Below are 72089 nucleotides of genomic sequence, written 5' to 3'. Positions count from 1 at the left end.
GTTTCCAGGTACTATTGCTACTTTGATGATCGTACAATACAAACGGAGTTATTACAGAAACATATTGATAAGAGTGGTACAAGAACAGGGTGCGACCACTGTCACGTGGGTCAGTTCATGGAGTGCGAATAGGTGATGTGCATTGGTCATCCTTGACCTTGACGAGGATCGGTGGACTGTTTGATATTCAGTGATCCGAATGTCGGATGATTTGTCTATGTCATAATGACGTTTCATTGGCCCTATAAATATTCACCACCAGATTCAACAGCTATTTGAATCAATACCAAGCATGTTCGAGGTAATGGCGCAATGTAGGTCGCCAAATGGAGATTATGGATACCCCTGGTAGAGCTGAGCTGTTGGATAATTGGAGAGGAGGCGGCAGGAAATGATCGAGAAATAGCGAGTTATGATAAACCTGAGAATGTTGGATTTGTTCATGTGCTTAAAAGTATCAGTTACAGGTTGTTTGAATGTCAAGCAATTACCCATGACAATAGTAGAAAAATACTACAACATTATGAGCTTTTTTCAAGCAGCATTGAAATACATTGGGTTGAAAAGTGATTGAGCTCTACAGATAAGCAATGTTCCGTCTACCGCAAGAGTAATGATACTACAGTAGTAGCACGATAAGCTTATCATCAGTTGGTGCTGATGTTTCTGCTGTCATTGACGTAAAGTAGAAAGTCAGTTTGCGTCACTGACAGATAACTGTTCATAAGTGTCGAATTCAAATTTATATCTGTATTTAGCAGATTAACCGAAAGTACAGAGATATAATAGTTAAAAAAAATTAATGATTTAGACGTACTAAGTAACTGATGGTTTTTTAGTCAGAGTTTGAGGAACTGATGGTTGTTGTCACACCACTAGGGTCATAGACTACAGATCGAAAGCGAAGGCAGCACGATGAAGTTGTCTTTACAGGATGATGAACATTGAGTGCCGTACATAAGTCCGATAAATGAACCAAGGAGATATCGAAGAGAACATAGAAAATCAGGAGAGTGGATTGATATCAATGATATTGGTGAAAGACGCTGTAAGTATTGAGGTAGAGGCAAAAATGTCGTTTATAGCGTTCAGAGGATTCTCTCTACTGCATAAACTGATGAATCGCGCGGATGGTTGTGTCGTCAGCCCATCAATTTAACTGGGAAGATGTCAAATCGTTGAGTATTTGGAGGGCCAATTCATGTGCAAAAATCATCTGTTAGATAATAGCCATGAGGAAACATTACTTCATAAAATGCAGAAAGTACTCTGTCGAAGTTAATTACAGTTGTTTGGATAAATTATAAGATCACATCAAAATAAAATTGTTCTTACGTATCCTGACAGTTGCGCTGAGCACTCGTTTGGGTAGTATTATTGTAACAGTTGAATGAGTAGTTACAAACATATTCAAATACTTTGATGAAGTTCATGGAGAATTCGAGAGGTCGTTTAAATATTTCCGAAAACCGTGTTACATGTAAATGAACCGGAAATGGAATCAAGATGACTTTCGTGTTATAAGGAAGGGGATTTATTGTCTACCGTATTAAATCACAGAAACTGCGGAGCGTATTGTATAAATTAGTGAAAACGGCTACCACCAAAGTAACAAAAGTTTAGAAGCTGCAAAAAAACATGACTATTTCGTAAAAGGCCGACGCAGAAAGATTATTATCTAACGTCAAGCAACATATTACGTTCGGTTTTGCGACAAAGTACTAGTTAAGTCTTAGACTGAGATTGACGGTCTACATAAACTGCGTCTTCCCACAATGTGTTGACCCACGAGGCATAAATATACATGATGACTCCTAAAACGGGAATAATAAAATATATGAGTATCCTATCTGAAGGTAACTACAAAATGTTATTAGGCATCATAAACAGTACAAAAAATGTAATGCAATTGTAAATCTCGCCTGGGTTACTCTCGCTTCTATGTAGTGAAGAAATGAAGTATACATTAGTTCTTTGGGACATAAATCCAAGGGCATTCGAATTATGTATGAGATATTGTTGATTTAAATCTTGGTTTGACACAGATTTATAGACGTAATTTGTATAGATCCAAAAGCAATTTAGGCCGAATAAGTGGCATTCACTGGAAGATCAATTCACACTAAATCTAAGATTACAAGCATTCTAACTTCCAAAACGCGAATTTAGGACATCGGTATCCTGTGTTTCACCATGGAACTCAGCAATTGGAAATTAGACAGACAGATTTCAAATAAGATAAACATCCTCGTTAGATCCATTTTGAAAGTGAAAATCCCTCCATGCATACATTTGTGATTTCTTCCTTGTGGTTTCTTTATTTGTATATATGGTCAACTTTTTTGATGCTAATTAAGTCTGTAACGTTTAATTTTCTTGGTTTTCTTATCGTTTTTAATGAGTCTCTACGTTCCTTACTGAACTGTATTTAGTTTGTTTTAATTGTTATTATTCTGGCGGCTGCCATATTAACTGCTCGCTCTTTGATTGTGCGGTTTGATTTTGACTGGGATCGTGCATTTTAGTTGTAAATTGGAGCACTTTCCCAGATATTGAAACACTTTGTGTTATAGAACAGCCGCTCAAACGGAATCTTACTTGATCTATCCAGAAAGGATGGAATAACACTCACCTTTTGGTGTTTTCGCTAATTTTCACATATTTCTTACCACTTTGCTATTTATTGTAATTTAGATTGAATATTTTGGTATCAATTGTTGGTTGAATAACTGGGTGATAATATTTGTTTAGGTAAATTTGTACATTTGTATATATGATGAAATTTAGAACCGTTATTACCCCCAAAACACCTTGTGCGCGTCTCTAATTTTACTCTTCAGTTATTCAACAATTCAAACCTAGTTGGAAACTAGGTTTGGATCTTACAGTTCTAAACAAATATTGGTCGGCAAGCTGCTTGGTACGAACTTACAGTTATAAACAAATTGGTCGGCAAGCTGCTTGAAAATTGGTCGATAATCCGAGATGCCCAACAACCGTGCAAAGAAGTCAATTCCTAAGCTTGTCTGAGAGGATGAAGACAAGTTTAACGACAAATCCCTTAGCACAAAGCAAGTTTTTTTGATGTCATGGTTCTGATGCATTTAAGGAAGACTATAGTGATAGTGAAGTAACGTTAGATAAGGTAGCGAATCTTAGTTTATATAAAAGGGAAAGACTTGGGCATGCAGGGTCGGGCACAATACCTAAGGTTCCTATAGTTGGGCTAGAGCTACCGAGAGTTGAATTGTGTTATTTTAATGGAAAACCGAAGGAGTATTGGAAGTTTATAAAACAATTCTATACGTACTTTTCGGCTAGAGTATCTGACGGTAGTCAACGTTTACTATATTTGCTCCATTTTTGCAAGGGTAAGGCGAAAGCAGCCATTGAAGGATGTGTAATGATGGAGGCTACGTTTGGGTATAAGAGAGCTAGAGAAATTTTGAAACGATTGTTCAGTCAGGCTCATGTTATAGCAAGAGAGACGTTGGAGGATTTATTCAATGATGTAAAGCACGGTTGTCATGACTCAGAACAACTCTCAAGTTTAGCCATAAGAATGGAGAATTGTAGCATGATTTTAGAGCAAATGAACTACACTACCGACTTAAATTTGTTGGTTACATTAGAGAGAGTGGTAAGATTTCTGCCTAAAACTATGCAAAGGGAATGGGCCGAACTGGAAGACGACGGAGAGCCAACATTCGCCGAACTCACACACTTTGTGGCAGCTAAAGCGAGAGTCGCTTCGAGTAGGTTTGGACGATTGGCTGAACGTCCAAGAGGGGGAGTTATCACGAAGTCATGTTACCATTCGGTAGTGAGACCGAGGAATGCACCGATCGCAAGTGTTAGGTGCAGTATGTGTTCAGGGGATCATGCAGTTTACGAGTGTACACAGTTCTTGGCTCTCACGACCGAAGAACGTTGGTCGCACGTCAAACGTATGAGTATCTGTTTTGTATGCCTTAAACAAGGACATAAGGCTATTGAATGTAAAGTGACGAGACGTTGTGCCGTTGACGGATGTCCGAAAAGACATCACTCCTTGTTGCATAATGACTCGGCAAAGAATAGATCAGAAGATAAACTGGCTACAGTAAACTATTGTGGACAAGACAGGCCAGTGGACAGTCATGTGTGTCTGGGAACGATCCCCGTGCGGCTGAGATCGGGAAACGCTGAAGTTGTAGGGTACGCACTTTTGGATAATGGTTCTGACGTAACATTGATCAGTTCAGAATGTTTGAAGTTGCTGGGGCTAAATGAGGAACAGTCGTCAGTGATAGTACAAACTGTGAGCGGTAATAAGACAACAAGGGTTACAAAGACACCTTTTGAAGTGTAGTCTTTAGACCAATCTGAGCATGTTAAGATTGAAGGAGTCCTGGTAGTGTCGCAAATACCAGGGCATAAGCCGACGAAATCAGTTATGAGCAGCCTAGTCAAGTGGCCGCATTTGAGTGATGTACCCTTAGAGGTTATAGATTCTGGCGAAGTTGTATCGTTGATTGGTTGTGATGTTCCGGAAGCCCATTGGGTACTCGATCAACGGTTGGGTGGAAGAAAAAATCCGTACGCATTAAAAACTTTGCTCGGGTGGACCGTATTTGGACCTGCATCATTTTCGGGATTGAAGAAAAGAGTTAGTAATTGTATGAGTAAATTGCAGTCATTAGAAGAGCAATTCCGTAAGCTCTATGATGCAGAGTTCGCCGATGTATATTCAAGCGATAAATCGCTGTCAGTAGAGGACCAAGCAGCAATAGAGATGGCAGAAAGAGGTAATTTCTTCGACGGTAGTCACTTCTTAGTTCCGATACCATGGAATATGAATCCAAACATAAAGACGGGAAACTATGAAGTAGCGGTCAGTAAGTTACTTAGTTTGAAGCGTAGGTTGTTGAAGGATAGCAACCTACACTCCAGATATGCCAGAAGTATTGAAAGTAATTTTGCTAAAGGTTATGCACGAAAGGTCCCTGAAATACAGTTGAGGTCAGATTATCTCCCTCGTTGGTATTTACCTCACCACGTGGTGATAAATCCGAAAAAACCAGAGAAACTGAGAGTGGTGCTGGATTTTGCTGCAAAATAAGCTGGGGTTTCGCTAAATGATATGATTTATCAAGGACCTGACACGACTGGAGAACTAGTTTGTATGTTATTGCGTTTTCGCAAGGAAGAAATTGCCATCTGTGCAGACGTTGAAGAGATGTTCATGCAAGTTAAGGTCCCTGAATCTGATCAAGGAGCTTTAAGAATTCTATGGTGGCAGGATGCAGATATGTCAAGAGAACCAGTCGAGTTTCAAATGACAGCTAATCGATTTGGAGTGACGTCATCGCCGTTCTGTGCGAACTTTGCCTTGAACAAGACTGCTCAAACATTCTCTGATGGATATGATAGCTATGTCGTAGAGGCGGTTAGGAACAATTTCTATGTGGATGATTGCTTGGTATCTTTTTCCACTTGTGATCAAGCAAAGAACTTTGTTAAGCAATTAAGTGAATTATTGTGTAAAGTTGGTTTTACATTAAAGAAATGGATAACCAATTCGGAAGAAGTTAGGACCGTTTTTCCTGGGGTATGCAAGGAAGTGCCTTTGATGGAAATGTCTAAGAGTTGTGATGTCATTCATTGTGAAACAGATGTTTTCAAGTTTTACTTTGACGCACCGGAAAGGCCGTTGACAAAGAGAGATATACAAAAGTTGGCCGATCTTGAATTGTGGATTAAATGCCCTACTTTACTGCGTGCCGATTTCAGTAAAGCTATTGCCGACTGTCCACAAACCATTCCTGACAATATTGAGTTCAGAAAAACTGCTGTGGTTAATTTGAGTAGAGTGAATTATGACAAGTTTCCTGTTATTTCTTATTACTCAGACTGGTTAAAATTAGTTAGGTCAGTAGCTTGGCTAAGAAGGTTCCAATTAGTTACTTGTCATAACAATGTTGGAAACTAGGTTTGGATCTTACAATCCTAGTGGAGAGTTTCTGATAGAAAATAGTATATAACTTGGTTAGGTAGGAAGATGAATTTATAATTGATAGCTGGCTTAATTTTCCTTCCATAAGCTACAAACAGATGTGCGTTTGCACTGCCTTGTGGCTATAATTACGAGTGGTTGATATTTAAAATGACATATTACACAGGAGCACATACATGCTTCTAGTACTTGTTAAAGAACCATGGGTTTCGACTACAATCGTAGGTGATTAGTTATTTTTATCGATCGACCGAGATAGTCAAATTCGATAACTAGACAAGATTGAGATAAAACAACGAAAGCTGACAATAATCGACAACTGAAGAAGCAGCATCACAAACGTTTGACATAGCTTTCCTTTGAGACACTGACAGACTCGATGAATTCAAGATAGTTCTCAGTAACATATTACTACAGTGAAAAAAACAATGAATGCAATAGGATATTGCAACAAATTTCATACTGTGAATACTTACGTGTTCAAAGCCCTACAAGATCTACTGAAAGAAGAAGAAACTACCATGGAGAACATGTCATTGTTAATAATATTGTAATACTTAGATATGTAATCTAAAGGAATAGTGTTATTTAGATCAATAGAAGATAAATGAATGTATATTAAAAATGTGTTTTAAATGAATTCAAATGATAAGTTATAATGTCTGGATAATGTCGGAGACCCAGAGGACCAGTCAAATAGCTATGGAAATAAGAAGATGCAACTTGACAGTGCTCGGAATAAGTGAAATCCATTTGACTCTAACTGGACAGAAAAGATTAGGTTTGGGAGAGATACTGCTGTACTCTGGTCACAAACAAGAAAATTCGCCACAAACTCAGGGAGTTGTTCTATTGATGTCCAAAGAAGCACGTAATGCACTTTTAGCATGGGATCCCCACGGATCCAGAATCATCAAAGCATTCTTCAAAACAATGAAAGAGGGAATCACAATAAGTGTTATCCAGTGTTATGCACCCACCAATAATAGCAACGAACACGATGAAGATCAGTTTTAATAGAGGCTGCAGTCAATCATATGGTAAAGGACCATCCTGATAGTAAACCTGAACACCAAAGTCTGAGTGGACAAGATCGGATATGAAGATATCATGGGACGACACGGGCTTACTGGGACAAATGAACGAGAACGGTGAGAGGTCTGTAAATCTGTGTGCATTCAGCAAAACGGGTATAGACTGTACAATAATTTCCCATAACAACCGGAGAGGGATGAAAGATGAACTAACTTCAACGAGTCGGGAGGTGATGGGTATCAAGAAACATCATCATTAGGAATGGATCACGATGGAAATCATGGGAAAGATTCAAGAAAGGAAGCTGAAGAAGACAGCAATAAACAACAATAGAATGAGAATAGGGAAAGTGAAGACACAGACCGAATACATGTAAGCAAACAATTAAGTGAAGTGGATTATTAGAGATGACAAGCAGAACTACATGGAAGATCTAGCAACGACAGTGCAACAAGCTGCAATAGAAGGAAATATAGGACAACTATATGATACAACTAGGAAGCCAGCAAGGTAATATGGTAAACCAGAGAGACCAGTCAAGGACAGAGAAGACAAGTTAATCGCTGGGATTCGAGAACAGATTCCTTGGCTATGAGAGGGAGTTTGACAGTGTGGATAGGAGAACCTTATGGAACCTTCTCCGACACTATGGTGTGCACAAGAAGATTGTCAACATCATACGGAATTCATACGACGGACTGAAGTGCAATGTCATGCATGATGGACAGATGGTAGATGCATTCCAAATGAGGAATGGAATAAGACATGTCTGTTACTTTCCCCCCTTCTCTTTCTCCTAGTGGTCGATGTAATTATGAAGACCTCAACATCTGAGGGGAAGCATGGTATACAATGGATAGCTTGGATGCAGCTAGACGATTCGAACTTCACGGTTGACCTAGTTCTTCTATCCTACACACCAACAAATGCAGATGAAGACAAACGGTGTAGGAACAGCTTTCTCAACAACAGACATCAACATACAAAAGGGAAGAAGTCGCATCCTCAAACACAACACGGAGAACGCTAACCCAACCACACTTGATGGAGAAGCATTGAATGAGGTGGAAACTTTCACGTGCCTGGACGGAACCATGTATAAACTGAGAGGATATGATGCAGATGTGATGGCACTGTTAGGCAAAGCAAGTGTAAGATCCGTAAATCTGAAGAACATTGTGAACTCAAAACAACTATCAGAAAATATCAAAGTCAGAATTTTCAATAAGAATGTCAAGATAGTTCTACTGTATGAAGCTGGAACTTGGAGAAGGACCACAAGCATCATCAAAATAGTACAAGTATTTATAAACAATTTTGTTTACAAGATACTCATTGTCTGTTTGCCGGATACCATCAGCAACAATCTACTGTGGGAGAGACCAATCCAGCTGCCAGGCGAAAAGGAATTTAGGAAAGGATGCTGGAAGTGTACAGGAGATACATTGTGGAAATCATCAAACTACATCACGATGCAAGCGCTAACTTGGAAAGATTGAATTGAATAGAAAAAGAGGAAGATCAAGGAACACACTGGGTTGGCAGTACGCAGCAAACATTCAAAGAACGAATAGTAACTGTAAACTACTGGAAAGGATTTTCTGGGTTCGAATTGGATGGAAAATGTTGGTGGGCGGCCTGTGCTTCTCTACGAGGGATAACAGGCGTAAGTAATTAAGTAAGTAGGTATAGAATGCAATCATAAAGAACGCAGTAATAGATTTCTCTAGTCCATGTCATGCGCATCAATGTTGATCGTCAACGTGGAACGGGGAATTTAGTGACAGTGTAACTCCGCCTGTAGCTTTTCAGGGGGTTACTGCCGGTCCCAATCCCGAGTAAAGGAGGAGGGTTGGGCATGGTGTTAACGATATCATCCCGTGGAAAACCAACTCGCTAAAAAAACGCTAACAAGATAGTGTAATTTGCTCGCCACAAACGTTTTTGCATCCTTATGTTACAAAAGCACTGCTTTCCATCTAAAGAATCTGTCCTCAGTTTAAGGTTCAGTAGATTATCTTTTTGAGTCTTATCTGAGTTCATAGTTAACTGAGGTTTCGCCTCGGACTTTTATTCGGTTTTTACGGTTTTCCTCATCGAGGCTAGTTTCAGTTACTCCAAATGTTTTATATCACTCATTTTCGATCGATATATCCATGTTTAGCATTTCGATTTCCGTTTCACCGTAGTAAAATTGAGCTGGGATCTACCTAACAAATCATATTGCATCCAGGTCACGGAGAACAGATGTAAGCGACCTGTATGCCGTTTCGCTGTCACATGTGGTATGTATTGTGACAAGAGCAATGGTTGGTTTTACGAAGCATGCACATATCTTATATTAACTACTCACAAGTGGGTGTATGACAAATACAACATGAATTCTGATGATTTGCTTGGCAACATCATCATGTTCTTGACAGATCTGTAAAAAGGTTTCAGAAACGTTATCCCATTTGGAAGCTTCTTTTCGATAAGCCAAAACCGGAGTTTCCCAATTGTTAGGTCCCAATGGCCCAACGAACAACGATGTTGACCGTAGCGTCTTAACAAGGACACTTCAAACTGTTTACCGAGGTGAACAGATGGACAGCCAACCTTGATCACAAGGGAGAGGTTAACTTCTCAAAGGCTTTTAGTAAGGTCATTCATATATATCTTATCTCAATAATCGACTTTTCAAGGTCAGGATAAACTTCACATTTTCTCGGGCTACCGACTGTTCTAGTGGAGACCCTCAGTGTTTCTGAATTCATGTGAATGATCTTTCTTGGCGAGTATCGTCTGATTTACTTTTTCTCGCTGACGATGTGAAATTCTAGAGAGATGTTTGTAACTAAGATGACAAGCTGAAACTTCAGAAGGATCTGACCCAACTTTAAATCTGGGCGTGCCTTTAACGCTTCAAAGCGTAAAGCAATCCATTCGAGACGTGTTGCAGACCACGCATGCAACCTGAGTAACTCCCGTCTGCCTAGAGGTATCCCTAATCGAGAAAGATCCAGGAGTCTTAGTACCCTATGGTCTGAAGTCTTAAACTAACTGCGACAAAAATAACTTTCGAGAAAACCTTGTACTTGTGATGTTAAGGCTCATTTCTAGCCAGTATGACAGTAGAACTATCCACTTAATCCTCCACAGTTTAATTCGACACCATTAAGGATATATAAATGTAGTGTATCTTCTCACTCCAAAAACATAATAATACATTGGAACGCACCTCGAAGTGATCCACGAAGTCAGTTCTAGAACTCAAACTCATGCCTTATGGAGAATGCCTCAGATCACTGAACTTACGCTCATTAGAGTACAGGCTTCTCAGAGTTGGCCTTCTGATGAAATACAGCATCTTAATCACTACTCGGCATAAACTTAACTACCTACTTGAGCTCACTCACAACACAAAACTTGGTGTTATTACCTAGAAACTAGAGGTGTAACATAGCCGAACATATTGTACGCACACCTATTTTATATGAGCAGTTAAATTCTGGAATTCTCTGCTTGCTAAGCTGGTCCGAGCACATCTCAAGGGTCCTTTAATAGGAAATTTGACATATTTCCAGGGACTGAGGTCAGTATCTCGTCATAATTAACTGATTTTTCACTTCTTCCATCAAAATATACCTAGGTTCCTACCTGAAGGCATCAGTGATCCATTGCTACCAGATGCGGACGCATGGTAAAAGGACACTCCTGTTGTTCCGTCCAGAATCATTTGAGTTTTCGGAGGCCTACTCAAGGTGATGGGAATAGTGAACAGCCAGCCTACGTCAATGTCAAAAGTCAAACGACGTTATCACAAGAACATATCGATAAGAGTGGCACAAGAACAGGGTGCGACCACTGTCACGTGGGTCAGTCCCTGGGGTGCAGTTAGGTAGTATGCGTTTGTCATCCTTGATGTTGACGAGGATCGGTGGACTGTTTGATATTTAGTGATCCGACTATCGGATGATTTGTTTATGTCACAATGACGTTTCATTGGCCATACTTAGTGATAAAATGGAGTATATAATGTTTAGTGTAGGATCAGTCCAATCCGTATTTTAACGCTACATTATATTCAAGGAAAGAATATCGCAAATTACATCTCGAGGTTTTTCATTTATTTTAGAGTTGATGCCTAGCGAAAGATAGCCTCTTTAGAGAGTACTCTCAAGCAAATTACAGTACTATTCCGAAACTGACGCATTGTTACCGCTCCCAAATACATTGTTAGTATCATGTTGTTACTACTGGATGTGAGCAATCAAATGGAGAAATGACGACTAAACACAGAATGTTGAGAGACATTCTAAGTTCAAAGGGGTTCAGCATTAACAACTGGTTAGAACAAAATGCCTTCACCTACCAGTTCTATGCCAAACGTATAACGGCCAAAAATGAAGTAACGACTAACTGAACTATGATTTAGTTTCTAAGAGATTAATTTGTTGAATATGCTTTTTACTTGATCGTTAGCATTGGGAAAGCTACCCTAGAAGTTAGTATTCGATGTTTACATAGTCGTAAAGCAGCCTTTGTTTGAGTGTGTTTGTTAATAAATCCGCCAGGTACAAAGTGTTCTTCTACTTTTACGGGGAAAGTAAGACTTTTGGTGGTACCACGGTTGTTTTACAAGTGGACAGTGAGGTATGCTTTATTTACATGATCTATTTTACCAGAATGTAAGCTCGGTAAATGATAGTTGGCAAAAAATAATCTTTAAAACTCAATCTCTTAATAGTTCTAGCAAGTAAATCGGTTACCTCTCTTAATGAAGTAGATTATTTGTATCTGGTTTTAGTACTTTCGCGGTGTTTACTGTAGTGTTGGTTACGTTTTAAAACCAGACAACTTGTAAATACAATATGGGTTTCGAAGGGAGTGAATATGAAGACGATCCTCTGAAAGATTCTACTAGGTTTGTTTGCAGATATTCTTCTATTGTAGTAATCTAGTGATGTCCAGAATCCCGAGCTTCTATACACAAAAGTTTTGTCGTCTTTTCATCCTGATGAGAGTAAAACATTACAAAACTTCAGTGACGTTACTCCACCTCTTTGTATATTTTGCGGAATGAATGGAAACTTGAACCTTGGACAGGGGGAACTACTTAGGTTCTACACAAAGATTGAATACTCAGAACCCCCTACTTGGTACAGTGACCTTATCATCAAGGTAAAGCTCAAGCAGGAAAAGTGTACAAATATTTTGGTGACAAACCGTTCAACACACACCAATCGACGGAACCAGCATAGCAAGATTGTTGTGGCATCTTTCACACCTCTGACGGCAGACCCTGAGTTTTGCAAGGTAGGCCCACACACGTCTCTAGACGGATGTCGACGTAGTCGAAGTAAAAACTGTTTTGGGTGAGTTGGATTTGCATTATAACTCTATACTTAGTTATGATTGCAAAATGTATCTTGCAGGGATGCCAAATGCTTATTTCGATTGTAATGGCCGACCATTTGGTTTAGTGGAAGAATTGAATTATGTTGGTTGGCCTTCTAAACCTGATGAAGATACCTTAAAAGTTTCCAATCTGATTGTTAAGTGTACTCCGCGTGAAGGTGAAGAAGGGGGTTGGATATACGCGCATCATTGTTGTGCGTCGTGGTCTGATGGTGTTCACTTCAACGATCAGGTCAGTAAATGTTTTTTCTAAACATGGAGTGTTATGGTTGGAGCAGCGGAAATGATTTGCGGATGACCTTTGAGCAACGCATAAATGACCCTGCGAAACAATAAGATGTAATCTAAACATAAGTTGGAAAGTACATATTTTTACGTTCTCAATGTACTTCTCCATGTCCAGAATGAGTTTACTTTCTGAAATCAAAGAATGTTTGGTAAAGAAAATCATTCATGTGACCAGAAGTAATTTTCCATCTAAAACCTCTGTGTTGGTTTTCGTTTTCTGGAAATCCCCCTTCTGGCTATTTTTATTCGAACTCATAAAATCCTGCTTCGGTCAAGTAAAGCTTCTTGCTAAGTTCATCGTTAATTTTTCCTCACATTATGTGTTTTAAGAGTATTCAGTCATAGCATCGCTATATATATTACCTATCAATCGATCTATACAATGAATTTTGATGGTTGGTACATCAGTTTAACTATATCACTTATATTCATTTACAAAATACCTTAAGAACTGTCTTGGTTTTGAGCTATACAGTGGAGTTTATCACATTTGGGTACAATAGAAGGTGAATCAAAAGTTCGCTTCATTCAGTCGGTCACAGCAATTCACTTACTCTCACTTAAGTCCATCTTCAAGTTGCTTTGGATTAGTAAACGAAACATTTATTGTATATGAGTGAAAAATATGTGGGTAGTTTATTTAACCGTTTTGTAATCAATTAATATCATCCTTAAAATGACTTTTGATTACTTTTAAGCTCATAAATTTTCTGCTTTTTTGCTTGTTAAGATGGTTCTTGAAGGTGTTGAAGATGCGGCGGTTATAGCTGTTACTCGGAAATGCTCTCTTTGTCTCCGTTATGGAGCGAGTATCTCTTGTCGTATCAGTGACTGCGACTCGTGTTTCCATTTCCTTTGCGCAGCGGGAGCTGGTTGTCTGCAAGATATCGAATCATTAGAGTTGTTATGTCCGGTTCATATTTCAGAAGCACTTGCATCAAGTAAGACTGAATTTATTCGATGCATAGTAAATTGTTGGTAAATGCTTGAAATGATATAGTGGCTAAAAAATTTGACTTCCACCTATTTCGGTTTAAGAAATCGAGTAGTATCATTGACCCTTACATGATAAGTGTGGCTCGAAGCTAGGCACGTAAACTTGTACTTATTTACGGATTTATGACAGTTAATTACTTATAAGTAGCGAAATTTGTGCTTTAATAACCAAACCACCTGTCTACGGAATATTGCAAAATGTGCATAATATATATAGGTAAAGGTTTAATACCCTTTTAAACTAGACAGATACAATGTCTCGTTTATCAGTGTTTGTACCTGCTTGTTTTCGCATCAACCTGACCTGATCATTCTAAAAGCCCGCTTATCTGTTTCTTTCAGCACATACGAACTGCGCGGTTTTTTTAAAACAATGCATTTTTATACATTTTGTGTTTGCCTAAAATCAGTAATATATGTATTTCTATTTTCATTTCCGTATATTATGTAGTGATTTATAGAAATCCAGTGGTTTCGCTAAGGTTCCGACTGTTTATGATTTTTGTAGGTGTGATTGGTAAAATAAAATTGTTTCTATTACTCAGTGATGTGGTTTTTATGTCCCTTCATAGTGTCGTAACGTATCGTGCAATACGCTTATTGTAATTTTGAAGTGACTGAAATTCATCAAGGAGATATAGTAAGTCAAGTTAAAACTTGGTACCAAAATCGGTGCGCTGTCGGAAGTACATGTAGAATAACCACCTATTAACTAGAAATCATCATGACATAACAAATACGCTATTGTTTTCTGTAGAATAATTCCCTTTTTTTCAACTGCAATTATGCTTTTTTTAATTCCCACCTTACACTTTCATTTGACTTATAAACATGAAATTTTAGATTGTACGTCAATACAGTGTGGTCTCTGTGAATCTCCGGGCGATTTAACTGAGCTTCTGTTCTGTACTGGTTGTGGTAGTCATTATCACGCTTCCTGTTTGGAGCCACCTTTGCAACCAAGTCCCACAATTCGCATAGGGTGGCAGTGTGCAGAGTGCAAAACCTGTTTGATTTGCAAGTAAGTTATCATCGTGAAATCTACATTCGATGATATAAGTATCTCTTAAACAGCAAAGCAGTTTAAAAATACGTTTCTGAGGTGAATTAGCAAGATGAATTAGGCGTTTTATAATTTGTTTTTAATTGGAAATATGGGGTTATTTAGTCATCAGTAAGATTTCTAAAATTTGTTGTAGTGGTTTGTGTACTGACTTTTTCTTTCCTATATATAGTTTTTTCTTCATAGTTATATTTACTTACTTGTAAACATCCGTATAAATTTTCCTAAACGAAGTAATAAACCTTCAACATGACCGTTATTTTTTACGGGATTGTTTTTGTTCATATGTATAATCAAATCTTTTACTTACTGACACTCTTGTACTTGTCTATTTTTAGTGAAAGTAAAGATGAAAATAAAATGTTAGTATGTGACGTGTGCGACAAGGGCTATCACACTTATTGTCTGAAGCCTCCTGTTTCTAGCATCCCTAAAAATGGATTCAGGTGCGAACGATGCCGTGTATGTTCTGATTGTGGTGGCGGACGCTCTTCTACGTTAAGTGGTTTAGAGGGACCAGTTGCTTTTAACAATCAACTTGTAAGTTGCAGTTCACATCGCTAGTTTGTCCCCCGAAAATAGGATTGTTTTCATACAAACTTATTTTTTTTATAGAATCCGAATGTCCGTTGGCATAGTAACTATACACTATGTGATCGGTGCTTCCACGCTCATAAACGCCCGAATTCATGTTGTCCTGTATGCGAACGAGCATGGCGTTGTTCACTACCGGTAGGTGTTTCAGTAACGAACAGTTTAGTGATGAGCGATGTATTTTTTTTCGAAGAGTTGCAAGTATGTTTTCTCTTAGCTTTGTTAGGATATATACCTCGGGTCGCTTATTTTGTAAGTAAAACTGGTATACTACCTACGTTTGTTTTCAAAAGAATTGACGGACCCGTTTATTTATGTTATCTGCGGTTATTTCGAAGGTGATGACTTTATTCTGTTACTAACAGTGGGTTTTTACACTTTAGTTTATTTTTGCATAAAATTTCGATACAATATGTCCTAACTTAATGCTTTTCAGGTTTAACAGTTAACATGGTCTTTATCGATGATTTATAAAGATTTTGTAATTCTCCTTAGAACAGTACTATGGATTCTTTGATTTGAATAAGGTTCACAACAGAATGATACTCGAGATGAATTATACTTAAATGTTCATCAAAAGTTAAAAATGATGTTAATCTTTCTGTATTGATTCCAGAAATTTATTGTGTATTCACGGTAGGGATAATGACTTGAGCGTGAACTAACTGAACCATTTTTTAGAACATCATGTTTCTAGATTTGAAGCATATCACACTTCTTATTTGTATATTATTTCTGCGAAATTATGGTTTGCAAAATCTAAGTAATATAAGTCGATACCCGTGCTAGTTATTTAATTTATGGACTAATTAGTATATATAGATTACTGTTTAGTATTATGAGTGTTATGGCAGTCAGTTAAAATCCTCAAACTTCGTTCAACTTCAAACAGTACAAAGCTACCTTATACTTCACGTCACGAGTTTTTCACACTTCCCAAATATGTATTTATTTTTCTTGATTTTCAGGTACCAGAAAATTTTTACAGGAATCCTAATAGTACTTTTCTTGTCTGGCCTGGTAGTAGATGTAGTCAGTGTCGCCGAATGGTTCATGCTGAGTGTGATCCTTCTTCCAACCAGGCAACTGTTTCACCTTTATCTGCTGCCAGTGAAGAAACAAGTGGTATTTGTGGCACCAATTACGTCTGTCCCGTTTGTCGAGCTCGTGGTTCAACGACACCGAGCGAGGTACAATTTAATTTATTGTCCATTCCTTACTCAGTAACTAATTTTACAGTTTGGTAGTCAGGATTTGAAATAACTGCTGTATTAGAGTCCACCGAATACTATAAAAAAAGTTATATACACGTTAGTCACATGAGGGCTACGATCCTGGTTTATTTTTCATTTGACGCTAATTATTCTGTGTTGAAATGACTCAGTCATTCTGAAGGCTGTAAACCACATATGTTTTAAAATCTTCCGGAAGAGTAAATGTTTAATCGATACATCCACAACTAGGAATGAAGTAGTGGATCGGTGGGTTTGTGGTTAAGGCGTTTGACTTTCAGCCAATGAGTCTCCGACACGGGCCCCTTTCCACCTATTTCGGTTCGGGCAACTGAGTGATATCATTAGCCCTCATGTGGTTCATCCCCAAGCACATAGTAGATGAGTTAATTTAATTAGAATTTTAAGGTATTAACCCTCGCTAATTTTGTCGAGCTCGCTATTCCCTGTGTCTAAAAAAGTTTCGGGTGATCATAGGAGTCAATATTTTAGAGATTGTACAAGTTTAATATTCATCATTCTATTTTCTGTCTTCTATAGACAGATTGCTAGCAATTGCAGACAATCAAAAGAAATAACATTCAGTTACAAAACTCTAGCTATGTCAGTCACCGATAGCTCATAGCACTAAACTGCCATCTGTTAAAGATCTTTGGAATTCACCCATTGAAACCTGGTACTATACTCACTTGAAGTTAGCAATAGTTTTCGGCACGTTTATAAAAGTTGTAAATTCAGTGTCCATATTTCATTAAAGCTGTTGGTGGATATAAAGTGAGTAGAGGGTAGTTATAAACTATCTGAATTTCTCTATGCTTCAGTTGCTTCATTTAAGAGTTAATCGCCATTTCGGCTTTTTCCACAATGATCGTTAACGTTTTAGCCACGGTCTAAACAGTTGTATTTTGTTTTATAGCATTGATTTTTGAACTGCTAGGATCATGCAGTAATCCTTCCGTCGATTGAAATATACATCCAAAACGTACATTGTGCTTATAATTTGCAACTGATCTATCTGACACAACAAGGTTTCATAGACAGGTGATGGGTTGTTTTCGATTGTAAGACAATTATTTTTCATGTTTTTACTCAGAATACGTTTATTGTCGTTAGTGTACGTATCTGAAGGTAACATTATTTTTCACCACTTGTTTATACTCTGTTGATGGTGGCGTTTTCAATAGAACTGGTCAATTTTGAGCGCCCATATGACAGGTAAGCGGACGACGTAGAACTTGGCATTTATGTTTTTGTTCAAGTGTGTGGCGTATATGTATAAGGTGCCCCCTTGTACCAATGTTTATATGTTCAAATAAATAAAATTTCGTTCAAGTCATCACATCTAGCATTAAAGCCTAGTTTGACGATAGCTACTCCTAACCTGAAGACAGTTAATTCGAAACCTATCTCAATTCAAGCTCTTATTTCAACTTTAGTTACCAATTCTTATGTTCGAATTAACTCTTATTTAATCCATTTGTTATTATGCTACAATTGGAAAGGGTGATAGATAGATGTTCATGTTGTATCTTTTTTATCGCTAGGCTGCATCAACTACTGCTTCTTTACGTGCTAGCCCGATTCAGGGAGGTGGGAATAGTAGTAATAGTGGTGGCGATATTATGGACGACAATTTTACTCAAGGAGGCCGGGACTTATTAGATGATACAGTTCGCCAGTGTATTGGGTCTGGTTCATTAGTTTGCCCTGGTGCTAATGGAAGTACATCGGCAAATACTCCGTCAAGTTCAACTTCTAATTCAACAACTCCGAATACTGAACCAGGAAAGCAACAAATCCACCTGAATAATCAAGATTATCCAGGGTCACCACGTGTACATTGTAAAGTGACCTCTAATAACAAGTTATCAGTAACAAATTCTACAAGTGGCCGGCCAGCTATTGATCAACCTTCTATTAATATTAGTAGTGGGCGTAGGCGAGGAAATACCCAAACTAGTGATCTTAATTTTACAAAAACTAATTCAGGAACACGGGTTTGTCCAATCTCATCTTATCTATGTAAACCTTATTTTATTAACTTATTATTATTGCTAACTTCTTTAGTTCTCAATAGGAAACTGAAGAAGCGTTTTATTGTCTCAGCAAATGACTTCCATCTTTGAGTTAAATACTTAATAACTTATCTTTTGAGTTCCTCTGTTCAACTTCAACATATCACTATAAAGTAGATACTTGCTTAAAATGAAGATCTTCACAGTGGATCAAATGATTGAATAACATGTATACATAAATTCTATTTGAGATATGTGTTCATATATAATGTTTTGAAATATTTCTGAAGTAGTAACAGTTTTTTGGTAATCAGAAAAAGTGCGAAGTAGATATTTGTATTATTTGTATAGAGTCTAAAGGGATTTTACGTTGTCTTAATCATAAACCTTATTAATTATTATTGTTTATATGACCATTTAAGTGTATAACTGTCAGTTAAGTATACTGTTCATCTGACGGACCTCAAAATAAAAATCTTCACCTCTCACCGATGATTTAATAGATGTGTCTTAGTTTGGTCATACTCTGTTTTTCCTAAGTTGAACCTAATACGGCGACTTAGACAAGTTAATATTATCACTAGTCGATTATATATTTTGAAAGGATTTCTCAAATCCTATGTTTAGTGAAAACAGTTACAGTTTTTAGCCACTGATATATTTTCGGAAATGCACGAAATGCTCTCAAATGGCCACGTGCATACAACCACTGCCAGGGAAGTCCTACTCACTGCCTTCCCGCCGTGGGGTGTTGTTTGCAAAATTGAGAGAACGAAAAGCGGATGTCCGGCTCTTTAACCGAGTTAGTTGACACGGAGGATCCACCTAGGGGAGTTGAAAAACTCTAAATTCAAACCAATGGTGTACATGGGCCCCAGGATACTGAGGGAACAAATGGCGTATGAACCTGTCGGTCACCGGCTACCATGGGATTGCATCTTCTTACGTCACTCCACTGCCTTGTGGATCAGACCTTTAGGTCAAAGGCTTGAGGAGTGGCCTTCTGAGAAAACCACCTTCTTTGGTTTGGGCACCCAGGCAGTATCCGAGCCCTTACATAAATCGAATGATTTATGTGGCGCATATCTATTTGGTGCCGAATTGTACCAATGTTTATGTTTAAATAAATAAATAAAATTAGACGTATTTACGACGTCGAATCGTGAACATCTGATGCCGAAGTATCACAGTGAAAGGACGAAGATATATCATTCACTTCTAAAGTAGTCAAGCACTGTATTCAGTATTTTAGCCAATTGGCTGACATTAACTCAATATTGAAATTAATTGTGGGAATAGTTTGAATAATAAGTCGTAGTATTTTATTTTGGTGACTCATTCTACATATGTTTCGAATTAGGAAAGTGTTATCCTTAAACTTCAAGCTTATTACGGTGTCAGTTTCTCTCGTGAATTTAAGTTTTTTCTCTCTATCTTTAGTCCAACAATGCAAACACCCAGACGTCGTTTATTGGAACTACAAAAACTGGTGCTTTAAAAAGAACTAATAGTTCTGCTACATCTAATAATATTAATAAAACTAGGAGAACAAAAACTCGGAAAATCACTTCGGTATGTTTTCATAGCATGGATGTCTATTTATGTTTGATTACTTTTTTATTCAATAAGTAAACTAAATTACTAGTTCTCTTCAAAGTATACAATTTTCTTATATTATGACTGAACAGTAAATTACAATAGTCGTTTGATTTATATAAATTATACAACACATGATATTTAATATGCACTTGATTATAAAATCTTTTTATAAAAGGTGTATGTTAGTAGTGATCTGTCGGGACATTAAGTTATTTGACTGTTAACAAAGCATTTTCTCATTGTCAATAGAATCCCCTTTTATTGATTTATTTTTTTGTGACTAGTATGAATCCAAAGTTTCAGAGAAGGATGATCATCCTAGTACAGTCGTATTTTGTCGGGCAGATGACAATTTCATGTTGGAACAGGATATATGTATTGCATGTGGATCAATCGGTTTGGATACTCCTCTGTTGGCTTGCTCTCAATGTGGTCAATGCTACCATTCTTTTTGTGCAGAAGTACCTAAAATAACGAGAACTATGATTGAAAAAGGTTGGCGTTGTTTGGATTGTACTGTATGTGAAGGTTGTGGTGGAACATCAAATGAAAGTCTTCTACTTTTATGTGATGATTGCAATATTAGCTTCCATACCTATTGTTTAGATCCGCCATTGAAAGAAGTACCGAAAGTAGGTTTGAATAAAATTAAATACTTCTAAAATTTTATTTAGGGTGTTCTTTGAATGTTTATCAGAAAGTCTTATAATTTTTTGTGTTCAAAACCTTGCTACATGATTTATTGTCTCTGTGTGTTCATATGATACAAATTTTACCTTCAAACGTTTTTACACATACTGTTTATATTTCGTATAGGGTGGATGGAAATGTACCGACTGTGTTATATGTACTAATTGTGGTCAAAAAGATCCTGGTCTTAACGGAAAATGGCACGCTAATTATTCTGTATGTGCACCGTGTGCGTCACTCACCACTTGTCCCATTTGTAATTTAGCTTATCGAGAGGAAGAACTGCTTGTTCGATGTGCATTATGTACACGATGGGCTCATGCTAACTGTGACCAGTTGCGTACTGAAGATGAATTGGAAATAGCCACTGATCTAGGGTATAACTGTCTTCTTTGTCGTGAATTGGGGGCTGATATTGGAACTGGGCATGCTCAGGTAAATTTATTCTATCTTTATTTGTTGAAAATAATAATATGATCACAATATATGAATGTACTATTTCTAAGATTAAGTTTCTGTCACCCGTAACTGTTTCTTCATTTGGAGTTGACTAAGGTAGATCTTACCAACATTTAACTCGTAAAGACTGGCAATTACTCAATATATCTTGGTTGAGTATGCTGCAACAATACTTGTTGATAAATCTATTTATTTATTTTTTCCAAAATTAACCATTGTCTTAATAAATTAATGCAACCCGTTTTTGATAAGTATTCTAGTAAGAAGAAAGTATGAAATTTCAGTGATTAATATTGATGGTTACAAATAACAACAAATGGGATGTATTTGTGAGAGTTTTTCCAAAAAATTGTGAAGTTTTACTGATGTGATTGAGAAATACGAACTGTATTACTGTGCCACCTATTCAACTGTTATTAAATCAATGGGAGATTCTGATATAGATAAGTCAACATATCTTATAACATGTGATATTTTTACTGCTTAAATCAACTGTTTCTGTCCGAAAATCGTGAGTTTAACAATCATAAATTAGGTTTTTGGGAGAATTTGCTGCCACACGTCTAGTTATTTAGATATGTTTTCAGTCTATTTTACGCAATGTATATAATGATACTGTCATAATGTGTTTATTTTTATTTCGCTTTTAACTATTAGGTATTGGCTTACAGACAAGCGGCTAACGGAAATCTTGGGGCTCTGGAAAACCTGAAGTTTGGCGAAATTACCGAAAATCTGTTTGCTGACAAATTAGTAAGTATTATTTTATTCGTAATATAACTTCTTTAACTCGTATATTGTTTATTGAAATAATTAGTTCCATTTTTTTAAAGATACATTTATTCAAACAGTTTTTTATTTTTTATTTTTGAGGATATTATTGAACGTAGACAAATTGGGTTTCAAAAGCAAAATCACTTTCTTCAAAAGAGTAAATCCCTGCGATAAACCTAGATAATGCAATGACATGAGGTTTATTAGAGCAGTTTGCTCGCATATATAATTGTTAAGGCGTTTATGTATGGAAAGGATAGATAAATTAGAAGATAATAAAGAGAAATCATACAAATCATACCTATGAATTTCGTTTTCTTATGACATCCAAATGAAATCACTCTCCATCAAATCTGTTGGGTATTACATTAATCAGATGGGCTAATTAAGACTATGAACTATCTACCCTGATATAAAAACGAAGCATTTTAAGCTTAAATTTTTCAGTTATTTGGCATAATACTTTTGTTATGAATTACAACCCTTTTGGTTATATTTACGGGTAGTCATGGGTTCTAAGAGACTAATCAAATTAAAGTCGAATCCTCTTCAAATAAGAAAACTTGAATTTCTGGTTATTGTCTAACATTACACCTTATGGAGTTAGAGCGATTTTCCGTTATAACTTGTAATCTGAACCCATTTCTAAAGGATTCAGTAAGAGGAATTTGCCTAGACTTTTCTTTACATACGTCAGTAATATCAATTTAAAATCCTGGTAGCAAATCGACTGAGCTCGTTAGGTAGTATGTTTAAACATAAAATAGTGAGAATTCTAACCGCTATCACCTACATTTAGTGGGGTAGTAACCAGAACTTATAGTTAAGGTAGAAACTTTCCTTGGCAAAATCCCCTTTTATTCGGGTTGATGTATTTTTCTGTTCATCTCTTATATCTATATGGTTGGATAAACAGATGTTCTCATTCGTTAGGCTTAAGAGATGTGAAATCCTCAAATACAACTTAGGAGGAAGAAAATTAATATCAATTTAAGATAAGCTTTTGTTAGTGTGAATTCTGTTCATGAACTTTCAATGGATTTTTCACTAAGATTCGTGTTCATTGATAGTTACACAGTTCTTAATATATAATAACGTTCGATAACTGGTTATCTTTAATGTATTTCGAATCCTGCTGGATGTTGATCAACAAAGCTTCTATACAACAATCAAACTTCTTACTCTAGTTAGTGAGACAGGGAGGAAGAGGGTAGAAGTAGTATCGTTCATCGTGTTCAAGTCGCTGAATAGTAGCTTAGCGCACAAACATATCATTCGGTCACAGTTTGCATTAGAAGGTGTAAAATTAGATTATTCATATTAAACTGTTTATGTTTTCGTGCTTATTTTCTCCACTTTATTTAGCCGTCTTCATTATTTCCGTACTCTTCCACTGGAGTTGCAAGTTTAGCGCGTTCACAAGCAGATGATGACAATAATTCATCAAGTGATACTCGGTAGGTACATAATTTTTTTTTGTTTTAACATCTCAGATTTAATTATTGATTCTGATAGATAAATTTACAAATGCTTTTATCTCGCTCTATTATTCAATTTAATTTTATTTATACATCTTTAGTCAATTTTTCATGGATGGTGTTGTACTAAGTGAATGTGGCTTGAATACCATTAAACAAGCTCTGCTTAAAATTCAGCCGAAACGTCATACAAATCAAAAACGTCTATCAGATCAACAGAGCCAATCAGTCACTGATACAGGATGTAAGTTAAAGTAGTTTTAAATATTTCTATGCCGATTATTTTCGGTGTGGAGTAAAACAACAACTGTAACTGATTTCAGGTTATGTGGTAACCAGCTGGTTACTAAGTTGATTAATTGTTTCTGAAGGATAAAATTCACATACCGTTTTCGAATAGTATCTCGTAGATATTCTTCCTACTGTAACTTTTTAAATTTCGACTTTCCAAAACTCAGTTTTCTACTTGAGAAATAATTGTTCAGTGCAATGTGTTGTTAGTCACAGTTGAGAAAGTACCATATTTTGAACCGGATAGATTAAAATGTTTGGCACAATTTGCAATACTCTAATTGCGAAAGGTTTGTAAACAACTCGGTCAGTTCCTCAACCAGAAAGTCACCAACATCTTTGAAAAGGGCCGGAGGTACGTCATCTGGACCTGGTAATTTGTGGCGCTTTAGGAGTTGGAGTTCCCTACAGAATTCCGCCTCGTTAAATGAACCAGTCGTCATAGGTTGTAGAGGGCAGGAAAGTCTGATTAATGTTGTCTCAGCAGCAAACCAGTTGAACTGCTTCTCGAAAAACTACCAGTCGTCCAAGACGTCGGTAGATGTTATTGATTGGCATCCCATCAGCTTCACAGATTGTCTCATTCACACCAGATTTCTTGCTGCTAGCGACTCAGATGAGTCGAAATAGCTTCCGGCAGTTACGAGATCCAGATGCCACTTCCAACTCATTGGCACGCTCCGACCACCAGGCTTCTCGGTCCTTGAGCAAGCTTTGCACAATTTCATTACATAACAATCTTCGTCTACGGTCAAACTCGCAGTCACCCGGAGTAGACCGACGGGCTTTAACGAGTTGTAAGGAGTCTGAATAAACCTAGTGCTTATAAGCAGGACATTTCGTGAAGCCACAAGCGACCTTACTCGCCAGTTTCATGGCGTCACGCAATTGCAGCCAATGCTTATCTATACTTTTCGGTGGGTCGATAGCTAGCCTTGAACCCAGCTCGGTTTGATATCTAGTTGCAACATAAGCTGCAACCGATTATCTGACATCGATCTGTTTAGGACAATGAATGGTAGTCTTGTACACAACCACGTCAGTGGTAGCTGGTCGTGATGTGATCAATCTGAGTCCAGACTTGAAATGCAGATGAAGGACACTAGGTAGCACGTCGACGATAACTGTGTCGGTGGTGAGTACTAACCAGAAACAGGTTGTAGCTTACTCACAGTTGCAGTAGACGGTCACTGTTATCTGACCTGCAACCAGCAAGTCTTCAATGCCCATCGAAACGGCTCTTCTCTGTGCGCATTCAAGTCTCGGGCTAGTACTATAATATCTGTTGAACGCATTTTCTGCAGAAGAACAGTTAATTAATAGTAAAACTCATCATTGATCGCATCTGGGTTGCAATTTGTCGGAGCGTAGGTGGAGATGACTAAAAGACATCGTCTCTCACACCGATTTCTCCGTACTTTGATGGGAATTCGTGATCTAACAGCACATAACCGACTGTTAATGGGGATCCAATCGATCAGTGCTGCCTGCGCTATAGGTCTTAATGCAACACTGACTCCAGCTAAATCAGACTTGTGTAGAGATTATATAGTTTTATATCATAAAACGGAAATTTGTGGTTGGTTTCGTTATCTTAACGTTTGCAAGTGTGTATTAAGGTCACAGTTATTTCCGTGGAGTTGTAATTGTTCGGCTAAATTTAAGATCATCAGTCTTGTGTTAAGCAAGATATGAATTTCGGTAATCAATATGTCTTTGTCAGAGAACGTATTACTGTATGCTATATTTTATTATGGTTGGATTAGAAACTGTGTTATGTTAATAATTCTACTGGGAAAAATCATATGTAGCGATTTTATTCATTTTATGAAACGTTTGATTTATTCATTCAAATGTAATAACTGTTGCTTGTGTTAGTTATTTTTCTTAGATAATCTAAGATAATTGTTGAATTTATTACGATATAACCGTTTAAAAAGTTTTTCAATGAAAATTAATATTTTTTCTCCCGTTGTATTCCTGATTGCATTCAACTGTATTCTTTTGTTTATTTCTAGCTTGTTCCGTTGGTGATAGTACTCCAGTTGAACTCACTCCGTGCGGACCTCATGGACAGGTGAGTTTGAGACCTGGTTGTTTTAATAGGTTGAATACAGAAAATTTCTTAATTTACTCTAAGTCTAACCATCCTAAAATCTTCACTATTTCTTATTGGAAACAGTGTCTTCATATAGGAAAATGAGTTTTGTAAACATTAACATTGTGGTTGAGTTTGTATCATTTTGCATCAATTTTTCTCTGTGGGTTAGTAGACCATTATTTCCAGTATATTTTTGTCTTATATTATTAGTTAATTAACCTTTGTATATGATATGAGACCGAGAAAGATTTTCCCGTAAAACCCAAACTTTCTTACGTTCCTGGACTCTCTTTCTATGTGGTTGATATCATCATTTTGTACTCTTAAGCATCGCCTTAAACCTGTACTTTTCTGATGGCCTTTATTTTCTACTTTGTTCCCAACATAATAATGTAACTTATTGAACCTAAACTGCCTAAACCTTATCATCCTTTATTAGGGTTTTTAATGTGTGTTCTAGTTGAACTACTATTAAAAACTGAAAATTCATTTACGATTGTCTTTTTGGTTTATCAAAAGGCTTCTGACAAGGCTGAACTTAATAACTAATATGTTCATGTGAGATGAATTCTTTTGGTTTTTTCATCTTAAGAATAATTATAATTGCTGAATAACTTCAACTCTTCTAATGAACCAAGTTTTTATTGGTTTAATAATGCACCAGTGGATTTGTGCCTAAATTTTATATGTACGCAAACTACTACTCATGTTTAGTTATCACACATCATTCGTTTTCTTTTTTTCTTGATACATTCAATAATATTTTATCCTTTTTTGAATGTTTTAGTTTGATGAAGATGCTTCATTACATTCTGGAGTTGATGGAGAAAATGATCTATCCAATTATCCTGATTGGAAATCTCCCAGCCTACAATCAGAAGAAGATGGCTGTAATTCAATGCAAGACGGCACGGTTAGTCATACTAGTCAAAAATTAATATCCATTTTACATATTTGTGGAATTAATGCTCGATTTACTTTTCTTGTGGGACTTGAATGTTAGTTATTATTATTATTATTATTATTAATTACTGTAGTTACATAATATTGAATGGCATAGATTATTTGTCCTACACGGGACGTTAATCTTATTTTTACTTTGTTGTTGTGCTCAATCACTAAATTTATTCTAATATTTTTCTGCACTTTCTATCCCTTAAATGGCTACTGTTCATCTGTAGTTTCAATAATTTTCTTCCTGAGTTTATATATATATATACTGTGTCTTCTCTTAAACTGTGAGATTAAAAGTGCTTTATATCTTTCTTCCTACTAACTACTTCTTTCCTGCTGTATAATATCCTTATATGCAATCGTTCTTTTATATATTACTACTATTGAAGTAACTACTTCCATGAATTTGGTGTTCATCCTGTTGTGCTAATGAGGTGTGGCAACTCGAACTGATGCATATATGTGCCTGGTCCTACGTTGTAGACGACTGATTACTGACTGACTTACTGGTTAGGACACTCGGGTTTCAATCGGTAGGTCGCAGGTTTAAACAGTTACTTCAGCTTGAGTAGTCGGACAGTATGATTAGTCCTTACATAAATCACGTGCTTGGAATAAGAATATATGTACACGTTAAAGAAGTTGCATTTTTAGTGTGAAATCAAACTTCATCATTTTTGTTTTTATCTATTCATCTTGTTAACCTTTTAACTTTCTTATTTGAGTAAGTACTCTCCTTCGGATTATTGAGTAATTACTGTCCAACGTATATCTTATTAAACTGTCACAGTTTTGACGCTTGTTTATTTGTCACATTTCCCAGTCTAGTATTTTTTACTTATAGTAACGTTGACCGTCATAAAATTTACTTGTTTGTGGGAAGTCTTTTTTATTCATAACTATTTCAGACTAGACGAATCTTCATTAGAAATAAGGTTTGACCGATTAATTGTGTTGATTTGTTTTATTTTAACTTATTCATCCTGTTATTAATTTTGTTTAAATCTGTTGGTTTGACGTGAATTTATGTACAGTGTTCAACTTTTAAATTAAGTTTCCACTTACTGGTGATTTTTATTTTTCCGGTATTTCGCTTTTCTCACGCATCGATTTCCTGATTTCATGGAATTTCTTTATTTAATTAAAGTTTCCATTTATATGCTCTTTTGTATCTATGTATTTGTGCCTTCATTTATCGGTCTGTTTATACTTTATGAATCGTTTTTCGAATATTTTTCAACTGAATGCCACTAATTTTTTTTAATGATTTCAATATATAAAATTTTCACGGATTTGTCTTTCTGACACAAATTTTCTCTAATGTGCCATAGGAATTTGAGATTTCATTTGATGATTGGCCAATTCACTGTTCCTGATAGGAAACTTTATTGAGAATACATTTTATTTGATAATCTATCATTTCTATTTGTGATGGATAATGTGTGAAATTGATCAAAAACTGAACACTTTTGATATTTGAATCAAGTAATCAACTCGTCATTTTATATTCCATTAATTTATAATAATCGTTTACTGAAACAAATCTACTCTTATGTTTTTTTATTAATCATGAGGAAATTGCTAGATGCTCTTAAACTGCTTATTAGAAGGCCTGGAACTAGTTTTCAAACTTACTGCTTCAAATCATCAGTATATTTACAGTATCCTAGATACTAATAAGAGACTCACTTACTTAAATATCATGGACGTAAATTATTCTAAAATTTTTTCCTGTTATATGATAAAACGTTTAGAGCGAAACACTGTCTTGTTTATATGATGCTCCATTTTTTAAAGAAAATCTTTTTTTATTTATTTAGCGTACTTCATTATGCATCAGTCGTAATAGTTCCGCTGGTTCTGTATCAGCTAACGGGAAAACCACCACAAACAATTCTAATCGTAATCGACCACTAAAAAATCTTGGTATTGGTGGCTTTCGAGCTAAACCCAATCGTTGGTTGCAAGTATGTCTTCTTTTACTGAATATTCATTTTTTTGAGTTTCTGGGTGTGAAGCACATATATTTTGGTGCTCCTTTGTACCAGTATTTATATGTTAAAATTAATATATAAATCTTAGTTTCTGTAGGTTTTATTATTGTTACGCAATTTGACTTGACTGCACTGAGTTTTCCATTCTTTCATCTTAAATATAGACTAAAAAAATACAGCTTGCAGCCGCATCTGATCATTTTGTTGGACCTCTCACGTCTGACAACAAACGTAGACGTCAGAACAAGAAGAAATCTGAATTGGAAGACCATTATCCTAACTATTTAATGAAAGCTTTTTATGGGGCATGTCTACTTTCCGCTAAGAGAAAACCTCTGAGGAAGAAAAAGCGCATACGTCCAATTAGCTCATCACAAGAACTTATAGTTGGTCCTGAGTCTGTAAGTGGAATCAAACAGAACAAAGGTGGACTTACTCTTTCTGTTCGTTCTTCTAAACCAACTAAAGTAAGCAGTCAGTAATAACATTTTAGTTTGTCGTTTATTTGATTGCATTAGTAAGTAATATAATGGATGCTGTTTCAGTTTGGGCGCCTGGGCAGTATCAAAGCTCTCACACAAATCAATGATAACTGCGACCGGAAAAATTTCTCTCGCTTCAACGCCTTCTCAAACAAATCTTATTCACAATCATATGATAACATTCGTTTTTATTTCTTTTATACTACGTCACTTATCTACTCTCTTCTATTCTCACTTTGTGTATTCGTATTTATCAACTTATACCACAGCTCACCTATGGTGAAAACCCCTTCCTATATAACCGATCTGGAGTCACTGACTGGTTGAAAGTTGCATGCTACCACCGAATACGAATACTGAAACAGTCTTTCTGAAACCACGTATACCACTCAATCTGACTTCTTTCAACGTTCTCAAAAATCGGAAAACAGACAGGGTTGCCTATTTATTTAGAAAATCTTAATCTTGATGTCTGTCATCTATCAGAGACCCATATTCAAGACTCTAGTTAAGAACTACAAATTCTCTCTCCATCTGTCGATTCGAAAAACTTGCTTTACGTGCGCTTATCCGGGGACTGTGGCATCTTCGTCCGGTTTTAATGGCGTTAATGTTGCATTAAGACCTATAGCGCAGGCAGCACTGATCGATTGGATCCCCATTAACAGTCGGTTATGTGCTGTTAGATCACGAATTCCCATCAAAGTACGGAGAAATCGGTGTGAGAGACGATGTCTTTTAGTCATCTCCACCTACGCTCCGACAAATTGCAACCCAGATGCGATCAATGATGAGTTTTACTATTAATTAACTGTTCTTCTGCAGAAAATGCGTTCAACAGATATTATAGTACTAGCCCGAGACTTGAATGCGCACAGAGAAGAGCCGTTTCGATGGGCATTGAAGACTTGCTGGTTGCAGGTCAGATAACAGTGACCGTCTACTGCAACTGTGAGTAAGCTACAACCTGTTTCTGGTTAGTACTCACCACCGACACAGTTATCGTCGACGTGCTACCTAGTGTCCTTCATCTGCATTTCAAGTCTGGACTCAGATTGATCACATCACGACCAGCTACCACTGACGTGGTTGTGTACAAGACTACCATTCATTGTCCTAAACAGATCGATGTCAGATAATCGGTTGCAGCTTATGTTGCAACTAGATATCAAACCGAGCTGGGTTCAAGGCTAGCTATCGACCCACCGAAAAGTATAGATAAGCATTGGCTGCAATTGCGTGACGCCATGAAACTGGCGAGTAAGGTCGCTTGTGGCTTCACGAAATGTCCTGCTTATAAGCACTAGGTTTATTCAGACTCCTTACAACTCGTTAAAGCCCGTCGGTCTACTCCGGGTGACTGCGAGTTTGACCGTAGACGAAGATTGTTATGTAATGAAATTGTGCAAAGCTTGCTCAAGGACCGAGAAGCCTGGTGGTCGGAGCGTGCCAATGAGTTGGAAGTGGCATCTGGATCTCGTAACTGCCGGAAGCTATTTCGACTCATCTGAGTCGCTAGCAGCAAGAAATCTGGTGTGAATGAGACAATCTGTGAAGCTGATGGGATGCCAATCAATAACATCTACCGACGTCTTGGACGACTGGTAGTTTTTCGAGAAGCAGTTCAACTGGTTTGCTGCTGAGACAACATTAATCAGACTTTCCTGCCCTCTACAACCTATGACGACTGGTTCATTTAACGAGGCGGAATTCTGTAGGGAACTCCAACTCCTAAAGCGCCACAAATTACCAGGTCCAGATGACGTACCTCCGGCCCTTTTCAAAGATGTTGGTGACTTTCTGGTTGAGGAACTGACCGAGTTGTTTACAAACCTCTGGCGATTAAAAGCTGTTGTAACATCATTTAATGAGTCGAATGTTGTCCGTATCTTTAAAAAGATTTCACATCCTTTCTGTAACAATTATCGGTGGATATATCATTTTTCGATGGCATCCAAACTCTCGGCATCCGTCGTACTTCATAGATTGTTCAAAATAGAAGAAATATCGACTCGAGAGGAGTTGACTGATTTTCGTTCCGTTTGTGGATGTATTGATCACATCTTCCCCCTCCGCCAAATGTTAGAACACCATCATCCTTTCACAGGCCAACAATCGTAGTATTTCTTTATATTTCGATTTGTTCGATGGGACAGTACTCTGGGATTATCTTTTGAAGAGGGGTTAGCCTGAGAAATTTATTAGCATCCTAATTACCCTTTATACAATCACCTCAAGCAAAGTGAGGGAATACAACCACCTTTCTCCTTTGTTTCATTCAAGCAGTGGAATTAGACAGAGTTCCCGAATCTCACTATTCCTCCTCAATTTTGCTATTGATGACTTTCTGGAAACGGTTCTGATGGATGTAAGTAATTTCAGTGTGGGTCTGTTTCCTGGAGAAAGACGTTTGGACATTGAGTATGCGGAAGTGATTGTCCTTATTGTGTGATGATACCCAAGCCATTCAATCCGCACTTAATCAGTTGGCAATCAGTGCACTTTCGAAGCACAAAATACTTTTACAAGACTGACAGGACCATAATACTACGCTTACTCTGGTTAGTGAGCAGATAGAAGTATTCGAGAAGTTTGTGTGTCTGGATAGCTGCGTGAGTACTGGTGATAGTGTGAGTGATGATATCGATTCAGAGCTGCTAATGCCAATCTGGGCCATCTTTGGCACCTTTGTTATGTTAGTATGTCTTTAAAAGGTCGGATTTGTAACGCATCGGTGAGAGCAGTTTTGCTCTTTGCTTCTGGAACCTGGCCTATCCAAGTTGAGGATGTCAGACGACTCTGTGTGTGATCATCGTTATCTCTAAACGATTGCTGACATCCAGTGACAACACCATTTTATTAATACAGAGGTTCGGCATCGCATGTTCGGGTTCAGCGACTATAGTTCAGTCAGTATCACTATCTTGAAATATCGACTTCTGTGGCTTGGACATGTTCTACGAATGTTGTCCCAGAGAATTCCACATCTTGCATTATTTTCCGAATTCGGGACTGGTTGAAAAAAGTGGAGAGGTGCTTAGTGTATGACATGGTGTAGTGGTATGAAAGAAAGCTGTAGATAACTGGCTTCTGTTGGTCTTTCAAAACCCCCTGGTTGGAATTCTAGAGATGGTGCAACACAGTCGTTAGAGACATTATCAGATCTGTCTCAGAATAGAAGCCAATGGCGATCCTTCTTTTACTTTCTTCATAAAAAGTGAACGTAACTGATTTAGTTGAAGGAGTTTTTTCTGGTTTTAGTTTTTCTAACTGAACTGTCTCATTATCATTATTTTTATTGCTATTATTATTATTATTATTATTATTATTATCTCACTCTTTGGGTTGCTGTCTTTCTTTTATTATGCGCAATTTACATCCTCTATCTCTTCACAAGCTCATTGTTATTGTGTGGCTCATATATATTTGGTTCCCCCTCTACCAGTGTTTATGTGTTCAAATAAATAAATATAATAGATACTTCTTTTGTCGATACATATATTTTTTCTTTTTTTTTTAGGGTGGAGCACTCATGAAAAAGTGTGATGTTGCCCGTCTTGGAAATCGACCTAAATCAGATGATTATAGTTTAGATGGAGAATGGACAGAGTCAGGTTCAAGGGATGAAGAGTTTGAAATCGGTACTGAAGAAATCGATGAAGACGACGATATTGATGAGGGTGATGAAGAATATGAAGAGGATGATGACGTTGATGGAGATCTATGTGATTTTGATGAACTCAAAGATCTAGAAGATGAAATGGACAATGAAGCCTTTGATATTGAAGAAGAAGATTTGTCAGCTACACTGAATCCCGCTGCTCATCAATTAACTGAAAGAGTGTCGGAGATAAAAATGTCTGAAGGCTCTACCGATTCAGATATACTAAAAACTCAAAAAGATAATGCCGAAAATGTTAGTGTAGATGAATGTGTTTCTCGTGAACTTTCTGCAGTTGACTATAATGACAACCAAGCTATGTCATCTAGAACTTGTCCACCAGTTAATTCTAATTCACAAGATAACTATCGCCTAACTTCAGTAAGTGTTAGTCAACTCAGTCCGAAATCACAAAATCTGGTTAATTCTTTGGATCCTTCTGTTGATACTGTATCAGCTGAAGCAGCTCGTGTTTCAAATGTTGTTCATTCATCAAATAAAGAACTCGGTCCTCATATTGATTTGTTGTCTGCTCAATCACCTCAGGAACAGTCAACGGAATTATCTGTGACAACTAGCTTGGTAGGGCAAAATGCTAATTCTGCTACACAAGCTACTACACCAGCGGGTAAGTTTTCAAATTAATGATAGCACTTAGTAGATCATAGAATGATTGTTTTGTGATTTCTTTAGATCTAACAGTTTCTAATAATACTGTCGTTGGATTGGTCGACTGCGATTAGCAATTATTCAGTAAGATACAAGCTTCAATGACACCTCATTTGTCTCCTTGATATCTAATTATCTGCATTTGTAAATCCATTTGTTGGTTAGTCTGTCAATAGATCTAATAAATTTCCAATTAGTATTATTATTTATCAAATATTCATCCTTCAGGCAAACACATTTATATACAGTAATTTTAGTGAAAGTACTGGTTTCATCCAATTTCGGACCCTTACTAACTTACGCCTGTTACTCCCAGTGGAGCATAGACCACCGACTAGCATTCTCCAACCCACTCTGTCCTGGGCATTCCTTTCTAGTTCTATCCAATTGTTGTTCATTCTTCTCATGTCTGTCTCCATTTCTCGGCGTAGTGTGTTCTTTGGTCTTCCTCTTCTCCTTTGGCATTCAGGATTCCATGTTAGGGCTTGTCTTGTGACTCAGCTGTGTGCTTACCTCAATGTGCGTCCTATCTACTTCCAGCGCTTCTTCCTGATTTCTTCCTCCGCTGAAATCTGGTTTGTTGTCTCCCACAGTAAGTTGTTGCTGATAGTTTCTGGCCAACGGATCCGAAATATTTTGCGTAGACAAGTGTTAATAAACACCTGTATCTTCTGGATGATGGCTTTCGTAGTTCTCCAAGTCTCCACCCCATACAGTAGAACCGTCTTGACATTTGTATTGAAAATTCTGATGTTGGTTGACAATTGTTTTGAGTTTTAGATGTTATTCAGTTGTAGATATGCTGCTCTTGCTTTGCCGAATCGCGCTTTCACATCTGCATTGTACTCGTCAGTTGAATATTCCTTCATCTTTTAGATTTATATATATATATATTCTACATAAATGCGTACAGTTAATAGCAATATAGCATGCCTGTTCAATTTTGAATGGATTATGTATTCAGTAATTGGTTATTCATCTCCATAACTTGAATTCTTATATAAATGAGTGCTCCGGTTAATATCCAGAAAATGCAATTCATTTGCTTGTTATAAATAATTGTGGGGCTTAATTTCTTTTTACTTACCTTATCATTACCAGGTTTAAATGAAGCCGCAGATCTTATGTTTATGGATGATTACTTATTTGGATTTGGCGATTTGGCTTCTACAGATGAAACTGACTTAAACGATATAACCCCTCAACAAGTATCTGCAGATCATGTAACAGATCAATTACAAGCTCCAAGTCCTTTATCAGTAGGTCATTCAAAGAATCAGTTGAAGCAACCGGTATCAAGCGAAAGTCCAAGTCATGTGTCTTCCATATATTCTCAAAACAATCAAAATATACAGTCGTCTGAAAGATTCGTCATTTCTAACAAAATTGTCTACCAGTCACAGGTTTCGGAGCCTTTGAGAATGGAAGAGACTACTAACTCAGAAGGGATGTGTTTGAAGCAGTTCGTCGCACAACAAGATTTAATAAGTTCGCCTTTCGACAATCAAAGTCAACCAGCTCATCTTGGTTCTGCTACCAAACCTCATTATCAGAAGTCACCATATTTAGGTCATTCATCCACAACTTATCTCCAAATTGTTGAAGACCAGCATTCCCGCAATATGCAGCGTACTGTGCCTCTGGAATCGCAACAATCTCATCTAGTTATTCAGGATCAACAAGTGGGTTAGCCAGTTTTATTCTTCAAACCACTAGAGAGTTTTTAAGATCAATTTTTAATGAGTTCCTTCAAAGTATTTACCGGATTACTCACTTATCTTTTGGTTTATCTTTTTTTTTCTGTATTTGTAGACCCATAAAACTGGACCACAATCAGTCCATGATTCTTCCGAAGGGTCCTTGAATCAGCTAGTCGATACTGTTGATGTATGTCCTCCGAACAATACAATCTTAAATGCTTATGATATGCCGCCTCGAGATACTAGTGGTCATGATCTTGGATCCTCACAAAGTGTACCTGGACCTCATCCACGACATTGTGTAAACACGCTTACAGGTAATCTGCCTGAGTTATCAGTTAGTGATATTGAAACGCAACTTGGACCTTCAACTGGTTTTGAACTTAGTGAACCTAACTTAGCTGACGACAGTCCAAAATCAATTATACCAAATGCTGTTTTTAGCAATGAGTTGAGTACTACACCTCCACCTTCCGAAATATCTATTCAACGCATGGCACAACAACGGCAAAATGTAGTTCACCCTAATCCTGATTCAGTTCGTCAGTCCTATTCTCAGCGTCCTGTAGATCACTGCAGGGAATATCAACCAAGCAACCAGTCAATCAATGTTCAACAACATCAGATTCCTCGCTCTTCCCTTGTGACAGTCCCGATTCCTCAAAGTCAGGTTCGACCTATGCAACAACAACATATCGATCCTCAGAGTGAGTCTTTCGTCTTAATTCGTATAGATTGTGTATTACTGTTGCATATATATATAAGTTATATGAAATATGTCATTTGCAATTTAGTTACAATAATCAGCAAATATTAGTTATACTGCAGACATTCGTCATTTTATTTTTTAGGTGGTCGAGTACAGATAAGGAGTTCACAACCTTCATACTTTTATGCTCATGTTGTTCCTGTTCCTGGACGTGTTTTGACTCAACCTCAAAAGCAACATCAGCAACTTCAACGTCAGTCCAGTTCTCCTATTGTTTTGCAAAGTCCAGTTCCCCAATCAACACAACAACATCTTTCAGTAGTTAATAGTCATGGAAAATTCATTTCACAACCTCTTCAACCCAAATCTCCTAACCCAATGACTCCTCCACCCCCACCACCATATCCTTCTCAAGTAATAAGACCTGGTATGTGGCCACAACAACAACAGCAATCTCATTCTCGTTTAATTTCATCTAATCAGGGAGCTATTATGCTTTCTGCAACTGGACAGTGTCTAGTTCCTCAAGGTTCGAATTCAGCACAGTTACTTATGTCATCTCCACAGTCAAATGTACCTATGGATACACAGCATCTTATTCCAGTTTGTTGTCAACAGAGCACTCAAATTGAATATATACAACGTCCATGTGTTTCTCATCCTATGCATGGTTCAAATGGACCTCAACGAACTCCATCAACACAGCAAATGATTGTACATGGTCAGGGTGGATTGCACAATCAACCTGTACATGTCTATCAGACTGATCATATCACTTCACCTAATTCTCGTCAGTTTACAGGTCATCCTAACTCTCTGTCTCCCGGAGTTCTTCGTTTTAACAGTGGTTCTGAGGAGGTGATTTTAAGATGTTCCACTGAACTTCAAAATCCTAATAATGTAATTAGTCCTAGTAAGTTATACTATTTTTTTAACAACAATTTAAATACACCAAATTCGTTAATTTGAACTTTAATAAGAAATGAATCATTCATTTTTTAGAATAGTGGGATAATACGTAATTTTAGTGATTTAAAACTAGTCGGCATTGGATAAAAGTGGTTGAGAAAATAAAGATTGTTTTTTTTAATATGTGTCGGTTTGATTTGATTTACACGAGGAAGTTGAAGCTTAGGAGTTACACGATGTCAGAATCTTTAGTCGAGGTAAACCAAACGCAACATGCGTTTGAATGATTCATGCTTTTCTATGAAATAGCGATTTTAGTTGTTTTTATAGGTGAACGTATATACTATTTCTTTCCTTATATGTTTTATTCATGTAGACGATTCAATGTTTTGTGCTGTTTGACATTACATAGTCTAATGTTTTTAAAGTATTTAATCCTTATTTTTTTATATTTCAGATCCTATGAGATCACCGAATATGGAAGGGAATACCCATCATGTTGTTTTGAATCGACCAAGTCAACAAAATATTTTACCTTGTACAGCATCAAACAACACACAATTGTGTATGACCAATTCAAATTCGAACGTTTCCAATTCAGCTAGTAGACGTATTAATTACCATAAATGGGAAGAAGATGAACGTCTAGGTGGTCAGTCAACGATTGCTCCAGTGTTGCATGCAAATATATCACACCCTACATTGCGTGGCCAGTATCCTGAATTCACTGTTCGTGCTAAGGAAATTAGCAAGCTTTGGCGTAGACTTTCTAGTGAAGAACGTGGAACTTGGGTGGTGAGTAGTGTATTAATTTTAGGTAGTGTTCTTGTTCATGTTTATCTTCATTTCGTCATCATCTTTTCACTCACTAGTGTATCATCAAATCAACTTTATTTGTTCGCTCTAATTTCAGATACAAGCTCGTAACAATCGAACTACATTGCGTTCAAATCAAACGAATATACCTACAACTATGGGTTCAGTAGGGATCGCTAACACAATGCCACCTACACAACCGTACTGTCAACCCAGTACATTGGCCAATCAAACAATACCCTTACAATCTGGTTCTGACTTATCTTATCCTATAGAATCTCCTACAGCCTATACGCGTCCGCAAAATCGTACACCTCATCATATTCAGTCGGAACAACAAATGAATACGAACTCGCCGCAACAGACAAAAGAGCCGCATCGATCGTTAACTCCCGAAATTCCAAACAACAGTTATGTTCAGGACCGTATTCTGTCGTCGCATATGACTTCTTCGAGTAGTAATAGTAGTGTTGATTCTGTTAATGCTCACCACCAGGCAATAAACAAGGTAACTTGTTTGTTTACAATGATATTCTTTTATTCACATATCATTTACAAATATAAAACATGTCTGCATCATTTGTGCAAATCTTGTCGTGTTTGCATCAATTGAGGAATTATTTTAGGGATGCAGTTGAAAATTTGATGAAATGTGGTGTATCTAGAATATCATGGAGGAAATTCATCCTTCTGTAAAGAATTGATTTGTTTTGACTTATTTTTCCTAATCGTTTAATCTTTTAATTTTTGACTGGTCTTTTCCCTTGTTAAAATATCTAGAAGTAGAAATTAATCAGTATTTGCAATTTTTCGATACATTGATAACGTTGAGTCCAGGAAGTGAATAGGGCTAATAATTTTTTAAGATTCGTCAATCAGCTTCAATATTTTAATATCATTATTCTACATAAAAAGCTTGTTACAATAAGACACCAACAAACACGACACGCAGTAAAAAACGAATATGATTTATACAACGGAAAATGTTAGCAGTTATTAAATTTTAATAAAACAAATTTGTTCTAACCCAAAGTATCCATAGTTATCCTCGGCTAAGGAAGGTCAGATTTTTCATTTATGATACAAAGTCGTTTGCATTGGTGAGCTGTAAGCACAGTTATTTTACTTACATCCAGATACTACTTGAAACAGAATTTACGTATCTTTCACTAAACTTTCCATCTTGCAAAATAGTTTAATATTTTATTTAGCTCTATGAGTCAATTAATTGAGTCCTTTAAGATAATCTGTTTTTGGAAGCCATTTTACTTTGATACTCTTGTTTAATTATGTTATTCGATATTTGTTTAAAGTCAACTTATCTTTTATTCCTGGCCTTCTTCAAATTAGGGTTTGACGTTCCCTAATGCCGAGCTAAATACATCTGGTAACATTCTACCTCAACAACATCAGCAAATGATTGGAATAACAACACCATCACCAGGTTCTTCTTATATGGTTTCACCTGTAAATTCTAGGCCACCATCTCGTCACCAAACATCATTACCACCACCTCCACCTATTTGGCCTCCTTCTGGAAATATGAATTCATTGAGCACAGGATCTGTAAGTGTAAATTCTCCTGCTAATTTGAAACAACCAACACCACCACCTTCTGTTTGTTCTTCAATGTCTCCTGCGCCCATAAGATCACCTGCTTCAATACACGTTCCCACCCCAACCTCTTTTCATATTCCTCACCCATATCCTCCACATGGTACAAGTTCACTAACTAGTCCAGCACAATCACCTGTTCCTCCACAGTCTCCGTCCAATATAAATCAGCTAATGAGAAGCAGCAACGCTGGGACAGCGACACCAATGCCTTCGTCACATCCTTCTCCTGTCCCACAATCTCATCATACAATTCTACCTAGTGGTCATCATCTTACTTCGCAGGTGGTTAGCTAATTATTTTGAAATTGTCTGTATCTTCTGAGTACCCTTTTTAATTGCTTTTTTGTACTGTTTTACCTCAGAATCTTAGTCACGACCTCATAGTAGTTTATAACATACTTGGGAGAAGTGAATTATTGATTTAATAGTTCAATCACTCATCTTTTAAACATGTCGCAGTTTTGAAATTTTACCTTCGTCGGTTTTAGTTCAGGTAGGTCAGGGAAATTCTACTCACTGCCTTCTGGCGACAGGAGTGTTGTTTTCGGAACCGAGAGAGCGAAAAGCGAATGTCTGTCTCCTTAACCGAATCGGTGGATACGGAGAGTTCACGTAGGGGGGTTGGAAAACTTTGATTCCAAACCGATGGTGCACATGGGCTCCAGTATCCTGAAGGAACAAATGGCTTATGAACGTGTCGGTCACCGGCTACCATGGGGTTGCATCTTCTTACGTTGCTCCACTGCCTTGTGGATTAGACCTTTAGGTCAAAGGCTCGGGGAGTGGCCCTCTGAGAAGACCACCTTCAGTTTGAGCACCCAGGCAATATCACAGCCCTCACACAAATCAGTGATAACCACTACTGACCTCATTGTTATAGTGTGGCGCATATCTATTTGGTGCCGAATTGTACCAATGTTTATGTGTTCAAATAAAATAAGTTTCAGGTAGTAGTACTTATATCAATAGCTGAACAAGCTAATTTATGATTGTTGATTGAGTTGTATCGTTAGTTCAGCTCTAACCGTTTTTCAACATTGAACCATATTATCATCCAAATATTGTGTGGTTATCGAACAATGGCTTTGATTGGGATTCGATCACTTTTTTACTTGAGTTTTTGTAGCCACGTGGTTTCCCTGATAAACTAAGACCTAGTAGTTAATCAGCTTCTGTATCATTGTTACTTATAGTTTATGTCTCGATTTTCGATTTCATTTATAGCACATGGTTTTTTAAATATTTCAGATAATATTTTACAACTTTGCATCTTATTACAGAGTTTACTCCCCTCCGAAAGTTCAGTTAATAGACAGCAAAACCATTCTTTTGCTGCTTCGCATCCTGCTACTCCTGGTACGCCGAATAGTCAGTTATGTGGTCCTGGGAATACGTTTTCAGCGCCTGCCACTCCTGGGGCTGGGACGTCTCCGGGTAATGTTGGTGTGCTTTCTTATTCTGCCCCGACAAATCCAGGAAATGTTTTTATTGTGGGTAGTTCAGCAATGCACGTCAGTAGGATGACATCAGAAGGTGATATATCTCAGTCAGTTTATTCAATAAATACGCTTCCACAATCTTCATCTAATGAACATGTCTCATCGTCTTTACCAGTTGCTGTTGAGCAAGGGCCGTCTGTTGGTAATTATACTGGCTCTCAACAGCAGACTCATACACAACAAGGTAACTATTCCAGTACCGAGTTGGAACGTCAACGTCTTAAAGAAATTCTAGCTAAACAAGTTCATCAGCGTCAAGTTCAACATCAACATCATCAACAGCTCTTGCAACAACAGCAACTTCATCTTGCTCAGCAGGAACAGGAACACATAATGTCTCGTCATTCTCTTTCCCAGTCCACTAGCGGACAGCAAGGTAGTTCCAGCTCAGGACTTGTTTATACGTCTATGAACCAATCTAGCAGTAACCTTGTCCACCAGCAACCCAATGAGTCTCACTGTCAGCCATATGCTAACTATAGTAATACTCCAATGTGGCAGCAACATGCTTCAGTTCACGATCCGTACCATTCAGTATCATCTCAAAATCAAGCTCATCAGCAGCAGTCAATGAGACATGCTTATTTTTCACAACAGGTTTCTGCTCAGCATCCGGCAATGTTTTATCAACAGTCGCAAACAAGACCAGATCCAGTCTCACCTAGTGGGTCGAGAATCCTGACATCAGTCACTTCTGGTATTCCTTCAATGAGTCCACATGCTCCTGGTCAGTTTATTTCCACTGCTAACCCTCCCACCCAAGGGGATTATACCGGTGCTCAAAACACTTCTGTACCTAAAGCCACACGATTAACTTATCCAGAAATGTCAGAACTAGTTCACCAACCTCAAATGGTTCCTGATTCCTTGCCTAATAGTTATGGGATAAATAACCAGGCTATGATATCTACAAGTCGTAGCAATCAACAAATGGTACATTCTAACACTATGCAAGTTTATCGTAACAACGTTTCTCAACGTAGTGATCACGTACGTTTTTTCACTTAATATTTAAAAGGGGGTTTTACTCAGGCCTACTATTTATCTCTCATAAACATCATGAAGCCCTTGATTCTTATACTAAGTCAGTCAGTCAGTTACAACGTAGGACCGTCATTATATATATATATATATATATATATATATATATCCACTGGCTTTTTGTGACATTTTGGTTCAAATCACTAATAGATGTCGTTGCTGCTTACTTAGTTGTTTTCATATCTTTCTGCGTCCAGTGAGGTACAAGTAAATACATGCTCATATTAGAGCATAATCAGAGCCTAAACATGTACTCCATAACGATCGACAGTCTTCTATCGAGCCTCTGCCCTCAAATTCCCTGGTACGGTCGAGAGTGAGGAGGGCCCGCCCTCTCTTTCGAAATGCTCTCACACGGCCACGCGTATACAGCCTCTGCCAGGGAAGTCCTACTCACTGCCTTCTCGTGGCGGGGGTGTTGTTTACAAAATTGAGAGGACGAAAAGCGAATGTCTGGCTCTTTAACCGTTGGTTGACACGGAAAGTCCATCTAGGGAGTTGGAAAATCCGGATTCCAAACCAATGGTGCACATGGGCTGGCTCCAGTATCCTGAGGGAATAAATAGCGTATGAACCAATCTTTGATCACTGGTTACCATGGGACTTCATCTCCTCACGATACATCACTGCCCTGTGGGTCAGACATTTAGGTCAAAGGCTCGGGGTGTGGCCCCCTAAGAAAACCACCTGCTTCGGTCTGAGCATCCGGGCAGTATCATAGCCCTCACACAATTAAATGAAATAACAACTTTTTGTGTGATGCATATCTACTTGGTGCCCCCTCGTACCAATATTTATGTGTTCAAAAAAATAATAATAAACGAACCTCTCCAAGGATGACTGATGTCGATATGGTCTATTTGAATCCATCGTTGGTTTGGTGCAGGTGGTCGCCATGTTAGACGATGTCTCTCCTTATGCTGAAAATTAGTGCTTGCTAAAAATAAACGGTTGTCTGAGCATAGTTGCCGCAGAAGATCATCGTTATCTGTTCGCTGAGCTGGAATGCTAAAATACCCACCTAAATGTTTTTGTTTGGTTTTAAGTTACCTACTTGGGCATTAAAGTTACCTGCGACTAGTACTATGTCTGAACGTTTAGCTTTTTGAAGTTCAGAAAGCTTTTTGTAAAAGTCATCTTCCACTTCATCCGGGCTGCAGTCAGTGGGAGCGTAGGCAGAAAAGACGAAAAGGTAACAACGTGTGTTCCTATCCTTCCTACTGAGCCGTTTAGCCGAACAACACATAGGTGACTGTTAACAGGGATCTATTCTATTAGTGCTTGTTCTACCCTCGTACTTAGAGCTATGTCTACACCTGCAAGTCCACGAGAACTAGCCATCGGGTCGCCAGATAAACAGAAAGTGTATCTCGTCGGCTTTCCATTTTGGCGAGGTTAGGTCAAGTGAATGACCACGCTGGGATCATGTATGTGTGTTTCGGAGATACAGCATATATCAATGGTACGAGATTCTAGGGTTTTAGCCAAGGAGGCCTGCTGGTCAATTTGACATAGGCTGCGGACGTTGAAGGCTCCAATGTGTAGTGGGAGCGAGGTTATAGTAGACTTGGGGCAGTGTTTTGCACACTAGAATCGTTATGCATGGTGACACTTGAGTAAGACGTTTAGAGTTGAAAGTCGAGGTAGGAGGAATAATAGGAGTTGGTGAGTGAGACTGATTATGAATACAGTGATCTTGAATGCTGTTAGGGGTATGAGGGGGTGGTTTTCACTTCCTGGTTGCCCACACCATGGAAGGTTTCTTCTGGAGTTACCTGAAAAGGAAATTAGATTAGAGTTGTTCTTAATGATCTGAGAGCGTGACCGCAGTGTCCATGGGACGACTGTTTGAGGCCGGCTACTCACGATCTTTTTGTGAGTATCTTTTGTGTCAACTCCGAACTGGTTGGGACCTTTCTGCCGGAGACGGAAATCCGTGGGATAAGGCGAGGTGTGCATTTATAGGGTCGACCTTTTCTAACCCCACCCCTCCTTGTAGGAATACAACATCGCTGTTATGTTGGTTGTCTGAAGGAAACACCTTATTGCTGTCACACCTCTGTACAGTCAGCAGTACGACTTCGCCCTCGGACCTTGGTTTTGATGCTTCTAGTCTTACCGCTCTTCAACAGATTTGTCTGACATGGCAGGACTTTAAGGAACTATTGCTACAGTAAGTATAGCTCAATTGGCTGGTCATGATAGGCAAGTCCGACCATCGTGTTAGCAACGGTCAGGATTCTTATACTAAATTCCGGTATTGTCTGTTGACTAACTTATATTGTCATTACTCTGTTCTGTCTTCATTGTTTTTCGCTGTGTCATATTGAGGGCTTTAGTTACTATCACCACAAATTAGGTGAGTAAATTATCATATGAACATTCCTAAAGGAGCAATTCAGCACAAAGGTATGTATAATTCACCGATAACTTACCTAAATCAAATGATAATAACTGATGTTTTCGTGTATTCTAATTCCAGTAATGTTTTGCTCGATAGATGGAACTTATTTATTATTCACTTTCAGCCGTCATCAATGAATCCATACCATCAAATGGACGTTGTCACTCCATCTTCATTAACTTCAATAGATACTCAATTAATTTCTGACATACCTCGGGCTCCATCTGTAGCGGCTGGTCTAGAAGAAGTTGGTTTTGAACCACCTATCATTGTTAGTCGTCTTGCCGCCAAAGACAAACGATGTGCACCAGTTATTAATGTCAGTCTACTTAGTGGTTCAGCCTACCAAACTGAACATACGGTTGATCAACAACGTTTGAGTTTTGATAATACTGATGGATCAGCTGTTACATCTGTAACTGGTGGTGGTGATGTGGCAAATTTTCCCTACAGAACAACTTCTGAAGGTAGGTAGATATTTTATTGATATTATTCTATGTTATACAAAATAATTGTAATATGTTAAGCCTCTCCCTTCCAGTTGTTATTAGTTATCTTCACAAGAATTTACAAATGCTACATTTTTTCCCGTCATTATGCAAAATAACAAGGTGTACTTATCATTTTGAACTAATAACAGTAGTTGTTTACTTAAAACATTTATATCGGTTTAGATAAGTGGAGAATGATTTCAGCTATGAACAATAAATAGAAAATTTAATTATCAAACTGAAGTGTACTCAGTTCTTGAATGCTTCATTCATTCATTTGATGCATCTGTTGTTAATCATTCGAGTTATTTTGTTTGATACGATTTCTATCTGATCATAATGATAGTTATATAATCAAAAATATCATCTTTAAGTAGTTTATCGAAGTTATTAAGATATCTATAAAAAGCTAAAATAAATTGTTATTCAGTCACAATCATTATGAGATCTTTTATTAGACTTATAGAACGTGGTGGAAACCATTGAATTTATAGTTTGGTAACAAGAATTTATGTTGCGTCTAATATAGTTTAGCATATCAGGATTTGTGTATGGCCATCATTAGTGTGGATAATATGCGACCATAAATCACTCAAGAACTCTCACTAGCATCAGGCCAAATACATATAAACATCTAGAAATTGTCTTTTATTATATATATTATCAGTACTTACCTTTGTTCCATTTGTGTATCTAACTGTAATTGAATAATTTTCACTACTTATTTGTGATGAATCAATTAGGCTACACTATTGTACAAATATATCCTACTACATGAATGTGAAAAATTATGTAAATTAATCTGTCTCGGATGATATATCCTAGTAACTGATAATTGTGTTATTATCCTAGTGTATTCATATATCTCTCAATATAACACTGACATTCATTATCTGATTCAGTTAATTTGTTTAATCAGAATTGAAATTTATATAAATAATACATTAAATAATTTTATTAATTTACATCATAAGTGTGTTTATTGTATGTTTTTCTCTTCTATTTTGACTCATTTATTAGTTGTTTTTTATTACCTTCATTTATATTGAATTGAATTTATTCTAGATAAAGCAATTCACTTGTCTAATAAATATTTTGTAAGTAGTATCTCATTTCATAAACACAATAACTTTCGTGTTTTATTAATTTTCTTTTAGTTTGTTTGGTTTTTCTTTGTAATATTTTGAAATATGTTTATGTGCGTTCATGTGTGTGTGTGTGTGTATGAGAGAGAGGGAGAGAGCTTGTCAGTGTTTTTTAATCAGTATTTTATGCTTGTGCTGAATAGTAATTAACTTAGAATCTTTTAATTTGTTTATCTCATTCATTTGCAAATTAGCTTAAAGATTTATTCATTTTTTACGTATATATATATATATATATATATAATTTAATTCTTTACTTTTTCTAAATAGATGTAAGCAGGCAACAACATGATTGACAAGCTAATGAATAAAAAGCTATTTAAATTATCACCGGTATCAGTAAACAATTTGTAAGTATGAATTCCTTTCAAATAATATTTGATCTATGTTATTGTGTACTGTTATACTTTTATAGAATGCATCTTATCACTATTGTTCTAAATGATAAGTTATTTTTTACTGATTTCCGTCGCTTTTTTATCAAACATATTCAGTCCTTTATGAAACTACTCGATCAAGGTTAGACATTGAAAAACAGGATAATCGGTATTATGCTTAATCTTATGCCCTGTACACAATTAGGTAGTTTATTCTCTAGTGTAAACAGTAACCAATTTTAGTTAGTGTTATGCATCATATCAACTGCCCTGCTATTCAAGCTCTAATGTTGGCTGTTCGATATATGTATTTTATTATTAATAATGAAGCACTTTAAATTGAATCATTCACTCTTCAGTTATTTATACTGTATAGAATAAATGAATTAGTTTCTATTCATTTACTACGTATATTTCTGAACAGTTACTATTCAGTTGCTGTTCTAACCGATCAAGCTACAGTTTCGCAATGAACAATGGGATAGAGAATTGTATTGTAATTGTTATTAGTGGAGTCGAATTTAATTATTCTGATTTGATTAGTTGAGACTTCATTTTCGAAACTACTAATGTTTAAAATGTGTAAAATGTTAAGTTAAAAATTGAAGTACGTTATCGTCAGTGGTAACAGCCTTTATCACAGTCTTATATATATATATATATCCTGGATCCGTAGTGTTGTTAACGTTTGCCAAAAAGTAACATCAAAATCTAAGGAAACATCACTTTGATAAATCTACCCAATGCTCCATTCATTCAAAAATATCACTTCCTTAGTTTTCAGCAGCCATCCTTTTAATATTAGTCTATAATAAATAGTAACAGACAGTTAATTTTGAATTGAATTTTACGTGTTGATTTAATCATCGTTACTTGATATACAGCGTAAATGTTGAATGTGAACTGAATTTCTTCAAAAGGTTGCTCACTCTTTCCATCCTAATAACTGATTTTATTTTTGAAATTCGTTGTAGTGTTTTTCGCCGACTCTTCATTTTGGCACACACATGTAGTGGAAAAATCAGTTGCCTAGTGATTTGTTCTTTCTTCTTCGTATTTTACATCTACGTTATGTTTTTTTTTTCAATTTTCATCAACTTAATTGTATTGTTGACTGTTTTACTACTTTCATTTGTGCCTAAAATAGCTCTGTAAACAATTTTTTTAAAAGAACTGTTGGTTTTTAGGTTTTTTTATTTCTATAATTGTTATCGATTTAACAAAAATTGTTATTTCTATACTATGTTTTGTGATCATATACGATATAGATATTGCACATAAACACACACATTACACAAGTATTCAGTTAATTCATATTTTTCCGCATTCACTCCCACTTTTCTTGTCCATGCAGTTCCAATGGTGAATTTATTTATCTGAAAAATAAAATCATCTGTTTACATATTTTGCATGGGTGGACATAACGCAAAAAGGACAACACATACACATGTATATTCGTTCTTTTTTTTGTTATAATAAAAATAAAATAATATTTCATAATATATTTTAAATTGTCTTACAATACTTTAATTATTTTAATTAATTACTTCTCTTTCTAGATATCGGCTACTATTTGTCTTTCGAAAAAGCCTAAGTTTCTGACTAGTGGTTATAGTAATTTGTTTTCATGATATCGTATTTCTTTTATTACACCTCAGTAAATATTGATTTGTACCTTTATAAAACTTAAGTGAATTAAAAATGCACTACGCTACCACTATAGATTTTTGTTCATAAAACGTTTATAGGTAAATTTTAATGAGTTAGTATAGGGATCTTGATAAATTTTAGAAAGTCTAGTCTTCTCAAACAAAAATTAGGAAGACAGATTATAATCAATCACTAGCATAAATATTTTTTAAAATTTGTTCCAGTAGTTCATTAAAAACTACTTCGTTAGTCAATATCATGATTGATTATGAATTACTAAGGAATTTTTAAACAGTACGGATATTTTAGTATTGAGATTGGTTGTACAAGATAGCTAACATGTTACACGTGAATCCATCTAATCAATGAATGAAAAACACCAAACAGCATGACTTATAATGATGAAAAAAGTAATCTTCATCTCCAAAACCTTATGTGAAAGTGCGTATAAACTGGTTAAACATTGTTAAATCATAACCTGAGCTGTCACTCTCACTGCCAATGGTCTTCTTTGCCTGAAAGTAAATCTTTGCTACATCAATTTGTGATGTTGAATGGTTGTCCGATTGTGATATTGATATTCACGCTCTCTACGTGCGAGCCCGACTTGCCACCTGAGTGAGGAGACAATGAGTAAATAGGAAGCTGTATGTGATAATTGGATCGATTGTGCACGTAAACCTATTCAAATACAAATGAATGTGTCCCTTGGATGATTGAACCAATTATAGACCAGTAGCATTAATTCATCAACATTTGTTACTTATCTTTTGGCATAGACTTAGTCGGAGGCATAGTGATGTGATGTTCTCCATTATTTTTGTGCGCTGTGTTCCATACTTGATAGTTAGTGCGGCTTACTAGTATTTACTGTAGTCTAGAACAGTTAGATAAGATGACATTTTCGAGATTTCAAAATTTGGAAAATTCCCATATTGTGATTTAGAACAACATATATAAGCGAACAATATTGTTTTCGATTAGATCCTCATCAGGCTTTACTCTAATATACAGTAATATTTATATGCATATACGAAATTATTAAACGAATCAAGGCAGTTTATGAGTCCATGATAACAGTGGGATAGATTACATAACTAAAAATAAGTGAAAAGTACAACTTGGTAGTGTAATGACAGGTGTACCAGTTGTGATAAGAATAATAAAAGGCTTGAATCAATGTTACATAATAGGAAAATAGGTCAATGATTAGAAAAATATAGACACTGAAATAACATTCATAAAAATTATAAGATTACGTAATAAGTGTTCAGATAATTGGACCGTGAAGCTAATATTAGAAAAAATAATAAATAATTGGTAGGGCGGTGAAGAAAAATAAACGAAGAAGGAGTATGGGAAATAAAATTATTAAGGCCAAGGGAGAGATAAGGGTGTTACAAATTTCTTATGAACACAAAGAATTGGGTTGTTGGATCGAATTCCTATAGCTTCTGCTATGTGTAAGAGACGAGATCGAACCTCGTAAGGAAAACTAGTAGGAATACGATAAATAACTTTAAATGACTGATTTCTGTCAACTTTATGACCGCTATCGATCAAGTGTGAAAGAACCGAGCTCCATATTGACTTGACCATACCTTTTCCTAACCACGAAGGGAGGTGTTCATTAACTCTGGTTCAGTTGTCTGGTAGTGCGCCCAATATAGCTTTTCCAAAGGAGCAACTGAATTCACAGATACACATAGAAGTGGCATAACCAGGCAAATTATCCTTTAGTTGGGGAATCACCATAGATCGTGTCGAGTACGAAAGACAGGTCGGCTGCATTAAACGTTCTCTTAACTGCTCTAGTCAGTCTATCCCGCAGTACATCACCAGCTAAATCGCCGTTGAATTGTTGTTTCAGGAAGAGTGGTTTCTTCTCAGCGGTTGATATCTTTATTTTCCTATTTGTTACATGCAAGTGTTTCTTCAGGAAACCTTGTGGATAACCCCTTTCAATCAAAATATTATGTATGACCTCTAACTCATTGTTAATTGAATCGACTGAGCATATCTTCCTAGCTCTATTTGTCAAACATTTGACTAGGTTTCTTTTATAGTAGAGAGGTACAAAGCTTAAGAAGTGTGTGTACTGGCTTGATGAAGAACTTTTCTTCAACACACTTCTACTGATAGAACCGTTCGCTTTTTTGATTAACAAAACATCAAGGAAATTCAATTTATTATCTAGTTCCTCCTCACATGGCTACATTTTGACCTTTTTACTCATTCGCTTATTAACCCTGACTGTTTTCATATTATCGTATGTGCGTGTATTGCTTACCCTATTCATCATATACCTGTAACGTATTTTTGTCTGACTATAAATATTGAGTCACGCATGGGTAAATCGAGTTGGCTCACATGTCTTCTGTGATCCGTTTCGCTTCATTATTTCCTTTTCTCTGCGTTTTCCTGATAGTCTGTCTAAATCAACGATTGTGTGAAATATACGTATTCGAAATTGACTCTCGTATTTGACTTATTTAATCCCATTATACACTAACGCGAGTTAAGTCGATAATTAAATACGAAGATTGGCAGCATATACATTTTGATAACTATCGTCAACCAATTGAACTAGAGTCAAATATTAGGCCACTAAACTGTCTCCTCGTGTTAGATTTTTTTCATCAATATATTATCAACTTGAATATCACCTCAAGTGTCTGACGTTTATCTAATAGGCTATTAAATGCTTATTAGAAATAAATATTACTCCTATCGAATAAGAGGTGATGATTGTGAATATGTAGCAAATCATGTAATATTTAAGCGTTTAAAATAATGAGTACTGAGTTTGAGTTCAGGTTAGATATCAACTTAGATATAGGTATACTAAAAATGTGAAGCTTATTTAGCGAAGTGCATTGCCACTTATCATTTAACGATGTAAATCAAATCCGACTTATTTAATATGGCATGATGTAATGATTTTACTGATGATCTATACTTTCAAATAAAAATGACCAATTACATTCCAGTGCTTCCAGGTTTTCGATGCTGGTCTAGCTTCAATTGACCCATGATTTCAACTATGAAAAATTACATTCTTAATATCATAAGCTAAACTGGGTAATCATTTGCATATTCACATACAAGATCTGAAATTACATTTAATGAATAAAAGTTCAGAGAACTAGACATCTGGTTTTGTCAACGTTGAATAATATTCACATCGTAGATGGATTTCTCTAGGGGAAAATTAAAATGTTCCAAATATTTAGCTATAAATTCTCTAATTTTTAAAGCCAATAGCAAAAACAGGGAAGTTCACTAATAGACTCAGTCATAAATTTCATTATAAATGAGAGCACTAAAAGTTTTCTTTTTACAATAAAAGTCCTTTACTTAATATATAATTAAATAATAAAACAATTCCTATCTGAATTATTTAAGAAGTGGAACTGAAATATCATTTTAAACTGTTATTCAGAATGAATGACAAATTCTTAACCTTTCTCTTTTAAAACTAGGAGAAAATTATTTACAAAAAGAAAAGAAGGGTGAACAATACCTATCAAGATTATTATGTTTGTTTAAAACAAATACTTTTATAGATTACAAATCTTTTAGATAATTAGAAAATAGACTAAATTAAATAATGTTTAACTCCAACCGATCCACGAAATCGAGCAACCATTCACTAATGTCATTAATGAGTTGATATCTCCCAACAGACCTGGTTGAACTCCATTGGTTACTGCTTCTCACTAGAACTACAGGGTTCGAATTTCGCGAGGCACGATCGTGGATGCGCACTACTGAGGAGTCCCACAGTAGGACAAAACAGCCATTCAGTGCTTCCAGGTTTTTGATGGTGGTCTAGCTTCAATTGACTCATTATCTCAACTCTATAAAATTACTAAAATGTCCACCAAACTCCTGATAAATTAAGTAAGGAAAAAAATTAATAATTGTTTGCAACATTTCAATGATGCTTAGTTTCAAAACTTTCAACTGTGATACAATTTTTTCAAAGTTTTTTAAATTATGAATATATAAACTATTCGATTTTTGTAAAAGAGAAAGAAAAAGGTTGAAGTTAGACATTAACACCGTTGGATGCCGGCTCAGTGGTCTATCGGTTAAGTGCTTTGGAGAGAGAATGGTAGGTCCTGGGTACGAATCTTGCGAAGTGGGATCGTGGATGCGCACTGCTGAGGAGTCCCACAATAGGACGAAATGGCTGTCTAGTGCTTCCAGGTTTTTCATGGTTGTCTAGCTTTTATCGACTCATGAACTCAACTATTAAATTTTAATACTTAATTCCCTTTTCAGCTCGAATATTTTATTACCATGAAAAAGTAAGTCAGAATAAGTTGTGTTCGAAACAGTTGAAAATAAGATAGCTATTCATTAATTAAGAATGATACAATACAGAAAGAATGTCCCACACCAGAACCTTATTCTCAAGATATTCAATAGTTAATATATATATTAATTGTTCTCAACCATCTGTCATAAGTTTTGGTTATCTTAAGAAGTAACATGAACAATGAATATTGAATTCCGATTAGAAAAAACCTTCTGTGATGTTCGTTAGAAAATAGTACACGAACCTGTTAAAGGTTTCGAATGCAAGATTGAAGTTTGTAATTTGTTTTAGGATAGCATAATAATTATTGATACCCGACTAACTTGATGATAATGAAAACATCTTATGAATGACCCAGGTATTTATGACTAAAATACAGTTGTTAATAAAAGGTAATTTATGTTTTGCAGTTTAAAAAATTAGTTATTTGGCACATTTCATATGTTGGCTGATAAATCTAAACAACGTTAATACAGTCACAATCAACGGACAAAATATCATTCACACAATGAAGATCAGCATGGACCACTATTCGACTGTGTGGCTAACATATTACAAAGATGTTTATATTTGTACAAACAAAAAAACTGATAAAGTAAGATCACAGATAAATGAAAATACAGTTTTGTTAACATGTATCTATATTTAAGAGAATACATAAGTAGATTTATAAAATATAAAGTTCACTGATAGATCATGTTTTTTTTAGTGTTTGATTGGCGATCATTGAATGTATTTAAAATTCAATTAATAATGAATGTAATAATCGCGAATTCTTTACTTGATTAAGGAAAAGCTCTACTAATTACATCATGTAATCAAAATAACTCATAATGTCATCATCATATAACGTTAGTTTTATTAGTTATTCTCTCATTTTTCTCATAAAAGCTTCAATTGACTCAACTATAAGAAAGAATGCATTTGTCAAATTTAAGCTAATCAATTTGAAGTTCATACAACGTTTCACCTGGTAATCTGGTTTAAGGCTTTTTCAAAGAAATTTTCTTTCCTGCTATATTGATATAATCAATAAAAACATTAGATATATATTAACAGAACATTTTATGCTTAAAATATCTAAAATTATTTATTACATTAATGTATTAATTCAATGTTGTATATATTTTTATGATACTAAATTCCATTAAACAACATTAAAATTAGTATATTTTGTTTATTCGAATATATATATATATATTTATAGTTAAGACGATTAATTTGAGTAAAGTATGTAAAAACTAATAATATCATTGTCAGAAGGGGTTTCTGTGGAGGTTTCAGTAATTTTATAGTTGAAATCATGAGTCAATTGAAGCTAGAACACCATGGAAAACCTAGAAGCACTGGACAACCGTTTCGTCCTATTGTGGGACTCTTCATCAGCACACATCTACGATCCCGCCTCGCGAGATTCGAGCTCAGGACCTATCAGTCTCATAGCTGAGGAGTCCCACGATAGGACGAAACGGCTGTCCAGTGGTTCCAGGTTTTCCATGATGATCTAGCTTCAATTGACTAATGATTTCTACTATAAAATTAATTATATTATAATTTAGCTTGAAAAAACTTAATTATTTAATTTTAAAATTGTTTTTGTCAGAAAATTCTATCATTTTTATTCCAATTAAACATGTTTGAGAATTGAAAATAATAAAAAAATGCTTCATATCTATTTAAAACTCTTGTTTGATATGAACTCATAGTTTTGAAACTTTCTGATCTTTATTTTTGGAATTGAACAAAACAACATTCAGTTAATGTATTCAATTCTGAAAATCAGTATTTACTCATTTTGTTATGTATCACGTGATCCTTACCGTATTTTGGTCGGCATTCATCTATTTCTTGACTTTAATCCTCAGTTAAACACTGAAACATATGAGTATAATTACTAAAACTGTAAGTTTGATTCCCTTTTTGTTTATTCTCTTGATAAACATAATTCTTATAAATTAAAATTTATATATATAAACTGTGATTAGGTATGGAATCTACTAAGATATTACTGACGATTTATTTGTTGCATATATTTATATGGTATAAAAATAAGAATTTGGCAATTTAGTAGGAACAAATTAAGTGTTTTTATATTAGTATGTTAATTTTCTTTGCTTACTTAATTATGCCTGTTACCCCTAATGGAGCATAGGCCTCCGACTAGCATTCTCCAACCCACTTTGCTTACTGAATATTTATTAATTTGTTGAGGTACTTCTATCTTTATGTAATGTGTAGAATGTTTGTTTATGTGTGAGTAGGGTAGTTTTTCTTAATGTTGTAAGTAACTACCTATGCCCATACAGTTTTACTTATGATTAGATGAAAAGTTATGAGAATCAAGTAAATAGCTTTATTTCTCTCTGAAAGCTGTCTGAACCAACGAGAATCTGAACAAAAAGGCTAATTGACCTCTTATTTTTTTGCTGGATGACTAAGTTTCATAAATATACTTATAAATTTAATCATCATTTTGGAAGTTTATGACTATTACTGTTCTTATACTTCGTGATTTCAAAACAGGGTTTCACTTTACTGTATGACTTGAATGATAAGTTTGAAATTACATGCTATTGAAAGGTGATAGGCAATGACAGTTCCATTACTTACTAATTTTGTTCATTACACGTGTTTGATTGTAAGAATTGATAATTATTTTTTCGACTCACATTCTCTGGTAACATAATACGATATTCAACACCGGGAAGCAAAGAACTGATATGACGGGATTAAAAAGTAAAATTAGATTCTCTTACTCGTTGTGATTTTTGTTCTAAATTGCCTCCGTTTTCAACTCAATGCGATAATTACGCAGTGTAGCATTCAGTTTTGTTTTAACAGTGTGATATTTTATTCGTTGTAACATAAAATTATTTGAGTATACTATTTATTCAAGATATGATATTTTTGTAATAAATTAACGTCAACTATGCTCAGCATAACATGCAGTATGTGAATTGTTATAACTCTGAGTATTTTTCATATATGTGAATTCATTCTAACTAGTTGTCAGATAGGTGTACAAATCAATATATAAATAAGTGAATTTTCGATTGGGGTCGTCTTCGTGTTTTGGGTTTGATAAATCTTTCCTACTTGGCGTTCTTACTTCGCATCGTGGGAGTTGAGATGGTTCCTCGTTTTTTTTCATGCATAAGTAATAACATAACAAATTGGCGACGCAGTCATAACAATTAGCGAAGACCGGATATAACAAGAACGAAATTAAATTTAATAATAACATAATTTTTCAGTTCTTAATATTTTTAAATTAATAGGATCGAATAGCATTTAAATTTGACTTGAAGAATTTATGTTAAGTGTCCTAAGGAACAAACCTATTAGCTTACTTTGAAAAAGAAATGCTGGAACTGATAACTGACGGAAACTGAGTAAACGGAGATTTATTGAATAACATAGTATGGGAGACCATAAGATGTAGATCAGAAAATAACGAAAAATTGGAAGTAACAAAAAGCATGCCGTTAAATAAAGAGTTTTGAATTATGTTTACTGAATATCAAAAATCACTAGATCTATGAATGATGTAATTAATGATGTGCATTACAATTAATATATTAAGGATCTTAAAGATATATCTTCTTTTTCAAAGGACATTAATGTTTTCGTAGTTTTGTCTGAGAAGTTCAGTTTAGTTTTTTGAAATATCTGCTAAGATCATAAAGGATTTATTAGGCTGGTACAAAGTAAACCTTCTATTATGATACTTGTCAACTATTCAGTACCTTTTATATCATATAATTTGTTTTTTTATCGTCTTTTCATTAGTTTGTATTGTGACGGTATTTTTTTTCAACTTATTGCCTTAATGAACAAACCAAAGGATTCTCTTTTAGAAATAATTTTTTATTAGACAAAAAGAAAATGATATAATGTTAGCTGCTGTTGTATTAAAAGGATTTCATCGAGATTTATTCACGAACTGTGTTGTTTTCTGATTAGCGTTACTTAGTGACTCGAAACCCTGTCATTACACCTAACTTTAAAAAAGGACAATAAACAAACTATATTGCACATATTGAGTTACGTCTCAATGTGATTTCAAACAATTTGGTGCTATAGTATGACAAATACTTAACAAGATAATTTGGGTAAATGAACTGAGTATTTTCAATCTTGATGGTTTATGTACTTCAAACACAAAAGCTTGAATGAGATTTCATTCTCTCAATTTCTCAAACATTTCCACCAATGTTATAGGATCTATACATACATACATACATACAAATTTCTGTTGAAGAAAAATCACATACCTCATAAGCTCACATCTCAGTAAGCTGAATTTTAAAACAGTGGTGTTTCTTCACAATAATGAGATAATGAATGATCTTTTTATTTACTTCCACACCATTAACGTACTGCAGATTTCTGTTTTGTTAAATGCTTATACGACTGATGAGTAGTATAAAACTTGCGACTCAATTATGAAGCAGGAACGAATAATCATGATTTTCTTGATTGTTTTTTGCTTATTTACAGTAAAATATAAATAAGTAGCTAATGAAATGAAAGGAATTGACAAACAATATTAGAGTATAAATATGAAGTTTGCTAACGCTAGAATTTTACATCAGCTGGATTTAATTTATGGGATAAAGTAATTTGATACACTGAAATATTGTTTTTAGTATAATTTATAATTCTAATGAGGGTGCTTCAATTAAAAAAAAATTATTTGCCGTTAACAGTATAGGAATGTACATTATATTATGTGTTTATACAGTGATATTCAATGTACAAAAAACAGTAGGACTATATAATATATATATATATATATATAATAAGTGGGTAAGTAAATAAGTCATTCTAACATTGGTAAATACTATGAGAACTAGTTAGTTTTTTCATATAATACCTAACAACAGTTTTTACTATGTTTAATATTATTCCTTTTTAAGAGTGCCAAATTATTGGATTCTATTTCACGAATGCAAGGTCGATACCTGTTATAAAACCATTAGAATCAATACTCGACTCCGTGTGGGATCTTGAGTTTAAGTTACTACTTTGCACTGATTTTGTAATAAAAATTCAATCAAGTACTTGTTAATATTCAATAAATCATTATCTAATGCCGGTTTTTAGCCAAAGCTGTTGATTAATTAAACCAACCTTTATCGCAAAATAAAGTTTGTCTTTACGGTTTTGTAGGTTCACTATAGTTTCATCTATGTACGAGAAATAATAATCTTTAACAACAAATTAATTATTCAAAATAAATGATATTTTTAGTGTATGTTTAACAGTTTAGAATTATGTTTATTTCCAATGCATACAATACGGAGTAAATAATTCCTATTGTTCTTGATTGTGTTAAACTACTACATTGTTTAATTGTTATAAAAGAATTGTCAAACCAATAGGAGATACAACCAAAACAAAAAAATAAACAATGACAGGTTTAAGGTCAATAAGAAGCAATCAACATCGAAGTGCACAGGACAAACTGTGAATCACTTGTGGAGAAATTCAAACACTTCAATTCTACCCAAAGTTTGTGCTGATGATGTCATTCAGAAGAACGATGAAAGCTCCACAACCAAACCATCCAGCTCAGAGAACAAACCTACATCAAAATCACCCACCTGAGCTACAAATCTTCTCCACCATCTCAAGAATTGTCTTGGTTTACCCTTCAGTGTCTTAATTTGTTCTTTTTTGTCTGATGAATTATGCTTTGTTCAACGTTTTAGGTATTTATGTCATTCAATTGAAAAAGTTCGTTGATAAAATGATTTTTTCATGTTTCAGGGTCGCCTGTGTAATCAGTTATCATCATTTTTTATAAGACGTTAATAATTTTATTTTCATTTTCTTAAATATCTATTTTCCTGTTTTACTATTTTTATTAGTTCATTATATTAATTCAGTAATTTTACGTATTTATATCGTTATTTATCTGTATAATAATATTTTGTTATCTTTCTTCTCAATCAAATACTTAGGCTAATTATTATATGTGAAAATTACATTTGATAGTCTCAGTGATTGAAATTTATTTAAATAATCCTCACGTTACGTCCAGCTCCCTTGTCTGGACTTCTTCAGGGAAATAATCTAAATCAAAATCATCAAAGAAATATATAGTGCTTTTAAACAATTATATCGAAATCTATACTACGTTAAAAAATTCAACATCCAAATATGATTGGTTTAACGTAGTATAGATTTTGATATGATTGTTTAAAAGCACTATATATTTCTGTGATGATTTTGACTATTATCCTGAAGAAGTCCAGACAAGTTAGTCGGACGAAACATTGAAATTATTTAAATTTCAATCGCTGAGATTATTTCAAATATAATTTTCACATATAATGACTTCTGTATACTCTTCACACAATTTTTGTCAATCTATTCGTTCTAATCTTGATGAATATTCGTATAAATTACTTAGGTTAGTATTTTTTCTTTTTGTTTTATCCCCTTCTTAAATACCTATTTAACACATCGCATTTTTGTAAACGATTCATGTAATTTGAAATAACCTTGTTTTGTTGAAACATTCAGATTCATAGTAAAGAGACTTATGTACAAATCAGATGTTTTAAATTGAAATTATTTCCGTATAAGTTTTTGAAATATTCTCTCCCATATTAGGAATATTTAGATGCATTAAGTTGGTGAAATAAAAATGCACTGACAAGATTTTTGATGAAATACAATATTATGGAAGTTTCTCAAATAATCAGTTGACTTCCGATATCATGTCATCAAACAGTTCAGACTATGTCATCATTTACATCACGGACCCACGAATAGAATTTGAAGATGATTCTAAAATTTCGTGGACCGATCGAATTCACGCATTTATACTTTTGGTACTGGTTTAGTGATTTAGGATTGAAGTGCTCGCTATGATACCTAAAGCGCCTGGGTTCTCTGACAGCTGAGATTGTAAGTTAGTACGACTTAGGAATTTATGACAGTGGCGAGAAAACCTCCCAGTGATACTTGATTTAGAATGTTACTTAATATCGCTTCGTGTTGTTAGTTATGAAGTCGTTAATAGAGACTTAAACCAACATGATAAACGATCCTTTGAAATTATTATCATTCTAGAACTGTATAAACTTGCAAAACTACGTCATAACTTTAGAAGAGTTTTGTAGCACAGTTGGTGAACACTGAATGTACTCCTATTGTAATCTGATCAAATAAATATATACTCTGATATAAAAGAAGGATTAAAAATTGTACAGAAGAAAACATCATTATATAATAATTAGTAAGACACTTGGATACCAGGAAATTTTGATTATAGTACTTGAGTAATATATCTATTGAATATCTAATGAATAACAGTTTGTCATTCATGAACTAGCTAGAAAACTTTTAACACAAAAATTATATTTTCTCTAATCCTTTTCAAGTACAGATTTAATTAATTTCATATGATTTACCTATTTTGAGTAGTTGAATTAAAAATAGTAGCTTAAAGTTCTAAAAAAAAACTCATTTAAAAAAAGTATATGTATATTGACTAATGAAAAATATTTAAGAAAATCAACCAATCAGAAAAGTGATCCAATAACTTTTTTTTGATTGGTCATTTAAAATATCTTTTATTTATCAAACATATATATAAATATAATTAGATTATTAAATTAAGCTGAAACATATGAAAGTTAATAATCTAAAATGAAATGAAAAACAACAACAACATTGAACAATGAATATTTTATTTGTTTAATGAAAGTATTTTTTTGAATTAATCATTTAAAACAAAATAAAATGAATTGAAATATTTATTAAACCATAGTTTTCATTATGAATCAAACGTATAGTAATTTAACAAATTTACGATCAGATACAAATTTAACATTATATAGAGAAAATAATATAGAAATATATAGTGCATTTTTTGTCCAGACAACAATATGTATTATTGGAGCAATATTAAATATAATAAATGTAATTGTATTAAGTCATAAACAATTTGAAGCTACACCATATTTATTTATGACAGCATTATCATTAACAGACACTGGAATATTACTTGTTCATTTACCATCTGGTTGGGCAAGGTAAATTATATATACATATATATTGTTTGATTTGTAATGAAAACAATGATTGTTATCGATACAGGAATTCGGATATCAGTGAATATTTAAATTCCTAGAGTTATTTTGTCTATTTGACTGAGGCATTAAATTGTATAAAGCATCAACTGGAATGTTTTATTGTAGTATGATGCAGGTTTTAATAAGTTTACTACCTCAAAATCTCTACTAATTAAATTAGTAATATTCATAACTAGAAGACATGTTTACTTATGATGTAAAACTCGTTAGATACTAGCTGTTATTCATCGTGCTATACTTCATGATATTTTTTAGAAATTCTTTATTTAATAGTGTTATAATGATCAAATGATTAATGTGATTTTAGTAAAATGAAATATGAACATTGAGTTTCTGAGTATTAAAATTTGAAACTCATTTCTCTTAACGGTATGTACACTTGGAAGTGAGTTACAATAATTTAATGACGCTTTAATCAATTTACTGTTCAGTTTGGCTAAGTTGTGTCAATCATTAGCTGATTAGATGAACTTACTGTAGAATTGTGGAATACAAAGAATTAACGATATATCCTTAGTTTATATATATAAAACTGAAGATACGACCCTCACATTAAATTATTGTATGTTGAAAATCACTTCACAATATATGGTAAATTCCTAGTTTTATGACCTGAACCTATTTAAAAATATAATTACGTTAATTTAAATATTAAACAGGATGATCTTCAAGTAAAATAGGGAAAAAAATTAAGTAGATATTGAGATAGATAAATGTTTTTGTGTTAAAATACATATGATGTAAGTATACGTCGTTTAATTATTAGCTGGATTAACAGTGTATTTCAATCTACTATATCAAAAAGTGTTAAATCAATCGCCAGTGAAAAACGGCCAGTACTGCGTTTCCAATTAAATGTCAATCATCAAAAATTAGGTCAAATTGATTTTAATATGATCTATTTAGAATAGTACAAAAAAATAAAATAAGGCATTTTTTTGATATACCAATTTGTTTTATATGTAAAGGAAGACAAGTTTCTGAAAAGAACATTTCTGACTTACGCCTGTCACGCCTCAATAAAAAAAACATAGGCCACACACAAGCATTCTCCATCCAACTCTGTCCTTTCCACTTGCTATTCATCCCTTCCATGTCTGCTCCTGATTCTCGACGAAGTAAGCTTTTTATTCTTTCTCTTTTCAATTTCCTTTCAGGATTCAAAGTTAGTGATTGACTCGTGATACAGTTTGATGATTTCCTCAATGTGTGTCATATTCACTTCCAACGTCTATTCCTAATTTCCTATTCAACTGGAATCTGACTCGTTGCTGTTGCTGATCATATCCGAAAAACGGACATTGAGTATGATGCGTAGACAATTGTTGATAAATACTTGGACTATTTCGATGATGGTTGTGGTGGTTCTCGAAGTTTCAACTCCATACAGTAGAACTATCTTGATGTTCGTATTGAAGATTGTGACTTTGATATTAAATTGTAGAGAGTTGTTTTGAGTTCGATATTTTCTTCAACAGTAGGAATTCTGTCCTTGTCTTACCAATCCTCGTATTTATGTCTTCATTACATCCTCCTTGTTCATCGATGATGCTATCCAGATACGTGAATGTTTCCATCTCATTCAATGCTTCTCCATCAAGTGTGATTTTGTTGGTTGGTATTCAATGTGTAGTACTTGTGGAGGATTATTTTTCCATTGTGTATGTTGGGGTTTGCTTATTCAGAGGCTGCTCCTACACTGTTTGTCTTCATCGGCATTTGTTGGTGTGTATAGGATAGAAGAGCTAGTACCACCGTAAGGTCCGAATCGTCTCACTGCATCGAAGCTGTACATTGTATCCTGTGCTTCTCCTCAGATGTCCAGCTTTTCGTATACAAATCTCCGACTAGAATAAAGAAAAATGGGGAGGGTAGGAAGTCCTGCCTGACTGCAGTCCTTACTTGGATTGAATCTGTCAGCTGTCCTCCATGCACCACTTCGCAATGTAATCCTTCATATGAATTCCGTATGCTGTTGACAATGTTCTCAGCTACTGACACCATAGTGACGGATAACATTCCATGAGATCCTCCAATCTACACTCTCAAACAACCTCTCATGGTCAAGGAAGCTCTTCCCGAATCCCAGTGATTGGCTTGGCTTCTCTGTCTTTGATTGGTCTCTTTGGTTTACTATATTACCTTGCTAGTTTCCTCATTGTATCTCATATAGTTGCTCTATATCCCCTTCTATTGCAGCTTGTTCAACTGTCATTGCTATATCTTCCATGTATTTCCGTTTGTCAGCTCTGATGTTCCACCTCACTTACTTGTTTGCTTCTATGTGTTTCTTCTGTGCCTTGAATTTCTCTGTTCTCATTCGATTATTGTTAATTTCTGTCTTCTTGATTATGCTTCTTGAGACCCATCACCTCCTGACACGTTGAAGTTAGTTCATCTTTCATCCCTCTCCAAATGTTTTGGGGAATTACTGTGCCACCCATTACCATTTTGTTGAATCCACACAAATTTACAAACCTCTCATCATTCTCGTTCATTTCTCCCAGTCAGTCCGTGTCGTCCCATGATATCGTCATATCCGATGTTTTCCATTCAGACTTTGTCATTTAGGTTTCACATCAGGATGATCAGATTGATTCCTGGTCACTTCGCTGTGGTCGATATCAGTTTGGGGTATAACTGATGTTTATCGTCTTGGTTGCTATTATTGGTGGGTGCATAACAATGAATAAGATTGATTGTGATTCCTTCGTTCTTTGTTTTGAATGATGATTTGATGATTCTGGATCGATGAGACTCCAATCAGGTAGGTGATTTCTGTGATTCTCTGTATTGATTCAGAGCATTACTTTGAGTGTGGGTAGCATTATTGTCTTCGTTGCCAGCGTACAACAGCATCTCTCTATTGTACCTAATCTTTGTTGTCCAGCTCGGGTCCAATGGGTTTCTCTGATTCCGATAACCACAAATTTGTATCTCCTCGTTTCCGTTTCTATTTTGCTAGTCCTCATGGTCTCCCACATTGTACGGACGTTGCATATCTGAGTGTTACTTGTTGCTGTGTTTTTTGGAAGAGGTATGGTCCTCATGAGTTCTGAGGAACCTGAGCTTTCATCATGAGGCGTCATAATTCTTCATTCAATTTGGAGTGTAGAGTTTAAATGGTTTAAATTGTTTATTTTGTTTAGAGTACTTTTAGCGAATAACAACATCGTAAAGAAAAGGATGATTTATTTTTCTTTGTTTATATCACCTCTTGAAATAAATGTGAATAAGTCAACAGTTTACTTGAAGTTGAAATGAAATTCTGTCAAACAAGATTCTTCCACCTGCCTTGATTAAAAACCGATGTTAATAATCTTCTTGGTTAACTTTTCCAAACCAAAGTATTTTGAAGAAATATCACGATCCTAATAAAATTGCAATGTTCATGAATATGTTTGTAAACGATTAAAATTTTGATATAAACCTTTTTCAGCTCCCTTAATTTTTCTATCTTTTCATGAATTAGATAGTCTCTGTAAAAATAACAGTTTTAGAATTTGTACATTTTATTTATCAGTTTAAGCTTGTGGAGATTGTCGAGTTTTGATTTAGATCATAAATGGGCCAATTTTAGGTCACTATTGAAAACCTGGAAGCACTGGATGGCCATTTCGTCCTAGTATGGGGCTCTTCAGCAGTCAGCCAGATATGTCATAATTATCATACTTAGCTATTGCTGTATGTATTTAACTTCTCAGCAACAACTAGAGTCACGAAAAATTCCATCCCAATAGTTTAGTTGTACCATACTAGCTATGACTCCTGATAAACCATAGGATAAACTTTGTCAGGTACCTTCTATGCTGAGGTATCACGACTTGGGATATAGTTTCAACAGGTTTTCAGAAATTCATCGACAGTTATTAGTACTATTTCAATCATGTAGCATTTAATTAGTAAGTAGTATATAATTTAATGCATTAACTGGTGTTGTGATTATCTATTAAAGCTGCTTTAAAATGATATTGTCTTTTACTTACTGCTCATGATAAATCCTGTCATTTGATCTATATTGACTGAATTTCATTATCAGTAAATATAATTCAGTTACCAGGTTAATCATTCTGTACTGCAAATGGTATTAAATGTTTCACAACAGTCAATGGGAATATCTCTTTCTGAGTTTCATGCTTGTTGACATATATCAATGAAGTTCATCTTCAGCTTCAAGGGGAATGGCTCATACTGTGGTAGCTTGTAACCGTCTAGTAGTTCTGTTCGAACTTTGGGTCAAATTTTTAAGTTCACTTGATTTTCGTGGTTTGTTTTAACATGAACCATTGACAGTCTACTACTTATTGTAAAGTAGATCAAAGAGAAACTATTGGTACATAATCCGTTTACTAAATTAAGGTAGACTAACTTAATCAGCGATTACTTATAGTGGAGTGATGAGCGAATTTCTTGGCTTTCAACGGTTTAGTAGAAGACCGAAAATGAACACACAATTCAGTTGATGGAGCTGTGTTTTATCATTATCACACCAAAAATGTAGATTGAAGACCGACTACACGAACCTGTATATGACGTCATAACCATCTACAGATTCATACATTAATGTCAATTACGATTTTTGCATTAGATTTTGCCTTTTCATTAAAAATTAGCTAGCGAAATATATATTTTATGCTCATGATGCTGCAATTGAAAGTTAACTACCTAAATAAAAATTGACTTACACAAAATGGTTGTTGTTCACTTTCTTGATCTGATTGCTTTACCGGTACAAGTTGTCGACATAAAAGCAGCCGACGTAGCGCCATATTTTCTTCTCTCAATCGTTGAATCCGTGCTTTTAGTTCAGTAATTATTCGAATTGGTTGTTGACTGACCAAATTATTGGTACCATTTTTATTGTGATTTAGTGAATACAATAATTGATGATTAGGTGAAAGATCTTTATGCTTTCTAAATATATCATGCAGAATGAATGTGAAGACAGAATATGTTAAATTGAATTACATGTTTCCACTGTATAGATATTTTGCTCATCTTAATGTGTATTTCAGATGTCTACTCATACATGATGGGGACGTTTTTTCAATATTCCCCCATCAGATTTACTAAACTTAATCACTAACATATGGCCTTACAGTTAAAATGGTTTCTGTAGCATAGTTGTCTATTAAGACTTTTGTGTAGAAAGTTATAAGTTGAAACATTATTCGTTCAAGTCGGAAATTTTGATTAATCAAGTAATGCCCGCGTTATATGTAGTCATAGATGGTCATTACAAGTCACTCAAAAATTTAGACGATTGGTTGATGTAGTTGGGAAAAGTGTAACTCATATCTAGCCAATACATACGCCGTCGCTTTATGCTTTCTATTATGAAATTAGTTCTAAAAAGCCTTATAATGGCAACTTAATCAGAGATTTTTACAGTGGTTTTTACGTCTATATACTAAGCATAACACTAACCGTTTGTTCTTGTCAATATTTATAACAACGATAATACTCATCTTTAAATGTACATTTACAAATCGAGTATTAGGAAGATTGCTCTAAGAAATGTATTTATGTAAATCATTTTCCACATAAATTTTTAATTTGGTCAGCTGGTATTTTCCATAATGAAATCCCTTAGTACTTGAAGTAATTGCGAAAAGTCTATTATTTTCTTTTTAAATAACGGAATTTCTATAATAAAATCATTTATTGTTTAGTTCAATAAATGAACTTTTTCGTTTTTTACGTTCTTTATGACCTTAGGAGATTTTCATTCGGTCAGATGATAGACAATTACTTTATTGACTGAGGTTAAAGAATAGTACGTAATGTTTTGCATTGATTTCTTGTATAAATTCAATATTCATTATGTTTGCTAGGTGATAGTAAAAATAATAGAATAATATAAAACCAGAAAGTGTTCTTACTTAACTCGCTCTATGATCAGTCGTTTAATCAATTCAAATTATTATCTCAACAAATATGTGTTTGAAACCACTTTATATTGTTTTCTTGAATCTTCCCATTGATGTGTAAGACTGCAATTGGTCAGTGTCTTATTGACATATGTGTATTCTGTGAAGATTGCCTCGATATTGCCTTAATTCACAAGTATTACAAGTAGTATTACAAGTAGTGGTTTACAGTGGGACCCAGGACGCGCGTTTCATCCTATTTGAGACTCGTCAGCTGGGTATACTTGCATCTCAGAGTTGATGTTGACACTGGTACTCGAACCAAGTACCCAGTATCGAGTTGAGATGTACGTATATCCAGCTGATGAGCCCCAAATAGGACGAAATGCGCGTCCTTGATTCCACTGCTAGCTACTATCCATCTAACCTAAATATGTATTTATTTCTTGGTTTAAAATTCATTCACCTTAGAAGCATTGCTTAATAGTCAAAAGATAAATAACATATTGTTATGTTGTTAATTTATGTAGCGTTTAAAAGTATATATCACCAAGTAGCTTCATTAAGTTGAATTACTTATATTACATTATGCTAGCAGATAGATTACTATGCTTTTATCTAGTTTTTACATGAATTCCATTTTTACAATAAACTGACGCAAACTATCGACTATGGGATACTATTAACAAACAATTTTCTTTACAATAATTATGTTTTGTTTTTTGTTAACATGTAAAGAGATAAAAATGACATAAACCAATTTATTTAATTAAATTTATTCATCCTATTATATAACCATTTCATGTTGTTATAAAAGAAAAAGAAACACACAATAACAATGATATATATATATATATATAATTGTTGTCAGTCCTTCATAGTTTATTTCTTCACTTTTCCCATATCCTATTTCGTTCTTCATTTGATCCAATTCATATCATAAATAGTTCTACTTAAAGGATTTCTATTTTACTATGTATAAAGAAGATAAACAATCGATGATTTATTATCTCTTTCACAATATTTTCCAAAAGTTAATCTGATTAAAAATGATTTCATTAGGTATCTTCTATTTAAAAAAAGATAATTACTGATCAACAATGTATATGCTCGAACCTAGATGAAGTAGATACAGAAATGAAAAAAATTCAATTTATGTTATATTTATAATATTTATTACTAAATTTGCCTAACCATAATTACAATGATACAATTCAAGGAAAAAAAAGAAGAGAGAAACACAGTATAAGTCAACTTTAAAGTGTAATCAAAAATGGACCATAGGTAAAGAAATAAATTACATAATAATCATTTGTTATTTAGTTATTTAAATAAAGATTAGAATTTCGTTTAAGTAAATCAAATGTCAACTCATAAACTATACTATGACAATTAATTTCATCACTTAAACAAATTTAAAATAGGAAAATTCACTTGGTATTACTTGTTTGAATCTTTCCATTGATGTTTAGAACTGCAACTGGTCAGTCTCTTATTGGCATATGTGCATCCTGTGCATATTGTCTCGATATAGTCTTATTTCACAAGCATTGCAAGCAACGTGGCTATCAAAACTCACTAGCTGAGTGGATAACGCGGTGGCGTTTGAAGCGAAAGACACTGGGTTCGAGTCCCAGAGTAAACATCAACTCTGAGATGCAGGTACATCCAGCTGAAGAGTCCCAAATAGGACGAAACACGCTTCCTAGATTCCACTAATAGCCACTATCCATCTTTGCTTAAAATATGAAAGTTTTCGAAAAAATAATTAACATTGATATTCAATTAAAAGAGAAATCTATATTGGTCGAAGTTCTAGGAATTTACATTTTCGTGCTCGCGAACACCTCCCAGCGTGGCTAAGTAAAGGTTTGGTGAAGAAAGTAAACAGCTTGATATTGGCCCATTTAGTACAAACTGGTCATAGTGCCAGTATAAACCAATATTTTTCAATGATTTATAGGGTCAGTAATTTTTTGCCAAAGCTTGTCAGGCTTAAAGTCCTTTAAACAGCTGAGGTAGTAACCATCAGGATGAAGTAACCTGAATTATGCGTACAGAAGAAATATCTCCAACCCCTGCTCCTCTCTTGGCCAACCACAAGGCCAATTAATCAATAGTAATCTTAGCCATTAGATGACCTACTTTGACTATGTACTTACAACCATTCGTAGTCAAATGTAATTGTCTTTCTTATCTTTATACACAAATCTTTGTATTATTATTATTATTGGTTAAACATCATTATTAATCTCTCCTATACATGATTCATTCACTTCGCATTGATCCCTCCTTATTTTATCTTACTAATTTTTCATAGTTGAAACCATCAGTCAACTGAAGCTAGACCACCATGGAAAACCTGGAAACACTGGACGGCCATTTCGTCCTATTATGGGACTCCTCAGCAGTGCGCATCCGCGATCCTACCTCACGAGATTCGAACTCAGGACCAACCAGTCTCGCGCCAGAGCACTTAACCGATACATCACTGGGCCAGCATCCAACGATGTTAATGTCTAATTTCAACCAATCCATGAAGTTTGAGCAACCGTTCACCAACTATGAAAATACTAAATTCTCCACAAAACCCCCTCTGATCTATAATCATATGCTCACTAGTGACTGACTTCAAGAGATATTTCCTTGAGTTCTAGTGAGAAGCAGTGACCATTGGAGTTCTACCAAGTCTGTTGTAGAGATACCAACTCCCTGAAGCTTCAATTGACTCATGATTTCAACTATGAAAATACTAAATTCTCCACAAAACCCGCTTCTGATAATCTTCATCTTCTTATTACACTATTGAAGTTTATCAGATGGAGACTAATTACTTTACAAAAAAAATAAACTGTGTTTTTTATTTGTTCACTGATCAGTTGATTTTGTTATAAATAACTTATGTTAAAATGTATTTTTTAAAAAAAATTTGTAATTTATCAAATAGAATTTGTTTTCAATATATAAAAGAATTCTGATAATTTTAGGGCATTAAATATTTATTTATTTATTTAAAAAGATAAAAATAATTTTTGAAAAAGATACTTTATATCAATAAAAGAATAACCTTGAATAGAAAATTATCTATTTATAATTGGCTATTACAAGGTCATCAGTCATTCACCTTATTTGGAATTTAAAAAAATGTTTTCAAATAACCTAATACATGTAAATGAAATATACTTTTCTTTGAAAATAAAGCATGTTTATGTTATGTTTAAAAGCAAACTTAACAATCTTATTGCATTATGAAATGGGTATAATGTTCTAACTTAATAGAAGTATGTTTATATCTTACATGTTTGTGTTATTTTTATTTTACTATTTTTAGACTGGTTTTGTATTTATATCGCTGTTATTGTATAGAATAAGGTAAAGAAAAAACATTGTTAATGTAACTCATATCAATAGGGAGAAAAGATTGTTTTCAAATATCAATGACTATAGATATCATAAAGTTTTATGTTCCTTATGGAAACGTGTTATAATGACAAATATGTGAAGTAGATTGAATTTTTGTTATGTATGAGGTATTTCATCAGATGAACAGTGTCCAGTTTGTTGAATAAATCATATTTTATTCAATGATCATTGATAACAAAAATGAACATCGAAAATCAAAGAATGTTGTTGAAGTTATGACAGTAAATGATACAAAAATGTATTTAATTTTTTGTCAAAGATGAACATAGAAAGCGAGGATTTTTTCCGAACGATTTACTTATAGGTTCTCTGTTATGAATAATTGGAAGATCTCTTTTGTTTATTCAATTATTCTGTTTTATAAGTGAAAAATTCATACCTGTACAAAAGAACCAAATTTAGTGCTTCTGATCATTAAAATATTGATAAATTCTTGAACTTATTTAATTAAGACAAATGTATTACGGTAGCAAAATATCTGTATATTGATTCACAATTGTATTAAATTACTTACATACTTACTTAGTCCTGTTACCCCTCATAGAAGAGCACAGCCCGCCCATCAACATTCTTCATCCAACTCTGACCTTCCCACTTGCCATTATTCCTTCCATGTCTGCTTCCAGTTCTCGACGAACTTCATTCTTTGGTTTTTTACTTTTCCATTTCCTTTCAGGATTCAAAGTTAGTGATTGACTCGTGATACAGTTTGATGATTTCCTCAATGTGTGTCATATTCACTTCCAACGTCTATTCCTAATTTCCTATTCAACTGGAATCTGACTCGTTGCTGTTGCTGATCATATCCGAAAAACGGACATTGAGTATGATGCGTAGACAATTGTTGATAAATACTTGGACTATTTCGATGATGGTTGTGGTGGTTCTCGAAGTTTCAACTCCATACAGTAGAACTATCTTGATGTTCGTATTGAAGATTGTGACTTTGATATTAAATTGTAGAGAGTTGTTTTGAGTTCGATATTTTCTTCAACAGTAGAAATTCTGTCCTTGTCTTACCAATCCTCGTATTTATGTCTTCATTACATCCTCCTTGTTCATCGATGATGCTATCCAGATACGTGAATGTTTCCATCTCATTCAATGCTTCTCCATCAAGTGTGATTTTGTTAGCTGGTGTTCTCCTTGTTGTATTTGAGGATGTTGCCAACAAATGTATATACTTTATTATTAGACAATGGAAATCGATATTTCATACAATGAACTTAATCATGAATAAGATTCCTATGTGTCCTCGCAAATGAACTTATTTGTTTGAATTGTAAATTTCATATTATATCTCCTTATGAAATTATTTTATGATCCTGTACTTAGAAGGATTAAATAAAATGATAATTCTCTTCATGAAATAGAAGTATAAGAAAAATAATCTTAATGCTAATTTTTACGAAACAGTTTTGTCAAGCATTTCATTAATCTAACGTCTGATATAGATTCACGATTGTGACTTGTTTACTAGTAACCTATCTAATGTTGATAAGCAAAGATGGATAGTGGCTAGGAATTAAGGCTATATCTAGGCAATACGTACAGTATGCACACATGCCAATTAGAGACTGACCAGTTGCAGTCCTAACATATCGATGGGAAGATTCAAACAAACAATACTAAAGGTTATCCTTATTCTTTCACATTAATATGATTAGTTATGGTATTTGTACGAACTAATAATTCTTTTGTACTTGATTCTTACTTGCTTACTTACTTACACCTGTTACCCCTCGTGGAGGAGCTTAGGCCGCACATCTGTTTTCTCCGTTCAATCCTGTCCTAGGCAATCCTTTCCAATTCTTTCCAGTTAAACTTCATCCTTGTAATATCTGTTTCTATTTCCCGACGCAATGTGTTCTTTAGCCTTCCTCTTTTTTACTTCCCTTACGGATTCCAAGTTAGGTACTTGACTCTCGCTGATTACAAATACAATATATTCATTTTTTGCCCATCTAGTTCTACCTGTTTTAAATTACACCATTTCGGGAATTCTTATTTAATACATTCAATCGAATTGGTTGGTGCAAGCACAATAAATTTTATGTGGGATAGAAATTACAATCATGTACTTTTAACTAACTAAACATTAGGCTAAATGAGCCGTAGTAAACATGTTCAATGAATCCCATTTAAACGAATGAAAAGGGAATTCGATTGAATAGTTTAATAGGTCAACTTTTTCTTAAATACAACAACAAAGTTTATATTTTTGTTGCTTATAACG

The 72089-nt window shown here is 34.9% G+C and overlaps 5 protein-coding genes and 1 non-coding gene across 7 annotated transcripts; 5 read left to right on the top strand and 1 right to left on the bottom strand.

Moving 5' to 3' along the window:
* Window positions 1-11656: 11656 nt before the first annotated feature.
* Window positions 11657-23876, top strand: Smp_152730.1 (myst-related protein; the record flags this gene model as incomplete). Of its 2 annotated transcripts, XM_018794045.1 has the most annotated exons (17): window positions 11657-11665; window positions 11706-11768; window positions 11799-11936; window positions 11974-12387; window positions 12422-12662; window positions 13449-13659; window positions 14558-14735; window positions 15116-15317; window positions 15393-15509; window positions 16340-16561; window positions 18148-18600; window positions 20059-20190; window positions 20502-20849; window positions 21034-21342; window positions 22024-22119; window positions 23506-23597; window positions 23720-23876. In XM_018794045.1, exons 3-17 carry the CDS (start codon window positions 11884-11886, stop codon window positions 23874-23876), a joined length of 3225 nt encoding a protein of 1074 aa, XP_018648497.1. In that variant the 5' UTR covers window positions 11657-11665; window positions 11706-11768; window positions 11799-11883. The 2 variants fall into 2 exon arrangements, with proteins under 2 accessions (XP_018648497.1, XP_018648496.1); XM_018794046.1 differs by having other exon boundaries at window positions 11974-12662.
* A 1724-nt stretch (window positions 23877-25600) lies between these two features.
* Window positions 25601-29440, top strand: Smp_056940 (hypothetical protein; the record flags this gene model as incomplete). The annotated part of the gene is made up of 5 exons (XM_018794044.1): window positions 25601-25610; window positions 25928-25986; window positions 26798-26923; window positions 28785-28931; window positions 29123-29440. The coding sequence occupies 5 exons, from the start codon at window positions 25601-25603 to the stop codon at window positions 29438-29440; spliced, it is 660 nt and encodes a 219-aa protein (XP_018648495.1).
* A 3532-nt stretch (window positions 29441-32972) lies between these two features.
* On the top strand, window positions 32973-47544 carry Smp_056930 (hypothetical protein; the record flags this gene model as incomplete). Its single annotated transcript, XM_018794041.1, has 11 exons — window positions 32973-33729; window positions 34872-35452; window positions 35583-36177; window positions 36322-37092; window positions 37546-37883; window positions 38002-38412; window positions 39255-39803; window positions 40802-42010; window positions 44590-44932; window positions 46372-46451; window positions 47453-47544. 10 exons carry the CDS (start codon window positions 32973-32975, stop codon window positions 46395-46397), a joined length of 5580 nt encoding a protein of 1859 aa, XP_018648494.1. The 3' UTR covers window positions 46398-46451; window positions 47453-47544.
* Window positions 47545-60243: 12699 nt separating this feature from the next.
* Window positions 60244-60504, top strand: Smp_193610 (hypothetical protein; the record flags this gene model as incomplete). Its single annotated transcript, XM_018794040.1, has 1 exon — window positions 60244-60504. One exon carries the CDS (start codon window positions 60244-60246, stop codon window positions 60502-60504), a length of 261 nt encoding a protein of 86 aa, XP_018648493.1.
* A 3517-nt stretch (window positions 60505-64021) lies between these two features.
* Smp_152720 (hypothetical protein) lies at window positions 64022-66028 on the bottom strand (the record flags this gene model as incomplete). The annotated part of the gene is made up of 3 exons (XM_018794039.1): window positions 64022-64039; window positions 65246-65474; window positions 65988-66028. The coding sequence occupies 3 exons, from the start codon at window positions 66026-66028 to the stop codon at window positions 64022-64024; spliced, it is 288 nt and encodes a 95-aa protein (XP_018648492.1).
* A 1977-nt stretch (window positions 66029-68005) lies between these two features.
* Smp_tRNA_01378_Gln_TTG.1.1 lies at window positions 68006-68072 on the top strand. The gene has a single exon. It is a non-coding gene (tRNA).
* The last annotated feature ends 4017 nt before the right edge of the window (window positions 68073-72089 follow it).

This window comes from Schistosoma mansoni, chromosome 1 (assembly GCF_000237925.1).
Source record: "Schistosoma mansoni strain Puerto Rico chromosome 1, complete genome".
NCBI lineage: Eukaryota > Metazoa > Platyhelminthes > Trematoda > Strigeidida > Schistosomatidae > Schistosoma > Schistosoma mansoni.
The sequence above is the reverse complement of the archived record's forward strand: the minus strand, read 5'-3'. Positions and strand labels throughout refer to the sequence as shown.